General features: G+C 50.4%; 2 protein-coding genes across 4 annotated transcripts in view; one reads left to right on the plus strand and one right to left on the minus strand.

The window, feature by feature from the left end:
* osbpl1a (oxysterol binding protein-like 1A) overlaps positions 1–9,676 on the plus strand; it is a 298,479-nt gene extending 288,803 nt beyond the window's left edge. For 2 of the 3 annotated variants that reach the window (XM_072468513.1, XM_072468515.1), the window contains 2 exons: positions 515–538; positions 7,799–9,676. In XM_072468513.1, the coding sequence (XP_072324614.1) occupies positions 515–538; positions 7,799–7,901 (127 nt within the window). In that variant the 3' untranslated portion in view covers positions 7,902–9,676. The remainder of the gene's footprint in view (positions 1–514; positions 539–7,798) is intronic. The other variant, XM_072468514.1, reaches the window with a different exon arrangement.
* Positions 9,677–24,395: 14,719 nt separating this feature from the next.
* Positions 24,396–59,391, minus strand: LOC140385894 (uncharacterized). The gene is made up of 6 exons (XM_072468518.1): positions 59,325–59,391; positions 52,249–52,420; positions 52,077–52,130; positions 36,620–36,712; positions 31,243–32,244; positions 24,396–24,891 (listed from the first exon to the last, which is right to left on the minus strand). Exons 2-6 carry the CDS (start codon positions 52,388–52,390, stop codon positions 24,488–24,490), a joined length of 1,695 nt encoding a protein of 564 aa, XP_072324619.1. The 5' UTR covers positions 52,391–52,420; positions 59,325–59,391; the 3' UTR covers positions 24,396–24,487.
* Positions 59,392–72,089: the final 12,698 nt, after the last annotated feature.

Genomic DNA, 72,089 nt, shown 5'->3' on the forward strand with positions numbered 1-72,089 from the left:
GAACAGGCGCCGGAATGTGGCGACTAGGGGCTTTTCACAGCAACTTCATTGCAGTGTTAATGTAAGCCTACTTGTGACACTAATAAAGATTACTATTATTATAAAACGACTAGCTTAATATTTGGAGCCTCGTTTAGAACAAGTCAAATTAGCGGAAACTCCCAATGATTAACACATCGCTCGCGGGGCCTGGTTTTGTGGGTGGGCCGGTTTGGAGTGGCGTGTCCTGATCCTAATGCGTTGACAGCACTGACTCCGAGGAGAAGAGGGAGCTCATTTCAGGGCAGTGACTTCCATCTTTGTACCTCAGTTCGGAGTGCTTCACTATGTTTTCAGCTGCACACAATCACAAAGACTCCACTTTCACACACCGGTTTAGTGTTGGAAGTACAGTTTTCCGCTTCCCTTGATTCGAAAGTTTGCACCTGTAATGATTGCCTCTTGTTTAGCAGAATTAAATACTGATCAGGAATTTTCTAATAACCTGTGCTTCTCTCTACTGTTTTCCCCAAAGGAACCAATTGGCAGAGGGTCCCAGGTTTGGCTTGTTTGTACTTCATTGTTGGCTTTCTGGCTTTCTGTGTTGAATTGCTTGGGATAACATTCTTTTTCTTTGAAATTAACTCTTGATTATTAAACAAAATCAGCGTACAGTTGACCACACTTAAAACAGATTATGGCCATGGCATCCAAGGCTAAGAGAAGTTAACTGATGATATTCTCTCTTTATATTCAAGACGACATATTCAAGTGGCGGCTGGATGTAGCACTTGGGGAGAATGGGATCAAAGGCTATGGGGAGAAAGCAGGATTAGGCTATTGAGTTGGATGATCAGCCATGATCGTGACGAATGGCAGAGCAGGCTCGAAGGGCCGAATGGCCTCCTCCTGCTCCTATCTTCTATGTATCTCGTCTCAGAAGCATTCACAATTAAGCAGTAATATCATGTCATAAAGTAACCTATAAACATATTAAATTTCAAAGATTCACAGATTTAGCTATTCTTGATTTGGCATGGAAGATTATTGTGACAGTTAAAGGTAGTATCTTGGTAAGAAGCTTAATCATATTTCTCAGACAGTTTGTCCATAAGACCATATCATAAGACATAGGAGCAGAATTAGGCCACTCGGCCCATTGAGTCTGCTTTGCCATTCAATCATGGCTGATACATTTTTCATCACCATTCTCCAGCCTTCTCCCCTTATTAATCAGGAACATGTCTATCTCTGTCTTAAAGACACTCAGTGATTTGGCCTCCACAGCCTTCTGCGGCAAAGAGTTCCACAGATTCACCACCCTCTGGCTGAAGAAATCCCTACTCACCTCTGTTTTAAAGGCTCGTTCCTTCAGTCTGAGATTGTGCCCTCTGGTTCTAGTTTTTCCTACCAGTGGAAACATCCTCTCCACGTCCACTCTATCCAGGCCTCGCAGTATCCTGTAACTTTCAATAAGATCCCCCTCATCCTTCTAAACTCCGAGTACAGACCCAGAGTCCTCAACTGCTTTTTTTTTTGGCTGAGAAAATGTCAAGCCTCCCGCCTGCGAGGTGGATTTTGAAGGCTTTGACCATATTTACGTGCCAGCCTTGTTCACACAAACAGGCCACTCGGCCCAAATGGTCAATGCTGGTGTTTATGCTCCACGCAAAGTCTTCTTCATCTCATTCATCATCATAATCTTCTATTCCTTTCTTCCTGGACTCATCCAGCTTCTTCTTAAACTATTCGCCTCAACTACTCCATGTTGGTGTGGTTTGCCCAGTTAATCTGTGACCATGAGGATGTATAAACATACAAAAAAGGAGCCGGGGTACACCATTTGGCCCTTCGAGCCACATTCAATATGATCATGACTGATCCTCAATCGCAACACCATACTCCCGTGGTCTCCCAATAACCCTTGACACCTTTATAGTCTAGAATTCTATTTCCTTGTTTAATGTGATGATAATTGCTGAACAGCCGAACCTCTTGGGTGTCCGTCTAACTCGCCACTGGAGTATTTTCCCCTTAACCTATACTGGCCTCAGGTTTGGAGGGATCCTTGGTGCCGTAATCAGTCCAAAACTCGAAAGCTGCCTTGACATTACGGGCAGCTGCTATCGCCTGTCCACTGGCGTTCAGCTCTTGTGTCCATGACTAGATCAAAGCTGTGGTCAAGATCTGGAGCTGAATGGTTGAGGTGGAACCCAAACTTATCAACGTGTTATATGGCAAGACGATGTTGCTTGATGGCAGCGTTAATTATTCATTCCACCATTTTATGAATTATTGAGGGGAACTGATGGGGCAATACCTAGCTGGCTTAGGTTTCTTTGGTCTTTTATTGATATACATCATATCAGCACGGTAGCATTGTGGATAGTACAATTGCTTCACAGCTCCAGGGTCCCTGGTTCGATTCCGGCTTGGGTCACTGTCTGTGCGGAGTCTGCACATCCCCCCCATGTCTGCGTGGGTTTCCTCCGGGTGCTCCGGTTTCCTCCCAGTCCAAAGATGTGCAGGTTAGGTGGATTGGCCGTGATAAATTGCCCTTAGTGTCCAAAATTGCCCTTAGTGTTGGGTGGGGTTGCTGGGTTGTGGGGATAGGGTGGAGGTGTTGACCTTGGGTCGGGTGCTCTTTCCAAGAGCCGGTGCAGACTCGATGGGCCGTGTGGCCTCCTTCTGCACTGTAAATTCTATGATAATCAGGGCAGTTTTCCATATTGGACGAAGTGACAAGTACAAGAGCTTCATATCACTGAACATTATTAAGAACGTTTGACCGACACTGAACTACTAAGCAACGACTAGGCAAAAGGCTGAGGTATTACCCGCACCATAGATTATCATAGAATTTACAGTGCAGAAAGAGGCCATTCGGCCCATCGAGTCTGCACCGGCTCTTGGAAAGAGCACCCGACCCAAGATGAGGTGATCAAGCTCACATCGAAGGCGATGATTCTTTGACTGCAGTTCGGCCATCTTCTTGTTGAAGGGTTACTCCTGGGTTCCTGCTGCTCGATGTTCTGAGTCTTTGTGCTTTTATTCGATTTCTTCTCCCAGTACTGGACTTTTCCATGGAATATGGTGGGTCAGCAGCTCACACCCCTGCCCTGAGGACATCCTGTTATTCAGCAACTGCTGTGGATGGGCCATTTTGTCACCTTTACAACTGCAGTTATGTGCTAAGTGGCTTTTAACACAGGACACTGTCCAGACGGCTAGTTTATAAAAACTGGCTTACAATTCTCCTCACAAAATCTGCAGAGTTTATTTATATTCCCATCATGTTTTGAGAACTTAGCCTGTTGGGCCATTTACAGCTGAAACTGCAACTTCAGCCATTTTCTCAACTGCAGAGTTGTCCATTTTCTCAATGTGCCTCAGATTTGGCCGTGGAGCACATGGCGACAACCTTATCGAACCACTGCTGCTCATGACACATCGATTACACCCATAGTGCAGTTAAGAAGGAAATTCCAGGATTTTGATCCAGCAACAGTGAAGGACGGTGAGGTAGTTCCAAGTCAGGGTGGCGTGTGGCTATGAGGGGAACTTGCAGACTGTGGTGTTTTCTGCCATCCTTGCCCTTCTAGGGGGCAGGGGTCACAGGTTTGGAAGGTACTGTCAGAGAAGCCTTAGTGAGTTGCTGCAGCACACATTTCAATATGGTACACACTGCTGCCACATTCTGTCAGTGTTGGAGGAAATCAATGTTGAAGGTGGTGAATGGGAGGGGATCGAGTAGGCTGCTTTGTCCTGGATGGTATCGAACTTCTTGAGTGTTGTTGGAGCTGCACTCATCTAGGTACATAGTGGCCAGTTTAGTTCAGTTGGCTGGACAGCGGGTTCGTGATGCAGAGCGAGGCTGAGGTTATTCATTGAAGGCCCCGCCTTCTCAACCTTGCCCCTCGGCTGAAGTGTGGTAAGTTACTCGCCACAGAATTCCCAGCCTCTGATCTCATATCAGTCAGTACTGCTTTCTTTCTCATCATTCAGGTAACCCTGTGTTTTAGCTTCACGAGGCGGATACCTCATTCTGAGCTATGCCTGATGTTGGCCCTTTTCCACTGAGCCAGGACTGGTGTCCTGGGTGATCGATGATGGAAGAGTGTCTTGGCTATTTGGCTACAGTTACAAGGTATACAGTTCTGTTGCTGCTGTTGACCCACATCACCTCATGGATTCCCCAGTTTTAAGTGGATAGACCTGTCCGTCCCACTTGGCGTTATGGTAGTGCTCAGATATCCTCACCATGAGGATGAGGCTTTGTCTTTATAAGGACTACATGGCGAGCATGCCTACCATTATCTCACCAATTAATCAGGAAGTTACAGCCTCCGGAACATGGCTTGTTTGGTCAATGGTGATCATATACCTGACTTTCTTCAAATGCTGTTTGACACAACAGAGTACTGATTCATCAGCAGAGGTATCCATAAGGTCAGGAAATTTCATGAAACTTGTTTGATTTGATTTGACTTCATGATATTGAGTCAATATTGAAGACTCCCAGGTCCGGGTCTGATGAGCATCACTCCCGGACGGAACAAGGACCTCCCAAAGGACCGAAACCGAGGAATCTGGGACATGATTCTGAAAGTAAGAATCAGGCTGTTGCTTGACGAGTCTGGGGAACAGTTCTCCTGCCTTGGAACATCCCCCAAATGGTACCGGGGAGGATTCTCTTTTTATTGATGAGATGTGAATGTTGCTAGCAAGACCAACTTGCACTTCCTACTGCTATGCAACTGGGTGGCTTGCTGGGCCATTGCAGAAGGCAGTTCAGTCGACCACAATGCTGGATCTGGGATCACATGTTGTAATGAGGCACTTTCACAGACTTAATTACAAACCACACAGGTATTTATTAATAAGTACAACTGTACAGCAGCCATGCAGCCACCCTTAGTCCCCCACATGTCTTCTGCCTAAGAGAGGGACTCCACCCATGGGTGATTACCCACTCTTGAGTCTCAATCGGTCACCCAAGCCACGTGACCCGTACTCTGCTGTGTTCCCCTTAAAGGGACAATCATCACAAATCGTCACACATATAGTACAGACCAAGTGTCCACAAATTTCCTTTCTGAAGGGCATTAGTGAATTGGATGTTTATTTTTTGGACAATCCAGTAGTTTCATGTCAACCAATACTGATGCTGGCTTTAAAAATAAAATCAGAATTATTTAATTAGTTGATTTCCTAGCTGCCATGATGGGATCTGAACCCATGTTACCAGACCACAGTCCAGACCTCTGGTTTAGCAGTCCAGTAATATAATTGCAATACTACTGTATCCTCCGATTTGCAGGGGCATTCATATTTTTTAAATATAAAAGAAATACGGGGAGGCGCGGTGACACAGTAGTTAGCATTGCTGCCTCACGGCGCCGAGGTCCCAGGTTCAATACCGGCCCTGGTTCACTGTCCGTGTGGAGTTTGCACATTCTCCCCGTGTCTGCGTGGGTCTCACCCCCACAACCCTGAAGATGTGCAGGGTAGGTGGATTGACCATGTTAAATTGCCCCTTCATTGGAAAATTTTAAAACAAACAAATAAATAAAAAAAAGGAAAACAATGTTTTAAAAGTCAACAGATGTAGCTTTAAATGAACATGGGACAAAATACCCTTTCATTCCCATTCGGACAATATACAGTCTTTAACTATTTACAAAGTATGAGTAATGCAATGGTGACGCTTTCCCCTTGTTTACACCTAGCTGAATTTTTGAAATGAAGCTGTTTTGCCAGCACAGCAGGTACAGTAGTTCAAAGCTCATGGGGCCAGAATTTATCTGATGCACCACACCAGCTGTAACAGCCATTCCTGTCTGTTCTACTTCTGAGATGGGATGTTTTTTATTAAATTCTGAAGCTAACAGAATGGGGGAATTCTGGCTAAGTTTGCCGATGATACAAAGATAGGTGGAGGGGCAGGTGGTATGGAGGAGGTGGGGAGGCTGCAGAAAGATTTAGACAGTTTAGGAGAGTGGTCCAAGAAATGGCTGATGAAATTCAACGTGGGCAAGTGCGAGTCTTGCACTTTGGAAAAAAGAATAGAGGCATGGACTATTTTCTAAACGGTGACAAAATTCATAATGTTGAAGTGCAAAGGGACTTGGGAGTCCTAGTCCAGGATTCTCTAAAGGTAAACTTGCAGGTTGAGTCCGTAATTAAGAAAGCAAATGCAATGTTGTCATTTATCTCAAGAGGCTTGGAATATAAAAGCAGGGATGTACTTCTGAAGCTTTATAAAGCATTAGTTAGGCCCCATTTAGAATACTGTGAGCAATTTTGGGCCCCACACCTCAGGAAGGGCATACTGGCACTGGAGCGGTTCCAGCGGAGATTCACACGGATGATCCCAGGAATGGTAGGCCTATCATACGATGAACGTCTGAGGATCCTGGGATTATATTAATTGGAGTTTAGGAGGTTGAGGGGAGATCTAATAGAAACTTACAAGATAATGAATGGCTTAGATAGGGTGGACGTAGGGAAGTTGTTTCCATTAGCAGGGGAGACTTGGACCCGGGGGCACAGCCTTAGAATAAAAGGGAGTCACTTTAGAACAGAGATGAGGAGAAATTTCTTCAGCCAGAGTGGTGGGTCTGTGGATTTCTCGAGGAATTAAGGGCTATGGAGAGAGGGTAAATGGAGTTGAAATCAGCCATGATTGAACGGTGGAGTGGATTCGATGGGCCGAATGGCCTTACTTCCACTCCTATGTCTTATGGTCTTATGGTATGTCTTAATGAGCACTGAGCCAGCATTATATTCAGAAGCAGTGGTCACGGCAATTGGGCGTGTGCAGTATAAAGTCCTGACGCTCAAATGACCAAAAGTTGGAGAAGACACTGCTGACACGATCAGAATACGTGCTGTCTTTTATTGAAGTAGAGACTTTATTTCAGCATGCCGCATAACCACTGTACGGTGATGGGATGTTTGCCTTTACTGGATGCATTCTCTCTCAATTTTATGTTGTGTTCTCATTTTCCTGAATCTTAACGGCATGCCCACTCCATATCTTGCATGATGCATTCTTTAAGGCAAAATTGCAATGGACTTATTAAAATTATTTGATTTTGTGATATGATTCCGTGAATTTTGTTTTGCCAAACATTTTGTTAGCAGCAATATATGACAACTTGCTTGAAGAATGCAGCATTTTTTGGTAATTGAATAGTGAGCATCTGATACATTTCAAGTGCGCGTGTGCATTCTTACAGGAGACAGGGGTGTCCAGCCTGTGGGAGGGCAAGGTCAGTGGAAGATAAACGTGTTCAGACCAGCGAGTGTGCTGCATACAGTTGTGCGCACACAACAGCCACACACCTCATGCCTACCTTGTATCCCCTTAAATGTCATTGGCTCTGTGACTATGGGACTGATTCCCGATGAGTGTGACAAAATGGCTTCCTAGTTGGTATAAGTCCATCAGTCAGCAGCCTTTAGGTCTGTATCAGTAAACTGGCTTTGCACTCAAGCTCACAAAGATGGCAGGAGCTTGTTTAGGCCAGATAGAGGGGCCAGGGGGTCACGTTTAGCCAGTGGGTCACACATTGGACACTCCTGTTTCCTGGTGTATTCTGCACCCTTCTAATATTAATACTGTGCTCTTATGTAAAAGTACAAAGCTCTGTACCATTTGCCTAGTGTTACGTAATGAATCTGATTGATCAGGATGAAGGTTTTTGGAGAATAAAATATATGGTGCAAGTCCCACTCGGCAGTTGCTCTTTCACATCAGACAATGCAGCATCTAGCAATCGCATGTTTTATTTTCTTATGTGATTTTTTAAAATAGGTGGTTCCATCAAGGTCCCAATCCCTACACTGGTGCATCAGACTGGCTGTGTTCAGGAGGCTACTGGGATCGGAATTACTCCCACTGCAGTGATATTTATTAAGTCAACATTGGGAGATGAAGTCAGCCGGCGTCTCGGCTACGAACAAATTTCAGGGCACATATTATTTCATGACTTTTTTAAAAAAAACAGTACAACCTCAACCAATGTAAATTGACTTACTTTTGGTCTCTTCCAATACGAATGTTCTTTGAGAGTTTTCTTGTAAGTACTGCCAAGAATTTCTGCTAGAAGCCTCTTCATGAGAGCACCTCTACGATAAACGGTTCTTTCACTTTTTCAACTGTTGAGACCTTTTCTAGAAGTGCCCAAGAGTGAAGCTGTTTACCCACCTCTGACGGGTTTCTTGTAAGGCAGTAAGTGGGAGTAAAGTTTGTCCGTTAAGTTCCTTAAGACGGTTTATAGCGGGGTGCTAAATTAAGCAATTTGTACTCGAGCAATAAGTGGGAGTGATACTGGCCCATTGAGTCTCTTCAAACTGTTTATTGTACGACACTAAGTTAAGCTATTGCTATGCAAACATGCTATCCTTACTTCGTCTGTTTCTGAAAAACCTAATCACTTATCACAATGTCACAGTATTTTAGCTATATGCAAGTTTTGTTGAGATCCATTGTAGAGCTAGATAAGGATTGCGTCTATAAAATAACAATCTCTATCTAAACTGTTTTAGAAACAGTCTTTGGCCCCATTTAGATTCGTAGGAATTGCATAATGCATCCATTAATTGACATGTTTTGTGGATTTTGTATCCTGAAAATATAGTTCAGTTTCAATATCTCAATGTATCGCTCCAATATCTCATTTCAGAAATGTGTGTGGAGGGAGTGCTTTGCCTCTTAGACAACATATTCCATCTTATTGCCGAGTCATTGGTAATCTTAACATTCTATTTCCAGTTTATTTTTTTGTCTATTTAACGTGTGTTTGTGTTGAAATTGACTTGACATGTAGTGGTTTTTCTTTGAGAACTGTGTTTCGTTCGGGAGTTTCAAAGCGTTGGCAAGCTTTGCAAACCTTATTTGGAAAAACTGTATAGCTAAAAGTGTAAAGAAAATTCTGTAATTATTTGTACAGTATATCAGAACATAAGTTCAGGAAATTTTGAAGTTTAAAAAAAAACCGAAGGTTGAATGTATTAAAACTGCAATGTTTGAAATTGTGATCAGTTGTACTCACAAGGTTTATCAAATGTGGAAAAATTCTCCCATTGTAGATCTGAATTCTAGTCACTTTAGGTCTGCAATTCATCTGGCCCTTGTAGAATTAGATTAATGGCGTCGTAGTCTAGGTTACAAAACCCTCACCTCGTTAGCAGTTAGTACTGACAATGGGAGTAGTTTTGTGTTGCACACCACCCAATGTGTTCAAAGACATGAGCTCCAAATGTGAAGTAACAAAAATGAATGAATTATGTTGAAATGAATCTATCTCAAATGCATTGAAATCACATTTTACAAATTGTGATGCATTACAGTTTGAACTAATGTTGGATTCAGTTAAACCCATAATTGGCAGCACATTTGATATTTTACTATTTTCAATTAGAATGTCTTCAATTCTCAGTTCTCCAAAGCTTCAGTAGTGAAAAATATGCAAACACAGACACGGGATCCTTCTCTGTATCTCTTATGTCTGCTGTTACCAATTTTCAACGATGGTGTGGGTATTGGACTGAACTTAAAAAGTACGCATATCTTGGAAGTAATGGAAGAACACTAAGTCAGATTTTTAACTGCTGCTTGTCATTTAATACAAGAATATAAAATGTAATATTGCTGCTAAATAAAGGCTTTTCAAAATGTGTAGATATAAAACGATTGTCTTTGTTTCATGTCGAAGTGCTGTGGGGAGGGGAGGATGAAATATTTCGGGACAACTCCATTTATCGTCAGCTGCCTGGCTCCCCAGCACTGCAAATCTAACATATAATAGGAACTGGTGATTTGAAAGTGGACAGGGCTTCGAGCCAACCCTGATCTATGCCAAATATTCTTCCTGAACTCTGTCTTCTCTCTGCTCCATACATTTGACACAACGCTTGATTATTTTTTTCTTTTTGGAGATATCCGCAACCTTCCAACATTGTACAGAAACGTTCTTCAATGTCATGCATGTGGTGATGTGCATCAATGTAAATACATGTAGGCTAGCTAGACACTAGAGGGAGCACCAGAAACATCACATACACACTCAACCAATAGATCAGTTAGATAGGACACGACCAATGGACATTCACAATACACACAGAGGTGACACGACCACAAGAGGGCATTACACCAACCCATATATAAAGGACACCACACACATGATCTGCCTCTTTCCAGTGGAGACAGTCAGTGAGTAGAGACACAGGGTTGATTCAATATTACACTCACCACGTGGATTGCAGCAACTGGTTAGTCAGTCTGGGTAGCTATAGTAGGATTAGCAGTAGTGTCGAACCCGAGTAATAGAAGTTTAAATAGTTTAATAAACGTGTTGAAGTTATCTCCACGTCTGAACCTTCCTTTGTCAAGTGCACCACAAGGAAGCTGCTTATGTTACACCTACAACATAACAAATCAATGCAGAGACTTGAGAATGAAAGGTTCATGAGACTGCTCTCTTTATGATGTGCCAGCCCTATTAGGTTCCAAAGAGAGGTTCATGGAGGCCTCTGAAACTGAGAACGTCCCCTGATGTTGGTCATTAATTGATTGACTTCAGGGTTTGTCACCAGGCATGGTCAGGAAACCACAGTGTCGTGGGGGAGGGGAAGGTATCGGAAATTTATAAAGAACTTATGGAGTGGGAGGAAACCCAGATACGCAAGATAAAACGTAAATGGGAGGATGAGCTGGGTAAGGAGGTAGAGGCCCTTCTGTGGGAGGATGCGCTGAGCAGAGTCAACATATCCTCATCATGTGCCAGGCTCAGCCTGATACAATTCACACATGACGGGGGCCCGGATGAGCAGGTTTTTTGGGGTGGAGACCAGGTGTGTGAGGTGGGCCTGCAAACCATGTCCACGTTTTGGGCATGCCCGAAGCTTAGGGGATACTGGCAGTGATTTACGGATGTCATGTTACAGTACTAAAAACGAGGGTGAAGCCGAGTCCAGAGGTAGCGATTTTTGGAGTGTTGGAAGATCCAGGAGTCCAGGGGGCATGAGAGGCTGACGTTTTGGCCTTTGCCTCCTTGGTAGCCCAGAGACGGATATTGCTAGCGTGGAGGTACTCAAGGCCCCCAAAATCAGGGATATGGGTTAGCGACATGGCTGGGTTTCTCAGACTTGAGAAAATCAATTTCGCCCGGAGAGAATCGGGTTCGTTCGGATGTGGCAGCCATTTATCGACTTCTTCGGAGAAAACTAAACTGTCAGGCGATTCAATTCAATAAGGGGGCGGGGGCGGCGTAGGGGGGAGTTAGGCAATTTTTTGTTTAGATTAGGCGGGAACATTCGGGGAGGGAGGGAAGAGTTACGCACTGAACTATAAGACCATAAGACATAGGAGTGGAAGTAAGGCCATTCGGCCCATCGAGTCCACTCCACCATTCAATCATGGCTGATTTCAACTCCATTTACCCACTCTCTCTCCATAGCCCTCAATTCCTCGAGAAATCAAGAATTTATCAACTTCTGTCTCAAAGACACTCAACGTCCTGGCCTCCACCGCCCTCTGTGGCAATGAATTCCACAGACCCACCACTCTCTGGCTGAAGAAATTTCTCCTCATCTCTGTTTTAAAGTGACTCTCTTTTATTCTAAGGCTGTGCCCCCGGGTCCCAGTCTCCCCTGCTAATGGAAACAACTTCCCTACATCCACTATGTTTCCATTTTGTATTTGTATCTTTTATTGTTATAAAACCATAAATGCCTCAATCAAATGTTTAAAAAAAAGGAAACCACAGTGTCCCATCTTCACAGTCAGTTGATTACATTACCTCTGAGTGCTGGTACTGCCCTGAACTGTCCATTGATACCTACTGTGCTGACTTCCAGGTGAAACTCGATAATCAAAGATTCATAATAATCTTTATTAGTGTCACAAGTAGGCTTACATTAACACTGCAATGAAGTTACTGTGAAAAGCCCCTAGTCGCCAGATTCCGGTGCCTGTTCGGGTACACAGAGGGAGAATTCAGAATGTTCAGTTCACCTAACAAGCATGTCTTTCAGGACTTGTGGGAGGAAACCGGAGCACCTGGAGGAAACCCACGCAGACACGGGGAGAACGTGCAGACTCCGCACAAACAGTGACCCAAGCCGGGAATCGAAACGGGTCCCTGGCGCAGTGAAGCAGCAATGCTAACGACTGTGCTACTGGGTTTTGATGTACAAACCAGTGTTAACCCCTTGGAGTGATCCCTTCATACTTTCACATGTTCCTGGATAAGGGAATTGAAAATTCTGGAAATCCATGTCAGTAGATGTTATAAAGGTGTGTTTCATGATTCCTCAGCTACTCCTGCCATGTGGTTTTTAGGTTCTAAACAAGCTGCGATTAATACTTTACTGAAGTATTGCTGAAAAGAAAATCCTGTTGAAGTTTTTCATCTTGTACTCATCAGGAAAGAAGCAAGAATAGCATATTTCAAAGGGAGCACCAATTTATACTGCCCGAGAAAAGGCTACTGATTATCTGGCAAGTGAACCCTGAGGTATTGCCAAGGAGAATTCTTGGGGAATTATTGCCCTCCATACTTTTGCTGATTCACAAGAGGCACAATGCTTGGACATGTTCCTTTTGTCTGCAGGGAACAGGTTCCTGCATATGAATCCATGCAGCTTCCACCAAACATAAGTGAGCCACAACTAATTATCTTAAATTGATTGTTAGTGTAGTTCTTAGCACACTAGGGATTGTTCAGCAAGTGCTGTCCAATTGTGGAATCATATCTAACATTAGACATTGTGTTCTGAATTTTGCAAGCATGGGAAGTAACCCACCTTTAGCGAAAATTGAAGGTACGTGCTGTTTGACACAATCAACCATTCATACGGCCGATGTACCTGGCATTGCACCGGCGCTGAAATTCTACTCATTTGTGTGGTCGGCAGAACATCATTTTTGCTTGAGGGCAGCATTCTGTTCGTGGAACACACCACTCATGTTGCTACTGCATAGTTAGCAGCATGAAACCGCTAACTTCATCTGTTACAATCCCGGTTATTGTTATAACTGGACAGGAAGATTCCAGTATGGAACCCTGGCTCAAATTAACAAAAGTCACGGAGGAAGAGAGTCACAGGACCGGATTAGTTTTGACACTAAATTAAACATGAAAACATTGGATTATGATACAATATTCTTTTAATCCCCCCTAGCTTAATTGCGCACAGATTTTAAGATTAAAACTGATTACAAAGTACATCTTTAAAAAAAAAAAAATTTAGTGTACCCAATTCATTTTTATCCAATTAAGGGGCAATTTAGGGTGTTCAATCCACCTACCTTGCACATCTTTGGGTTGTGGGGGCAAAACCCACGCAAACACAGGGAGAATGTGCAAACTCCACACGGACAGTGACCCAGAGCCGGGATCGAACCTGGGACCTCGGCGCCGTGAGGCAGCAGGGCTAATCCACTGCACCACTGTGCTGCCCTACAAAGTACATCTTAAGCTATGATGGTCTTATTAATACACAAATCCATTTTCAGCACACAAGATGACTGTGGTAAGGTACGCTCATCTCTGAACCCAAGTTAGTGTCTGTGGCTTTTTCCTCGGAATCTCGCCAGATGATGATCACGAGAGTTGCCAAATCCTACCTTCAAAAACACAATTTAAAATCTTTTCTCACAATTACGCTTTTCCTTAGTGGTTTGCATTCTAAAATCCAGACCAGGTTTTCCAAATGACACGTTTAAACCAAGCTTCCACTCCACTTTTAACCGTGAATCCAGTCTGAGATTTTACACCAACCCCTTTGTCTTGACTTCTGTGCAAACTGCTTACAATTTACCTCTCGATTCCCAGACTGTATTAAAATGGCATCAGATGTTTGTTTTATCTTTGAAGGTTGCTGTCCCACTTAAAAACTGGTTATTGTAATTGTCCCTCTAACTCTGAGAACTGTGTTTACTCTTCCTTGAATTCTTCTGAACAATACCTTGGTCTCTCTTCAGTCAACTCCAGAATTCTTGGACATGTTGGGCGGGATTCAACCAAAGACTCTTGAAGTGTCATTTTGAGTTTGACAGAGCGTTTCTTGCAGACTTTAAAAAAAAAAAAATTTAGCGTGCTGAATTCTTCTTTTCCAATTAAGGGACAATTTAGCATGGCCAATTCATCTACCCTGCACAGCTTTTTGGGATGTGGGGGTGAGACCCACGCAGACACGGGGAATTTTTTCAACACTGGGGAGCTGAACTCACTGGCCAAACCTGCTTCCCTGAGATCAGGGCACCATTTTGAAAGGGTGCCCAACTCTAAGAGAGCTTGAGCTTACCCCCCCCCCCCCACAACCCACCCACGGGAACTGCCACCTCCTGCATACATGGGCATTACCCCCCCCCCTCCTTAAGTGAGGACACCACACAATGGGGTTGATGTGGAACCCATCCCTTTTCAAGACTACCCACCCCCACTTTTGCCCTCCTCCCCTTTCAGGACTGCCATCCTTCAGGCCCAAACTTTATTAGGCCCTTTCATACCCCTCTTTCATGGACATAGCCCCCCTTAGGTCCAGATGTGCCACCCAGGCACCATGACAGTGCCCCTGGCAGTCCCACCCAGGCACCTTGGCACCAGGGTGGCGATGCCAAAGTGCCTGGGTGGTAGTGCCAAGGTGCCCAAGAGGGAGAGGCAGGGTGCCACCCTGCCCTGTCCCAACCACCCAGGGTCTCCAAAGGCCTGGGAGACCCCAGGTGCTGTTGGACTTAGTCCACATTTGTGTAGAGTCTCCGGGTTAGTTCCTGCGTCCCGGGAGTTTACAGCGCAAGCATATTTAAATGAGCCATACAGCTGATTTAAATATGCCAATCTCGATCTTGCCCAGAAAGGGCAAGATCCAGATCGTGAAGTCTCGAGAGGTTTGGATGAATCTCATGAGACAACTCAAGCATCGTGAATCTCGTGAGATTCATCGGCCTCGTCGCGCCTCCAGGTCGGGCGCAATGAGGCCATTAAATTGCGCCATTCATTTCTCTAGTTTCCTTAACTAGCTGGACTTAAGATTTCCGCCATCTGTTTTCGTAACCATAACTCCATAGTATGGCTTTTCTTCGAGCATAGCTGAGAGATGTTCCTTCTCTAGCCTTCTAAACCACTGCTATTTATTTATTTATTTTATTTATTTATTTATTTTAAATTTATATATATATTTATTTATTTATATATATTTTTTTTATTTACATTTTTTTTTAAATATATATATTTTTTTTATTTATATATTTTTTATTTATTTATATTTTTTTAATTTAATTTTTTTTAAAAAAATTATTAACCAGATCTTGGTTGGAGGTTGGAGGGATGGCAGGGAAGGGAGTGCAATGTTCCTCCTGTAGGATGTTTGAGGTGAGGGATGCCGTTAGTGTCACTGCTGATTTTACCTGCAGGAAGTGCAGCCATCTCCAGCTCCTCCAAGACCGAGTTAGGGAACTGGAGCTGGAGTTGGATGAACTTCGGATCATTCGGGAGGCAGAGGGGGTCATAGACAGCAGCTTCAGGGAACTAGTTACACCAAAGATTGGAGATAGATGGGTAACTGTAAGAGGGACTGGGAAGAAGCAGTCAGTGCAGGGATCCCCTGCGGTCGTTCCCCTGAGTAACAAGTATACCACTTTGGATACTTGTGGGGGGGGGGGTAAGCCATGGGGTACGGGCCTCTGGCACGGAGTCTGTCCCTGTTGCTCAGAAGGGAAGGGGGGAGAGGAGCAGAGCATTAGTAATTGGGGACTCGATAGTCAGGGGCACAGATAGGAGCGAGACTCACGTTTGGTATGTTGCCTCCCAGGTGCAAGGGTACGTGATGTCTCGGATCGTATTTTCCGGGTCCTTAAGGGGGAGGGGAAGCTCAGAACGAGAACAAACAGAGTTGTTATCTCTGGGTTGTTGCCCGTGCCACGTGATAATGAGATGAGGAATAGGGAGAGAGAGCAATTAAACACGTGGCTACAGGGATGGTGCAGGCGGGAGGGATTCAGATTTCTGGATAACTGGGGCTCTTTCTGGGGAAGGTGGGACCGCTACAGACAGGATGGTCTACATCTGAACCTGAGGGGCACAAATATCCTGGGGGGGGAGATTTGCTCGTGCTCTTTGGGGGGGGTTTAAACTAATGCAGCAGGGGCATGGGAACCTGGATTGTAGTTTTAGGGTATGAGAGATTGAGAGTATAGAGGTCAGGAGCACAGATTTGACTTCGCAGGAGGGGGCCAGTGTTCAGGTAGGTGATTTGAAGTGTGTCTACTTCAATGCCAGGAGTATACGAAATAAGGTAGGGGAACTGGCAGCATGGGTTGGTACCTGGGACTTCGATGTTGTGTCCATTTCAGAGACATGGATAGAGCAGGGACAGGAATGGTTGTTGCAGGTTCCGGGGTTTAGGTGTTTTAGTAAGCTCAGAGAAGGAGGCAAAAGAGGGGGAGGTGTGGTGCAGCTAGTCAAAAACAGTATTACGGTGGCGGAGAGGATGCTAGATGGGGACTCTTCTTCCGAGGTAGTATGGGCTGAGGTTAGAAACAGGAAAGGAGAGGTCACCCTGTTGGGAGTTTTCTATAGGCCTCCAAATAGTTCTAGAGATGTAGAGGAAAGAATGGCAAAGATGATTCTGGATAAGAGCGAAAGTAACAGGGTAGTTATTATGGGAGACTTTAACTTTCCAAATATTGACTGGAAAAGATATAGTTCGAGTACATTAGATGGGTCGTTTTTTGTACAATGTGTGCAGGAGGGTTTCCTGACACAATATGTTGACAGGCCAACAAGAGGAGAGGCCACATTGGATTTAGTTTTGGGTAATGAACCAGGCCAGGTGTTAGATTTGGAGGTAGGTGAGCACTTTGGGGACAGTGACCACAATTCGGTGACGTTTACGTTAGTGATGGAAAGGGATAAGTATACCCCGCAGGGCAAGAGTTATAGCTGGGGGAAGGGCAATTATGATGCCATTAGACATGACTTGGGGGGGATAGGTTGGAGAAGTAGGCTGCAAGTGTTGGGCACACTGGATATGTGGAGCTTGTTCAAGGAACAGCTACTGCGTGTTCTTGATAAGTACGTACAGGTCAGGCAGGGAGGAAGCGTAGAGCGAGGGAACCGTGGTTTACCAAAGAAGTGGAATCTCTTGTTAAGAGGAAGAAGGAGGCCTACGTGAAGATAAGGTGTGAAGTTTCAGTTGGGGCGCTTGATAGTTACAAGGTAGCGAGGAAGGATCTAAAGAGAGAGCTCAGACGAGCAAGGAGTGGACATGAGAAGTATTTGGCAGGTAGGATCAAGGAAAACCCAAAAGCTTTCTATAGGTATGTCAGGAATAAAAGAATGACTAGGGTAAGAGTAGTGTCAAGGACAGGGATGGGAAGTTGTGTGTGGAGTCTAAAGAGATAGGCGAGATACTAAATGAATATTTTTCGTCAGTATTCACTCAGGAAAAAGAGAATGTTGTGGAGGAGAATGCTGAGACCCAGGCTATTATAGAATAGATGGCATTGAGGTACGTAGGGAAGAGGTGTTGGCAATTCCGGACAGGCTCAAGGTAGATAAGTCCCCGGGGCCTCATGGGATTTATCCTAGGATTCTCTGGGAAGCCAGGGAAGAGATTGCTGAGCCTTTGGCTTTGATTTTTATGTCATCATTGGCTACAGGAATAGGGCCAGAGGACTGGAGGATAGCAAATGTGGTTCCTTTGTTCAAGAAGGGGAGTAGAGACAACCCCGGCAACTATAGACCGGTGAGCCTCACGTCTGTTGTGGGTAAAGTCCTGGAGGGGATTATAAGAGACAAGATTTATAATCATCTAGATAGTAATAATATGATTAGGGATAGTCAGCATGGCTTTGTGAAGGGTAGGTCATGCCTCACAAACCTTATCGAGTTCTTTGAGAAGGTGACTGAACAGGTAGACGAGGGTAGAGCAGTTGATGTGGTGTATATGGATTTCAGTAAAGCGTTTGATAAGGTTCCCCACGGTAGACTATTGCAGAAAATAACGAGGCTGGGGATTGAGGGTGATTTAGAGATGTGGATCAGAAATTGGCTAGCTGAAAGAAGACAGAGGGTGGTGGTTGATGGGAAATGTTCAGAATGGAGTTCAGTTACAAGTGGCGTACCACAAGGATCTGTTCTGGGGCCGTTGCTGTTTGTCATTTTTATAAATGACCTAGAGGAGGGCGCAGAAGGGTGGGTGAGTAAATTTGCAGACGACACTAAAGTCGGTGCTGTTGTCGACAGTGCGGAAGGATGTTGCAGGTTACAGAGGGACATAGATAAGCTGCAGAGCTGGGCTGAGAGGTGGCAAATGGAGTTTAATGTAGAGAAGTGTGAGGTGATTCACTTTGGAAGGAATAACAGGAATGCGGAATATTTGGCTAATGGTAAAGTTCTTGGAAGTGTGGATGAGCAGGGGGATCTCGGTGTCCATGTACATAGATCCCTGAAAGTTGCCACCCAGGTTGATAGGGTTGTGAAGAAGGCCTATGGAGTGTTGGCCTTTATTGGTAGAGGGATTGAGTTCCTGAGTCATGAGGTCATGTTGCAGCTGTACAAAACTCTGGTACGGCCGCATTTGGAGTATTGCGTACAGTTCTGGTCGCCGCATTATAGGAAGGACGTGGAAGCTTTGGAACGGGTGCAGAGGAGATTTACCAGGATGTTGCCTGGTATGGAGGGAAAATCTTATGAGGAAAGGCTGATGGACTTGAGGTTGTTTTCGTTAGAGAGAAGAAGGTTAAGAGGAGACTTAATAGAGGCATACAAAATGATCAGGGGGTTAGATAGGGTGGACAGTGAGAGCCTTCTTCCGTGGATGGAAATGGCTAGCACGAGGGGACATAGCCTTAAACTGAGGGGTAATAGATATAGGACAGAGGTCAGAGGTAGGTTCTTTACGCAAAGAGTGGTGAGGCCGTGGAATGCCCTACCTGCAACAGTAGTGAACTCGCCAACATTGAGGGCATTTAAAAGTTTATTGGATAAGCATATGGATGATAATGGCACAGTGTAGGTTAGATGGCTTTTATTTTTTGACTTCCCATGTCGATGCAACATCGTGGGCCGAAGGGCCTGTACTGCGCTGTATCGTTCTATGTTCTATGCTTCTACGGAGCTGTGTGAACTGCCTTATCTCTCCCTAGCTATATCCAACTGCCCACAAATTAGCTAAACTAAAACTTAGAAGCTTATCTACCTTACAAGGAAGGCCCCAGTTGCTAAGCAACACCCACAGGCTTATGCCTTTCATTTATTCTTCACGCATAGCCCTCTCTGAGCACAATAGAAACACAGTTGGAACTTAACAAACCCACACACATACAAACACTTTTGTCTGGCATGAATTAAACTACAGGTTTTAGCCTTCCAGGCACAGAAACATTGAATTAACCCCATTTAACCCTATACCTTATTTCTAATGTTTACCAATACAAAGAAAAATCCTTTAAAACTACCTTTGTTTTCCTCACACACCATGCTCAAATTTTTGAGATAGTTTGGGTGGGATTCTCTATCCAGTGACGCCGGAATTGCGAAACAGGAGAAATGCACGCACAGCGCCGGGCACCTGATGCCATACTCCGGTGCCTCAGCAGCAGGGTCAATGCATTCTACTCCGCACATACAATAGATGCTGTTGGCATATCATTAACGAGCCTGACTCTGTATTCTCCGGGGCTCCTGCGATGCTTTACCTTCACCAGGAATTACTGATGGTGAGGTTCACTTGTGGTTTTAAAAATCGGGACACAGGCACCGTGGCTGCTGAGGGAGAGGTGGGTCATGTAGAGGCATAACCGTGAGCTGCTGGACCTTCCGCTGGTTGGAGTGGGGGCTAGAGGGGGGGGGGGAGCAGTGGGGGATGACGGGTGACCCGGGATAGGCCATGAGGGTGGGCTGACGAGGCACGGACTGCCATTGCTGCAGCCTGCAAGGCAGTCTTCTTGCTGCGTGCCCCACTAACCATCCTCCGTGGCCCGTGGTTGTGCTGAGTGATACCACCGTATGGGTGCCCCCATGTACTCCACCACCCACCATGCATTCCACCACCCCCTCACCCCACCTAACCTCAAGCCGGGTGCCAACTGCCGGCGGGGCATCCCATGCCCCCCCCCCCCCACGGGCAACGCCCTACAGTAGCCCATACAGGAGGGTGCAAGATGGGGCCAAGGAGCGTACTGCCGGTATAGGTAGGGCCAACCACCGGTATCCCTGCCGGCAGGCATAGGTATCAGCAGGGACGGGCGCTGGGGCCAGAGGCCCATGCAGTGCCCAGCACTGACAGGGCCAGGGGTGTGGTGCAGAGGGCAGAGTGCCAGGGGGACAGCAGGTGGTGGGCTTAGGGGAGGAGGGGGGATAGGGAAGGGGGAAGGCACATGGGGGCAGGGCTGGGCCACCATACAGCCCATTGGTTGGGCACCAGAGTATGCACCCTGCTAACATGTCTGCCTTTGACCCCCTGCAGGCAATGGCAATGGGAATCCACCCAGGAATGGTGGCCTTCATCCTGGCTGCCACATCCCTGGGGGATACACTGAGACTATACGAGCTGTAGCTGCTCAGGGAGGATGCTGCAGCAGTGGAGCCTGCCCCAGAGGATCAGAAGGCAGCCGGAGAGGATGGGGAGCCGGCCGCCTAACAGGCCGAGGAGGAGGTGGGAAAGAGGCCTTGCATTAGGCCATGTGTGTACCTGCAGCACTTTAGAGAGGATGCAGAAGAGATTTACCAGGATGTTGCCTAGTATGGAGGGCATTAGCTATGAGGAGCGGTTGAATAAACTCACTGGAACGACGGAGGTTGAGGGGCGACCTGATAGAGGTCTACAAAATTATGAGGGGCATAGACAGAGTGGATAGTCAGAGGCTTTTTCCCCGGGGTAGAGGGGTCAATTACTCGGGGGCACAGGTTTAAGGTGAGAGGGGCAAGGTTTAGAGGAGATGTATGAGGCACGTTTTTCACACAGAAGGTAGTGGGTGCCTGGAACTCACTGCCAGAGGAGGTGGTGGAAGCAGGGACGATAGTGACATTTAAGGGGCATCTTGACAAATACATGAATAGGATGGGAATAGAGGGATACGGACCCAGGAAGTGTAGAAGATTGTAGTTTAGTCGGGCAGCATGGTCGGCACAGGCTTGGAGGGCCGAAGAGCCTGTTACTGCGCTGTACGTTTTTCTGTTCTTTGTTCTAACCAGTCTAGTACCATGCCTCCCAAGGACACCTAGATCCCTGTATGCCCACATCATACCGCAGACTATCTCCATTTCAACAATATGCTGTTTTTCTATTCTTATTACTAATATGGACAGTTTCCCACATTATACTCCATCTGCCAATTTTTTGTGCACTCACTTAGATTCTGGAAAGGGATATAGATATATTATGTCCACTTCAAGTCTTGCTTTGAAGTTGACACATTGGCTACAATCCACTTTGTCCCTTCATTCGAGTTATTAACCGGTAATAGTTGAGGTCGTAGTGCTGATCCCTGTAAAGTAAAGTCGCCACAGTGATCCCTGCGGCACCCCACTAGTTACAGTTTACCAACTCATACATTTATGACTGATTCCTGTTGGTTACTCAATCCTCTCTCCGTGCTAATGTATTACCTACAGCATTATGAGCTCTTAACTTCTGCAGTAACTTTTTATGTGGCCCTTACCGAATGTCTTTTTGAAAATCCAAATATACTACATCTACTGGTCCCCTTTTTAAAAATAAATTTGGAGTACCCAATTCATTTTTTACAATTAAGGGGCAATTTAGGGTGGCCAATCCACCTACCTTGCACATCTTTTGGGTTGTGGGGGCGAAACCCACGCAAACACGGGGAGAATGTGCAAACTCCACACGGACAGTGACCCAGAGCCGGGTTCGAACCTGGGACCTCGGCGCCGTTAGGCAGCAGGGCTAACCCACTGCACCACCATGCTGCCCATACTGGTTCCCTTTTATCCACCCTGCCCATTCTATCCTCTAAAAACTCTTAATTAATTTGTAACAAATTATTTCACATAAAAACATGCTTCGACTCTGCCTGATAATAGTACGTTTTTGAAAAAGTCCTACTTTATCCTTAACATTGGTTTCAAAGGGCGGCACGGTGGCACAGTGGGTTAGCACTGCTGCCTCATGGCACCGAGGTCCCGTTTTGATCCCGGCCCTGGGTCACTGTCCGTGTGGAATTTGCACATTCTCCCCGTGTCTGCGTGAGTCTCTCCCCCACAACCCAAAGATTTGCACGGTGGATTGTCCATGCTAAGTTTCCCCTTAATTGGAAATAATTGGGTACTCTAAATTTATTTAAGAAAAGAAAAAAAAAAAAAAGGTTTTCAGTCTATTCCCAATGACAGATGTAAGGCTAACAGGCCAAAAACCTCCTTCTTTCTGTCTCCCTCCTTTCTTCAATAGCGGAGTTACATTCACAGTTTTTCAATCCACAGGAACTTCTCCAGAATCAAGGGAATTTTGGAAGATTAGAATCAATGTATCCACTATCTTTGCAGCTGTATCTTTTAAGACCCTCGGCATTATTTAATGGAGGTAACTGGGATCTCACTCGCTGGCTGGAAAACTTTCAAGAGCACACATTGCATCTTTCAGTGAAGGTCCGTCAAATTAAGAGCGATTTGAACTTGGATCCCGGGACACAAGAGAGTTGTTGGCCAATCAGAACTGCTTAGCAGAGCAAAGCAGGTGTAGTGCCTGCTGATGGCACTGCGCTGGGGAGACCTAGGATCACGCTGGATCCCGAGCAAATAGCTCGATGAGGGTTGGATGGGGAGGTAGTTTGGCAGAATGGGTGGGGGTATCTCTTTAGCTACTCTCTTCCTTTTTATATACATGTCAAAGCTCTTACTGTCTGTTTTTTTATTCCCTCTAGTTTACTTTCATGGTTTTGGGAGCTCTGCTTCTGAGAGGACTCCATTGCGTCAACTCTGAACCAAACTTTCCCAAGCTGCAGGTGCTTCGTGCAGGTGGAATTGCTATAGATCACACTTGTGCCATCAGCTCCCAGATACCACGTTACCAGCTCTACTAAAGGTATCGTACTAATTAGGGTTTTGTGCTTTCAAGTATCAGTGCACTGTGCTGAACGTATTGCTACTGCAATTCACCACTGTATTGTACTGTATTATGTTGATGCCCCGTGGGCTCCGCCTGTGACTCCGCCCTCTCGGGGGTGGTATATAAACCTGCAGCCTGTAGGTGGCACTCAGTACAGAGCAGTTGCAGGCAGGCACAGATGTAGCTTATTAAAACCACTGTTCACTTCTACTAATCGTCTCGTGTGAATTGATGGTCGCATCATGCACTATTGTGGAATTACATTAAATAGTTTAACAAGTTACGCTATAAATTCAATACAGTGCTTCTATTACCTGGTTCTAGTTATATGACTGACTCAATTTAGAGAAGAAAACTGTAAAACTCACTATCTAATCACCTAGCTGCTCACCAGACCTCAGTTCTCAGGTTTCCCTATCTCTCACTCCCTCTCTCACACTGCTCCTTGTTTTTTAAAAGACTAGAAACACAACACCTCCTTCACTGGGTTGAATTCCCACATCCAGGCTTGGGTTGACAAGTGGATGGTAATATTTGCACTACACATGTGCCAGACAATTATCATCTCCAAGAAGAGAGGATCTAACCATTGCCCATGACATTCAATGGCATTACCATCACAGAATCCCCCAATATCAACATCTTGGGGGTTACCATTGACCAGAAACAGAACTGGACGAGCCACATTACTCCAGTGGCTACCAGGGCAGGTCAAAGGCTAGGAATCCTGCAGTGACTAGCTCACCTCCTGACTCCCCAAAGCCTTGCCTGTCATCCACAAGGCACGAGTCAGGAGTGAAATGAAATCCTCTCCACTTACCTGGATGAGTGCAGCCCCAACAACCCTCAAAAGGTTTGACACCATCAATGACAAAAGGTCCATCATGTATGCAATCTACAGGATGCGCTGCAGGAACTCACCAAGATTCCTGAGACAGCACCTTCCAAACCCACGACCTCTACCATCTAGAAGGACAAGAGCAGCAGATACCTGGGAACCCCACCACCTGGAGGTCCCCCCCCCCCCCCCAAGTCACTCACCACCCTTCACTGTCAAAATCCTGGAACTCCCTCCCTAACAGCATAGTGGATGTACCTACACCACAGGCACTGCAGCGGTTCAAGAAGGCAGCTCACCACCACCTTTTCAAGGCCAATTAGAAGTGGGCAATAAATGTTGGTCTAGCCAGCGACACCCACATCCCGTAAATGAATTTGAACCCCCCCCCCCCCCCAAATTCCTGTGTTGCGTTCTTTTGTTTAGTCAATGAAGTATTGCCAAATATAACATTTATAAACATATTGTGAAATAAAGAATTCAATTACAAAGCCACTTTTATGCAGAGAATTTTAATTTAGCTTTGTGCCCTGATCTTCAATGGGTCAGTAGATTAACGTTACTCTAATATGACTGCGGAGGTATGTTTCATAATGAACTTCGAAAATAATTCTCATACCGTTCAAAAGTATCTGCACAAAATGAGTCACCTGACGATTTGATGTTCATGGCAGAATGTATCTCGTTTACCGTAGAGTTCAGGTTTTCAAATCGATTCACCAGATCCTGCATTTGGAACTCCAGTTCACCAAGCCGGATATATACCTTCTGAAAGATTTCAGTCAGGATGTTGAGTGCTTCCTGTTGGGTTTCCGAGTGTAATAGCTGTAAATCCAGCTGTGAGTTTGGAATATGGTTGTAGCTGTGGTAAGTCACTGGCACCGAACCCTCATTCTCTGAATCTGAAGTCTGTTGGCTAAGTATTTTTTCACTCTGGGAAGAAAATGATACTGAGTCCATATCGCCTGTTTCACTTCCAGCTTTATTAACCCCTACATTGGGAAATGCAGATCAGAAAGAGTGTGAAACCGACTGGTAATTATTGAAGGGCCACTTTTTATATTTAATGAATGGAAAATAACCATGGTATTTTGATGAATACAAACGTTTTCACAGGTTCAATGATTTGGGTGAGACCAAGACAATGTTGGACGGGATTTTGCGGCTGTTTCTGCTGGCAAAATCTTCTTGGCCGGTCGACAGTACCGTCCCCCACCATGGTTCCGTAGCCGCTGAGGAAATCCCATTGACAGCAATGCAACAGGAAGATACCACTGGCCAATGTGGCCGGGATGTGGTGTGGGGGGGGGGGGGGTGGATCCCGCCCCGCCCATTGTCTGGAAGCCTATTTGGGGTGCCCTGTTGAGTAATCCTTCAGGCAATGAGGGTCACCCTGCCTTGGGTGTTAGCATTAACTTGCTATAACCATAGACAGCCTAGCTGTTCTTATTTGCCCAAAAGGTTGTTGCTTTATTGCTAACCAATTGCTGCAAAGTGCAGAATTTTCCAATGCTGAACTGGGAAACTCGAGGGCCAGAATTTAGGTTCATGAATGGAGCGTGCGCTTGACCCGACCAAACCTAAAATAGCGTCGAATAACTTCAGGCGTACTTTCCAACATGGTCCAATTTGGAGGTCGGAGGGCATTGCGTGAGTCAGAGGTGTGCCCGCCGACAACTAAAAGGCCAATTAAGGCCATTGCCACGGCAATGGACAGCAATTTTACACTGACCATCCGATTTTCAGCTTACCGGTGGAAAACGGGTGGACAGAAAACACGTTTTTAACATTTCCCTTCCCAGGGCGGGAGAAAAGATGCCCGGAGCAGCGGCACTTTCTATGTCACTGTGGGTTCATCGCTGTGCCGGTACAGAGTTGTCTCAGGGTTTAATAGGATCTTGGCAGCGTTGCAAACCTGTCTTTCTGCCTTTCAGGATTGCACCTTCCCTGGAAGGTTTCCCTAAGCACTGCAGCACAGTAGTCCCTCATTTTCAAGGCATTGATTGATCCTTTGCATCTTATCCAATGGGAATAGTGTACTCAGCTGATGGGACCTCTGAAAAGGAAGCGTGGGGGCAAGAGGGAGACGGGAGTGCGTTTTACATCCACTTCTGGCCACAGCAACTTCAGGCGCGTCCCATAGGTAAAATTCAAGCCTAGAGCTAGAGGGGCCAGTCCCACCTGAGAGAGCTGCCAGACAATCTGATTGGCTCAGTGGCAGCAGTGGCCAGGATTGCAACTACAAACACTCTAAATCCCAGCGACCAGGTCCAGGTAAGTGTGGAGGTCTCAGGGTAGTGAGGGGAGCTGAGGTGCAGTGAGGGGAGGTGAAGGGAGTTTAGCAGAGTTGGAGGGAGTGGGGAAGCCCAGTGGGGGTGGTGGGCTTGATGGGGAGGGGAGGTAAGAGGTGACTGTAAAAGTCTGCTTCTCTGTCCCAGAGGTTGAGGAGCTCGCCAGGGTGTCGGTCTTTCCAGTGATTTTCATTTTTCAATTGGAGGACACATCTTGAAGTAGACCTATCCAAGTGGGAATATGGACTGATTTTTTTTTTGTGTGAAAGAAATTATTAAATTCTAAATAGTTATGACTTGGAGCTGTACCTAGAGTCGCCCAGCATAGTAAGAGGCCATTTGACCCAGCATGCCTGTGTTGCCTTTGGAGAGAACTGTACAATTAGATCCACTTCTCCTGCTCTCCCCACGTAATCTGAGATAATTCGTCTTATTTATCCAATTTCCTTTTGAAAGTTACTATTGAATCTGTGGCACCCAAAGAGCATTTTAATAAACCTTTTCATGATTAAGTATTTCAAAACAACCAAATATAATAAATAAATTCAGTAACTTGCCCTCTATTCTGATGGTCTGATTATGTATTATTGTTCAGCATGAAACAGCTAGCTTCCCCTGTTGCTCAAATGTTTGAGATATTTTGTCAGTTATAGAATTATAGAACCCTGGAGTGAAGAGGCCATTTGGCCCATCAAGTCTACACTGACTCTCTGAACAAGCACCCTACAAGGCCCCCCCCCCCCCCCCCCCCCCGGTGCCGCTGTCCCTGTAACCCCACCTAACCTTTGGACACTACTGGCAATTTAGCATGACCAATCCACCTATCCTGCACATCTGTGGGAGGAAACCAGAGCACCCAGAGGAAACCCATGCAGACAAGGGGAGAACGTACAAAAGCCACAGACTGTCACCCGAGAATGGAATTGAACCTGGGTCCCTGGCGCTGTGAGGCAGCAGTACTAACCACTGTGCCACCGTGCCGCCCTAGGTCGGGCTCGCAGTGTGGTGCAGTTGTGTGTATTGGAAGCGACATATATTAATACACAGGGCCTTGTTCTTTGCAGACAGAAAGAACCTGTAGAAACATTACATCCATTTCAGCGAAACAAAATAAGTGACAACCATTCACTGGCTCATTCCTAGGGCAATGTCTTGACCAATAAGGGTCAAACTGCTTGGTTTGAATTGCAAACAGTGCTTACGAGTTAACTATCAGTCATCATCAACTGGTGCATTCTCCATGGCAATCAGAATCAATTGCCAACCAATCAGCACTTTCTTCTCATACAGTATAATAATCACTTATTGTCACAAGTAGGCTTCAATGAAGTTACTGTGAAAAGCCCCTAGTTGCCACATTCCGGCGCCTGTTCGGGGAGGCTGGTACGGGAATTGAACCCGCGCTGCTGGCCTTGTTCTGTATTACAAGCCAGCTGTTTAGCCCAATGTAAAGTTGCTGTTTACCCTGACACTGATATTCTTGCAATTGTCTTCATGAGTGCAAGGCAAAAAGCTTCGACAAAATGTATTTTTTCTCAAGTTCTGTACTACCAAATGAGTATCTAAATGTATATTTTATAAAAATTATATATTAGTTCTTTAAATGTTCATCATTGCCCATCTATCGTTATATCTTTTAATGTAGTTTCCCAACCCACCATAGCCAATATGCTCCTCATAGTTTCCTTTGTTTAGGATTTAAGATTGTCTCCAACTGAACTACGTCACTTTCAAACTTCACAGTAACAGTGAACATGTTTTTGGAATGAAAATGAATATCAGCATAGAAGAATTCTAGAATTTAGGAAGCATAATAGCAGATTAACTTCCCGAAAGGAAATCAGTGACCCAGGTGGGCTTTTACAGCAATCGACAATGATTTCATGGTCATCATTAGGCTTTTAATTCTAGATTTATATTGAATTCAAATTTCACCACCTGCTCTGGTGGGATTCGAAACTGAGACCCCAGAGCATTACCCTGGGTCTCTGGATTACTAGTCCAGTGGGAATACCACAATGCCACTGCCTCCCTGATGGAAGGTGCCACAAGGAAATAATAACAAGGATAGAAATGGGAAAGGTAGCGATGTGAGAGGGGCCTGGCCAATCACAGCACGCGTTCTGGTCCTGCCCTAAACTGAAGAAAGTTTGGAGGTCGTTCTTCAGCACCATGTCAGCAGTCTCGCGTGTGGATTTGGAGCCCAGCCGCTGGGGGCCACATTCAGGGTGTCGGACCGGCTGGAGCTGCAGACTGGAGCAGGGGCAGATGTTTTAGCCTTCGCCCCGCTGATCGCTCACAGGCGGGTCCTGTTAGGGTGGAGGTCAGCTTCTCCACCCTGTGGCTCGGTGCTGCTGGGGATCTAATGGAGCTTTAGTATCTGGAAAAGGTGAGATTTGCTTTGGGGGGGGTGGAGTGAGGGGTTCCACAAGAGATGGGGTTTGTTTGTACTACATTTCAAAGAGCTGGTCGCCGTCAGCAGTTAAAGAATAGGGGAAGGGGGGCAAAGGGGGTTTTTGGTTGAGGTTACAGGGGCGGGGGTGTTGGGGCTTGTGTTGTACTTGCATTGCTGCCTTGTGCGTTTAAAACGTTAAAATATCAAAAACCTGAATAAAAATATTTTCAAAAATAAAAGGAATGGGAAAATGTCATTTAATAAGAAGAGACAGTTGCTAACTGGAAAGTCGAATAAACAAATCAATAATCGATTTGTAAAGCGGTTGATCTGAACTGTTGTTTTGTATGGATGTGCGATTTGAATCTTACAGAAAGAGGAGGCCGACTTGCTGAATAGATTTGAAAGGTGGGGTGGGAGGAATAAAGAAAGGATCAACTGGAGTGAAAAAGAAACAAATAAATGCTGAAGTGCTGAGGATAACCAGTGGACGTGATTTATTTAGATTTCCAGAAGGCCTTTGACAAGGTGCCACATAAGTTAAGAGCCCATGGTGTTAAGGGTAAGATCCTGGTATGGATAGAGGATTGGCTGACTGGCAGAAGGCAGAGAGTGGGGATAAAGGGGTCTTTTTCAGGATGGCAGCCGGTGACTAGTGGTGTGCCTCAGGGGTCTGTGCTGGGACCACAACTTTTCACAATATACATTAATGATCTGGAAGAAGATACTGAAGGCACTGTTGCTAAGTTTGCAGATGATACAAAGATCTGTAGAGGGAAAGGTAGTATTGAGGAAGCAAGGGGGCTGCAGAAGGACTTGGACAAGCTAGGAGAGTGGGCAATGAAGTGGCAAATTAAATACAATGTGTAAAAGTGTGAGGTTATGCACTTTGGAAGGAGGAATTTAGACATAGAATATTTTCTAAATGAGAAAATGCTTCGGAAAGCAGAAGCACAAAGGGACTTGGGAGTCCTTGTTCATAAGGTTAACGTGCAGGTTCAGTCGGCAGTTAAGAAGGCAAATGCAATGTTAGCATTCATGTCAAGAGGGCTAGAATACAAGACCAGGGATGTACTTCTGAGGCTGTATAAGGCTCTGGTCAGACCCCATTTGGAGTATTGTGAGCAGTTTTGGGCCCTGGAAGGATATGGGGCCTCTTAGACAAGCATTCCACTCCGCCCGTACAGTAAACGCCATTGGCAGATCATTAGCCAGCCTGACCCGGTAATCGCCGGGTTTCATTCGTGGTTTTAAAAATGGGGAATCGGGTGTGGTGGCTGATGAGGGAGAGGAGGTAGGACACGGAGAGGCTTGACTGTGGGCTGTCAGCCTTGGCGCTGGCTGGCCTGGATGGAAGGGTGGGGGGGCTCTGCCAGGTCCATAGGGGAAACAGCGGGTGACCAGGTGATGGGCCGAGGGGTCTGGGTGGCCCTCCATGTGACTGGGGCGCCCAGGCAAGGACCGCCATTGCTGCAGCCTGCAAGGCAGCCATCTTGCTGCGCACCTCACTGAGTGCCCACTGTTGCCCCTGGTGGTGCAGAGACCCCAATGTCTTGCAGAGGTTGCCATGGCAGGGTTGTGTTTTGTCGTGGTCGCTGAAGTAGCCACACAATCCTGCCATGGCAATCTCTGCAAGACGTGCCGGATCATCGACATGGGCACCACCATTACACGTGAGAACACCACCCAACAGGTACGCGGTAAATACTTGTGCGACTCGGCCAACATTGTCTCCCTCATATCCTGCAGGAAAGGATGTCCAGAAGCCTGGTACATCGACGAGACCACGCAGACGCTGTGACAACGGAAGAACGGACATCGCGCGACAATTGCCAGGCAGGAATGTTCTCTTCCAGTCGGGGAACACTTCAATAGTCAAGGGTATTCAGCCTCTGATCTTCAGGTAAGCGTTCTCCAAGGCGACCTTCAGGACGCACGACAACGCAGAATCGCTGAGCAGAAACTGATGGCCAAGTTCCGCATGCATGTGTACGGCCTCAACCTGGACCTTGGATTCATGTTGCATTCACCCCCCACCATCTGGCCTGAGCATGCAAAATCCTACCAACTGTCCTGGCTTGAGTCAATTCACACCTCTTTAACCTTTGATTATCCCTCTCTCCAGTCGCACCGCCTGGACCTGTAAAGATTTAATTACCTGCAAAGACTCACATCAAAGTATGTGGTTGTGGAACCCACCTCTTCATTCGCCTGATGAAGGAGCTGCACTCCAAAAGCAGTGATTCGAAACAAACCTGTTGGGACTTTAACCTGGTGTTGTAAGACTTCTTACTGTGCTCACTCCAGTCCAACGCCGGCATCTTCACATCACATTATTCGAAGATAGAAACCATGAATGGTGGTCACATAAAGCTTATTGTTACATAAAACGTATCCTATCGAAAGCCAAACTAGTTTGGAATCTTAGCAGCTGTAGTTATAGTTAAAATTAGACAGTAATGGTGCCTTTTCAGGCATATTTTGGATTTTAAATTCCATTGTTTCATTTAAAGTATTTGTAAAATTTGTAAAAACGGGAATGAAGTCTGATCAATGGGTCGAGTATGACTCGATGGGCCGAATGACCTCTTTCTGCACTGTAGGGATTCTAATATAATTAGAGGGCTGTGCTAATACAAGCAAATGTTAAATCTTACCAGGTTCTTTCATGTTTTCCATTTTCTTTCCATCTTTCTCGTTTACATCTGTTGCTTTGGTGTACATAAAATTTCCCAGCGTTTCCTTCGCTTTTCTATTTTTGAGGACTGGGCAGAGTTCAGAATTACATTTCTCAGGTTTTTTATGGTCACCCGGTGTCATGGCGACCATGTACATGGGTGAGTCTTTCTGACAGAGTTCCCGGTCAGTTGTTGTGGCTCTCCCGGGATATGAAACTCTCCCAAGAGCCATTAAAAGTTGCCTGTAATTATCCAGCACAGACGCCTCAGAGCACAGAGCTGAAGTGGGCTCAGTGTGGGTTGGAAATAGCTCAGCATGAACAGGAAGTGCTTTGTGAGCCATGGAGGCACCTTTTTGGTACATCACTGTGCCTGTTGAAAGTGTGCGATGAGCCGAGCTTGCCTCCAGAACCGATTCGGACTTACGAGATGCCGGTTGGGTCTTGTGGACGGCTGCTTGTCTAACTGTGCCATCGTCAACTTTGGATCTCTGTACTTGAGCCAAAGCTGGAATGCAGTTGAATTCTGGTTCAGATGCATCCTTGTAGGTGGCAGGAAATGCTTGCTTTATTGGTCCTGTTCCGACTTTGTGCTGAGTTGGTTCATGCTCAATGCTAACTGATTCATCAGCTTGGTTGATTGAAGACGTATTTGTATAAATGTATGCAAAACCAGATTCATCTTGGTTGACAGAACATATGTTTGTGTAAATGTATACAAAACTAGGTTCTTCCTCCTCTACCATTTCAGAAATCTTTTTAGACACCATATTGGATTTATCAGAATTTGTTTTGGTCATTAATAGACTGGGAGTTAAATCCTCTTGTAAAACAGATACATCTTCCATTGGGGTATTATTAAGAGAATAAGCTTTTTGATCAATGGGTGCAAGCATGTTAGATGATACAGTTTCAATTTGAAATGCTACTTCTTCTGAATCTGATAGTGATTGGGTTCTTTCCACTGTGTCTGCAGTTATCACTGTGTGTAAAAACATTTAAAAAGTTGTGATTTAAAGCACACATTAAGAATTGGAAAATAAACATTGGACACTAACAACTGACCTTCCAATTAAAACTTAGGCAGTAATTTGATTCAGAATCGGCAGGATTGCACTCCAGTATAGTTTCATAGGAGAGCATGGCTTACAGTTTTAGTATTATGATCTCAGACCAGACCCCAACAGTTGCTAGGATACCGGACAGAGACCCCAATATTTTATTTAATTTGTAAGACTGTGAGGAAAAGATATTTCACTCCAGGAGAGATTTCATGCACAAATAGGGATATGGTTTATGAAAACAAATATATTACTAATACAGTATTAATAACTTTAACTGTATAAATACAAATAACTTTCAATTACCAGTTAAACAATGCTTCTCAATACAATGACACAATAACCCTTAACTGCTATCTTTATACCAGCAGGAGCTGGTTTGGAACAGTGGGCTAAACAGTTGGCGTGTAATGCAGAACAATGCCTGCAGTGCGGGTTCAATTCCCGTACTGGCCTCCCCGAACAGGCGCCAGAATGTGGCGACTAGGGGTTTTTCACAGTAACTTCATTGAAGCCTACTTGTGACAATAAGTGATTATTATTATTTCCACTCAAACAACATCCATTTCAGGTCACAATCCACTTTTAAATACAGTTAGCAGACTCAGAAAAACTTGCTGTAACGAGATGTCTCAGACAAGACACTTTGACAAAACAATACCCTCAGGGCGGCACGGTGGCATAGTGGTTAGCACTGCTGACTCACAGCTCCAGGGTCCCAGGTTAAATTCCGGCATCGGATGATGGTGCGGAGTCTGCACGTTCTCCCCGTGTCTGCATGGGGTTCCTCCAGGTGCTCCGATTTCCTCCCACAGTCCAAAGATATGCAGGTTACGTGCTCAGTTGCTCCTTAGTGTCCAAAAGGTTAGGTGGGGTTACTGGATTATGGTGATGGGGGGATAGGAGAGAGGCGTGGGCTTAAGTAGAGTGCTCTTTCCGAGGGATGGTGTTGATTCGATGCGCTAAATGGCCTCCTGTAAATTCTAAGAACCAGCTGCAGATTCCTGCCTGTCTCAATTTACTGTTTAAATTGCCACCCTTTAAAATTGCTCCTATCATGTTCACAGATGCTTCTGGTCTCTCCCCAGTCAAATCTTCAACTGAACTGTCTGAAAAGAAACTGCTAGTTTATCTACAGGCAGATCTTTATCTGAACTGTATTGAGAGCAGTTGCTTGCCTTCTGTTCACATCCCAATCTAAAACCTAAACTGAAATCTTAACATCTGACTGCTTCAGGCCCTGACACCTCCCATTAACTACCTCATCTCCCTGAGCTGAACACAATGGGCGTGATTCAACTGGAAAAAAACCTATGTGCGGTTTTGGGCGTATTTAGCAGGGTATTTCTTGGTGGCTGCAGCGCTGAGAAACATCCCACTATTCAACGGCACTCTGCCGTTTCTTTTGGCTTCGGGAGTTTCTCTCCGCCGAGGTCACACTTCGAGTCATCTCCTGTTGGCAAGCCCAGCAGGAAAGGCTGCTCGCAGATCTGGGCACCATTTTGGAAGGCCCAATTGCCGTCCCCGCGCTACCCCCTCCCTTTTTAATCCTCCACAGCCCCCCCCGGCAACCTTGGGGAGGCCCTCGAAAACACCCTCTCACCACCCCACCCATCGATCACCTGTATCGCCGAGCGGGCCTGATCCCTGGCAGTGCCATCCTGGCACCTGGGTACCCTGGCATCTCCACCCTGGCTGTTCCTCTGCCAGGATGCCCAGGTGGCACAGATGGTGCCTGGGTGGCAGTGCCAAGGTGCCAGAGGGAGTGTCATGGTGCAATCCTTCCCTGTGCCCGACCACTCAGGGGCCTCTAATGGCCGAGGCAACCCCCTTGCCCCAGTTGCCATTATAACTTCTCCACTATTGTGGAAACCAGTGTTAAACGGCGTCTTGGCGAGGTCATGCAGGGAGGATCCGGATCGCAACATCTCATGAGGTTTCGTTAAATCTTGAGAGGCCGGGTCGGAGAATCCTGGGTGGGGCGGCGTGAATCCTGCCCCGCCGCTCTGATGCCACCGTATTCTCCGGCCAGCGAAAAATTGTGCCGACGGGTAACGCGAGAATCAGTGCGATGCGATGGGACCCGGGGCTGCACCAAACCTCTGGCCCGAATGGGCCGAAGTCCAGCTGACATGACCCCAGGTAACGCCATCGTAAATTAAACATGCTTTCTAATGGCGTCAACGAGTCATGTTGGCTGACGCCGGCAAGCGAGGAAGTAGGGGTCAGCGTGGAGCTGCTGCCGGAGAGGAGACGGCACGGGTGCTGGTGGAGGGTGCACCCCAGGGCCGAGGGTGCATGCCGGTGATCGGGGTCGGTGCCGGGGGTGGGGGTTTGAGTTGGGGAGAGGATGGGAGTGTCGGGGATGGAGGGTGCCGGGGATGGGAGTGCCAGAGTTGGGGGTGCCATGGCTCGGGAGTGCCGGGGATGGGAGTGCTGGGGATGGGGGGTGCCGGGGATGGGAGTGCCGGGGATGGGAATGCCGGGGATGGGAATGCCGGGCATGGGGGTGCCGGGGATGGGGGTGCCGGGGATGGGGGTGCCATGGCTCGGCAGTGCCAGGGTTGGGGGTGCCGGGGATGGGAGTGCCAGGGATGTGGGTGCCGGGGATGGGGGGTGCCGGGGGTGGGGGGTGCCGGGGATGGGGGGTGCCAGGGATGGGGGGTGCCGGGGATGGGGGTGCCGGGGATGGGGGGTTGGCCTGGCCAGGTGCCAGCTGGCAACAGTGGCGACCATGCAGCCCATGGCACCTGACTGCGGAGGGGGGTATGGGCAATGATGACATGTCGTCCACCCCCAGCCCCCACCCCCTGCAGACCGTTAAGTTTGGGCATCACCCAGCGATGCTGGCCGCCGTGGCGGGAGCCACCCTTCTACATGTAGCCCTATGGGAGCTGGAGCAGGAGCGTGCCAGGGAGGCGGCGGAGGCTCCCGCAGAGGAGCGTTCCGCAGAGGGGCAGCCGTCCAAGCTGGAGGGCTGCCCGCCCAACAGGATGAGGAGGAGGAGGAGGAGGTGGTGGTGCCACGCCGACAGAGGAGCACGCTGAGGCTCCGTGTGTACCGGCATCGCACGTCGTACCAGGACCTCATGGACCGGGCATGCAGGAGTAGACTCAGGATGAGCCGGGAAACCGTCGCCCATATCTACCATCTCATGGCACACCTGGCACCGCGTGGCACTGGGGAGGACACCCTCTCCCCGTAGTCGTCAAGGTCACGGTGGCCCTGAACTTCTACGCGACGGGATTGTTCCAGTCGCCGAGTGGGGACCTGTCCGACATCTCCCAGGCATCGCTGCACTGGTGCATCCCTGCAGTGACTGATGCCCTGTACGACATCACGGACTGCAATATTGAGTTCCCTGTGGACCGCGCCCACCAGGATGCCTGGGCAGCGGGCTTCGCTACCATGGCCAGCATACCCATGGTCCAAGGGGCGATCGATGGGATGCACGTCGCCATGTGGCCGCCATCGGATAACAGGGCTGTGTTCACGAACAGGACGGGGACCTACTCCATGAACGTGCAGGTGGTCTGTAACAACCGGATGAGGATCATGCACGTCTGCGCCCGGTACCCGGGCAGTGTGCATGACTCCTTTATACTGTCCCAATCGTCCATCGCCGCCATGTTCGAGGGAACCTCCCTCCGGCTGAGGGGCTGGTTGCTGGGCGACACGGGTTACCCGTTGCAGTCGTGGCTGGTGACCCCTATACGGAGGCCACAGACTGATGCGGAGATCTGCTACAACGATGCCCATGCAGCGACCAGGGGTGTGGTCGAGGGGTGCTTTGGGCTGCTGAAGATGCGCTTCAGGTGCCTGGACCGCTCTGGAGGGGCCCTCCAGTGCCTGTCGGAGAGGGTCGGCTGCATCGTCGGGGTCTGCTGCGTTGTGCGCAACATAGCCCAGCAGAGGGGCGATGTGCTGGAGGCAGAGGAGGGGGAGGAGCAACACTATGAAGGGCAGGCCTCTCCAGATGAGGAGGATGGGGGCAATGTACAGGGCAGACGGGTTGGACATAGACGGGAGGCTGCCCACCGTTACCGGCTGGGCACGGGACGGGTTGATAGCCACACGGTTCACAGACTAGGGGGTTGTGGGAATTGCCGAGTATGGGCACGGACAGCACAGTACTGCACCAGCCCACCACCCTCACCCCACCAACCAACCAACCTCACCCCGCCCACCACCAACCAACCTCACCCCGCCCACCACCAACCAACCCTCACCCCGCCCACCACCAACCACCCTCACCCCACCCATCACCAACCCTGCATGCGGAGAGGGCACACTCACCTGAGCTCGACGTCCTATCACACCTCACACACACACTGGCGCTCATCTCACACCCCACTCCCGCACGCATCGGACAGAGCACAGAGGCAGTTTCTGTAGGTGTGAAAGTGATTGTAATGACAAACAGTTCATACATGTGCCCTAGCTCCTATAACTAATCTGTGCCCTGCACCCGTGCCAACTTACTCCGTGTCTAATTTTTTGGCCTTACGGGCCCTATGACTACGTCTAGGTGGTTCCCCAGACGGTACAGCAGAACTGGAGGCGGACTCCTGCGATTCCTGCCCTGTGACTAGGGATCCCTTTGGCGGCTGTTTCCTGGGGCGGCCCGGCCTGGATGGGCCAGGCTGCGGCTCGGGCAACTGGGATGGCGAGCTGCCAGCCTGTCCTGCCCGTTGCCCACCAAATGGACCTGGGACGGAAGGGGGGGATCCGAGGTGTCGCGGTGTTCCGAGACCGCCCTGCAGGGGGACCCGGAACGGGCCTCAGCACCTCCTCCTCCCTCGGGGTGCCCGATGGCCCCCAGGCCTCTCCATGGGTTGGGGGTGCGAACGGATCCAGCAGCCGAGGCACCCCCAACACCTGGCGCTGCCGGTCCTGGAGGCCCGCCCTGGGATCAACAAGGGTCTGCATGTTTGCAACCATGGAGCTCAGCGAGTTGGCCATCCCCGTTTGGGCGACGCCGGCCAGCACCTGGGCAATGGCACCGATGCCCTCAGCGATGGCCTGTTGAGACTGGGCCATGGCCTGCTGAGACTGGGCCATGGCCTGTTGAGACTGGGCCACGGCGTTGAGCGCCTCTGCGATCTGCAGCTGGCTCTGGCTCATGGCTGCCTGTGAGAGGGCAGCCATGTCCTGGGCCACGGACGCCGCCTGCACGGAAAGCCCCAGGTCTTGCATACTGCTCCCCATGTCTTACACTGTCACACCCATTGCCTCCACCGTGGACGGCACCTATGCGGTTTCGGCCTGGGTGGCACGCATGACTGGCACCATTCCCTGCTCCTGCATGCGGGTGGACTCCTCCACCTGCGTCTGCAGCTGCTGCAAGTCAGCCGTCACCCCCCTTCGATCGTCCCTGGGTCCGTGACTGCATCGGGTCTATGAGTGGGTGTGGTAACTCCAGGAACCTGGGACCCATCTGGGTGGCGGTTGGTTGCTGGGGCCAGGCTGCCCTCCGACCGTCCGGCCCCTCAGCTGCTCCTACCTCCACCTGCTTTACCGGGACGGCTGTGTTGTGCGCACCAGTTAGTGTACCAGAAGCCTCATCACTAAAGTGCCCAACCGAGGTGAGTGTCTCTGCGATGGAGAAGGGTGTAGGAGATAGCAGTGGCGTAATGTTGAGATCCTCATCGGACCCGAAGTCCGGGGTCCCCTGGAGTGGTGTTTGCTGTCCGTCCCTCCCCTGTGTGCAGGTATCCTGGTTGGTTGTGGCCTGTGTGTGGGTGTCCTGAGTGGTTGTGCCCTGTGTGTGGGTGTTCTGGGTGGTTGTGCCCTGTGTGTGGGTGTCCTGGGTGGTTGTGTCCTGGGTGGTTGTGTTCTGTGTGTCAGTTTCCTGGGTGGTTGTGTCCTGTGTGTGGGTGTCCTGGGTGGTTGTGTCCTGTGTGTCAGTGTCCTGTGTGTCAGTGTCCTGGGTGGTTGTGTCCTGTGTGTCAGTGTCCTGGGGGGTTGTGTCCTGTGTGTCGGCCTGGGTGGTTGTGTCCTGTGTGTCAGTATCCTGGGTGGTTGTGTCCTGTGTGTCAGTGTCCTGGGGGGTTGTGTCCTGTGTGTCGGTATCCTGGGTGGTTGTGTCCTGTGTGTCAGTATCCTGGGTGGTTGTGTCCTGTGTGTCAGTGTCCTGGGTGGTTGTGTCCTGTGTGTCAGTATCCTGGGTAGTTGTGTTCTGTGTGTCAGTATCCTGGGTGGTTGTGTCCTGTGTGTCAGTATCCTGGGTGGTTGTGTCCTGTGTGTCAGTGTCCTGGGTGGTTGTGTCCTTTGTGTCAGTGTCCTGTGTGTGGATGTCCTGTGTGTCAGTATCCTGGGTGGTTGTGTTCTGTGTGTCAGTATCCTGGGTGGTTGTGTCCTGTGTGTCAGTATCCTGGGTAGTTGTGTTCTGTGTGTCAGTATCCTGGGTGGTTGTGTCCTGTGTGTCAGTATCCTGGGTGGTTGTGTCCTGTGTGTCGGTATCCTGGGTGGTTGTGTCCTGTGTGTCAGTATCCTGGGGGGTTGTGTCCTGTGTGTCAGTGTCCTGGGTGGTTGTGTCCTGTGTGTCAGTGTCCTGGGTGGTTGTGTCCTGTGTGTCAGTATCCTGGGTGGTTGTGTCCTGTGTGTCGGTATCCTGGGTGGTTGTGTCCTGTGTGTCAGTATCCTGGGTGGTTGTGTCCTGTGTGTCAGTGTCCTGGGTGGTTGTGTCCTGTGTGTCAGTGTCCTGGGTGGTTGTGTCCTGTGTGTCAGTATCCTGGGTGGTTGTGTCCTGTGTGTCGGTATCCTGGGTGGTTGTGTCCTGTGTGTCAGTATCCTGGGTGGTTGTGTCCTGTGTGTCAGTATCCTGGGTTGTTGTGTCCTGTGTGTCGGTATCCTGGGTGGTTGTGTCCTGTGTGTCAGTATCCTGGGTGGTTGTGTCCTGTGTGTGGGTGTCCTGGGTGGTTGTGTCCTGTGTGTCAGTGTCCTGGGGGGTTGTGTCCTGTGTGTCAGTATCCTGGGTGGTTGTGTCCTGTGTGTCAGTATCCTGGGTTGTTGTGTCCTGTGTGTCGGTATCCTGGGTGGTTGTGTCCTGTGTGTCAGTATCCTGGGTGGTTGTGTCCTGTGTGTGGGTGTCCTGGGTGGTTGTGTCCTGTGTGTCAGTGTCCTGGGGGGTTGTGTCCTGTGTGTCAGTATCCTGGGTGGTTGTGTCCTGTGTGTCAGTATCCTGGGTGGTTGTGTCCTGTGTGTCAGTATCCTGGGTGGTTGTGTCCTGTGTGTCAGTGTCCTGGGTGGTTGTGTCCTGTGTGTCAGTATCCTGGGTGGTTGTGTCCTGTGTGTCAGTGTCCTGTGTGTCAGTGTCCTGGGTGGTTGTGTCCTGTGTGTCAGTGTCCTGGGGGGTTGTGTCCTGTGTGTCGGTATCCTGGGTGGTTGTGTCCTGTGTGTCGGTATCCTGGGTGGTTGTGTCCTGTGTGTCAGTGTCCTGGGTGGTTGTGTCCTGTGTGGTTGTGTCCTGTGTGTCAGTGTCCTGGGTGGTTGTGTCCTATGTGTCAGTATCCTGGGGGGTTGTGTCCTGTGTGTCAGTATCCTGGGTGGTTGTGTCCTGTGTGTCAGCGTCCTGGGTGGTTGTGTCCTGTGTGTCAGTATCCTGGGTGGTTGTGTCCTGTGTGTCAGTATCCTGGGTGGTTGTGTCCTGCGTGTCAGTATCCTGGGGGGTTGTGTCCTGTGTGTCAGTATCCTGGGTGGTTGTGTCCTGTGTGTCAGTATCCTGGGTGGTTGTGTCCAGTGTGTCAGTGTCCTGGGGGGTTGTGTCCTGTGTGTCAGTATCCTGGGGGGTTGTGTCCTGTGTGTCAGTATCCTGGGTGGTTGTGTCCTGGGTGGTTGTGTCCTGTGTGTCAGTATCCTGGGTGGTTGTGTCCAGTGTGTCAGTGTCCTGGGGGGTTGTGTCCTGTGTGTCAGTATCCTGGGTGGTTGTGTCCTGTGTGTCAGTGTCCTGGGGGGTTGTGTCCTGTGTGTCAGTATCCTGGGTTGTTGTGTCCTGTGTGTCAGTGTCCTGGGTGGTTGTGTCCTGTGTGTCAGTATCCTGGGGGGTTGTGTCCTGTGTGTCAGTATCCTGGGTGGTTATGTCCTGGGTGGTTGTGTCCTGTGTGTCAGTATCCTGGGTGGTTGTGTCCAGTGTGTCAGTGTCCTGGGGGGTTGTGTCCTGTGTGTCAGTATCCTGGGTGGTTGTGTCCTGTGTGTCAGTGTCCTGGGGGGTTGTGTCCTGTGTGTCAGTATCCTGGGTGGTTGTGTCCTGTGTGTCAGTGTCCTGGGGGGTTGTGTCCTGTGTGTCAGTGTCCTGGGTGGTTGTGTCCTGTGTGTCAGTGTCCTGTGTGTGGATGTCCTGGGTGGTTGTGTCCTGTGTGTCGGTGTCCTGTGTGGGTGTGTCCTGTGTGTGAATGTCCTGGGTGGTTGTATCCTGTGTGGCAGTGTCCTGCGTGGTTGCATGCTGTATATGGGTGTCCTGGGTGAGTGTGTCAGTGTCCTGGGTCGACTGGATGGGTGTGGCTGACCTCCCCATCGCTGGGTGTGGCCCTCCGGCGTCGCTGCACTGGCACTAGATGGGGGCGGTGTATGCCTGATGGTCCAGGTCTATCCCTGGCTCGTGGGCGTCCTGGCACTGGGTGGGGGCGTATTATGCCTGTAAGCCTGGGTCATTCCATGTCCTGTGGGCGCCATGGAACGTTCTGGAGGCGGTCGGCATCCGCAGGGACGGGTGGGTTGACGTTTGGTCCTGCAATACACAATACAGCTTGCATGGTTAGACACGCAGACAGGGATGGAGGAAGGGGGAAGTGGGGCAGGCAGTGGGGGTTCTCACTTGGTGCTGTGCCCCCGACCTCTGCATCCGCAACCTCCCAGTCCTCGGGTCCGCCTTCAAGGTCCAGGGCCCTCTCTTCATGAACGGTGAGGGGGCGCAATTCAGGTGGACCCGCTCCGGTCCTCACACGCTCCCGGTTGTTATGAGCGCGCTTCTCCTGTGTGTGTGTTGGGGGGGGGGGGGGGGCGGTGACAGAGATAAAAGGCAACAGTGTTAGGCGGACATATACTTGCAGACCAGCGGTTGTGTGTACGTTGGCATAGGTTCACATCCCATCCTGCCAAAGCAGCCTGCATGGTGCAGCCATGTCGGTTTCAGCTAGGGCTGTGCCGCCCATCCTTGGGGGGAGAAATGGGGGTGGGGGGGGTGGGGGTACTCACCCTGGCTGCCATGACTAGGTCATTGACCTTCTCGTGGCACTGGATGCCTGTCCTGGCTGTTACGGCCACGGCCCTGACGGCCACTGCCACCTTCCTCCACAGGCGCCGGCTGAGGTTAGTTGCGACCCTGCGGCCGTGTCCAGGTTACAGCGCTTCCCTCCTCCATTCCACTGCGTCCAAGAGCGCCTCGATGACCCGCTCCTGGAACTTCGGCGCTGCGCGGCGGGTGGCCATTTTGCCGAGGCTCCGGCGGTGGAGTCTTTTCTGCTGCGACGCCACGCGGCATCAATGACGCCGTCGCAATTGGCTTCATGCCGCTGCTAGCCCCTTCCGGGTCTGAGATTTCCTGAAGTTCCGGTTGGCCCGACGCCGGAGTGGTTCGTGGCATTCTTGACGCCAGCGTCGGGCCATCTTGCCGATTGCGGGAGAATCCCGGCCTAAGTCGGGCGTGACGAGGCCGCTGAATTGTGCCCAATGCTTTAATTGCACCCTTTGTTTCCACAAAGCCTGGCTGCCTTGCAAACTAGGATTCTTTAAAAACACTACCGCAGCAGCCATATACACACTAACCCAGGCTTTAAACCCTTATTGTACCAAATACATAGAATACACTGTGTCTGAAATTCCTGCATTCATCACATTAGATCATGTTTCCCTAGGGAACACTGAGATATCATTTTGCCTTAATGGTAGAATTTATGTGGTTCCCGCACATGTAATTGGTAATCATAAAATCCATTTGTAACATCATTCTCAGTATAGCAGTTTGGAATAATTCCTGTCTATTCTTATATAATAATAACCCTTTTATTGTAATAAGTATGAAGTTACTGTGAAAAGCCCCTAGTCGCCTCATTCCGGCGCCTGTTCGGGTAAGCTGGTATGGGAATTGAACCCGCGCTGCTGGACTTGTTCTGCATCACAAACCAGCTGTCTAGCCCACTCAGCTAAACCAGCCATATAAAGGTAGCTACACTGACCATAGCACTTCTGATGCCAATAAATTTGTTCCTAATTTATTTCCAGGTACAGCAGACTGCATTCACTTCATGAGTGACTTACGTCTGGTAGATTAGTAAAACAGGAAAATGGTGACAAACATTTAAATGTTGATTCCAGGAAATTCTGGATAAATTCAGGTCTGGCAGCATCTGTGGAGAGAGAACGCTTCGAGACCATATGACTCTTCTATAGGAGAGAAATGTGATGAATTATATAGTTGGAGAGGGAGTGGGCAGAATAGAAGGTCAGTTATATGTCAGAGCTAAACAGAGATTGACAAAGATGTCATGGACATAAGGCAAAGAGGGTGTTAATAGTGGCATTGAGGACTGAAGAATTGCTAATAGAAGCATGAAAGTAAAATAGCAGAATGTGTTAATAGGAGAACAAAGGCCAGTGCTCAGTGGAAGCAAACTAAAGAACAAGTGACAGACGGCCCTGTGGGGGATGGGTTGGATTCTACTGAGGCAAAACAAGGAAACTAAAACACTAAAAGGGGGTCAAGATGGAGGGGAAAGTTCACAGTCTAAAGTTGTTGAACTCTGAAGTTGAGTCCAGAAGGCTAATCGGAAAACGAGGTATTGGATTGGACTGGATTTGTTTATTGTCACGTGTACCAAGGTACAGTGAAAAGTATTTTTCTGCGAGCATCTCAAACATATCACTAAGTACATGAAAAGAAAAGAAAAAAAGAAAATACATAATAGGGCAACACAAGGTACACAATGTAAACACAGAGACACCGGCATCGGGTGAAGCATACAGGGGTATAGTGTTAATCAGATCAGTCCATAAGAGGGTTGTTTCGGAGTCTGGTAACAGCGGGGAAGAAGCTGTTTTTGAGTCTGTCCGTGCGTGTTCTCCGACTTATGTATCTCCTGCCCGATGGAAGAAGTTGGGAGAGTGAGTAAGCCGGGTGGGAGGGCTCTTTGATTATGCTGCCCGCTTTCCCCAGGCAGCGGGAGGTGTAGATAGATTAAATGGATGGTAGGCAGGGTTGTGTGATGGACTGGGTGGTGTTTAACGACTCTCTGTAGTTTCTTGCGGTCCTGGGCCGAGCAGTTGCCATACCAGGCTGTGATGCAGCCCGATAGGATGCTTTCTATGGTGCCTCTGTAAAAGTTGGTAAGGGTTAATGTGGACATGCTGAATTTCCTTAGTTTCCTGAGGAAGTATAGACGCTTTCTTGATGTAGTGTCGATGTGGGTGGACCAGGACAGATTTTTGATGATGTGCACCTCTAGGTGTTGTTCTTTCAGTTAGTGTTGGGCATCACTGGAGCATTGCAGCAGGGCAAGGACGGACATGTGGACAAGACTGTAAAATGCTGAGTTCAAATGGCAAGTTCCAGGAAGGTTGGCGTCATACTTGCGGACGGAGTGAAGGTGGTCAGCAAAGGGGTCACCAAGTCTGCATTTAGTCTCCCCAGTGTGGAGGAGACCACACTGGGAGCAGCGAATACAATGAACCAAATTGGAGGAAGTGCAAATGAAACGCTGCCTCACTTGAAAGGAGTGTATAGGCCCTTAGACAGTGAGGAGGGGGGAGGGAAAGGGATAGGTGTTGCACCTTCTGTGATTACATGGGAAGGTGTCGTGAGAAAGGGATGAAGGGTTGCGGGCGATGGGAGGAGTGGACCATGTGTTATGGAGAGAGGGTCCTGCAGAATACTGACTGGAGGATGGGGGAAGATATATTTAATGGTGGCAGCATGCTGGAGTTGGCGAAAATGGAAGAGGATGATTTTTTGAATGCAGAGGCTGGTGGGGTGAAATATGAGGACAAGAGGGACTCTGTTCTAGGGGCGAGGTGAAGGTGTGAGGGCAGAAGGCAGAAGTTGGATTGGGCACAGTTGAGTGCCCTGATACCACAGTTGGGGGTTGAGGAAAAAGGCAGGCTTGATAGAAGTGCTGTTTTCGATGGTGGCATCATTGAAACAGATGTGGCAGAGGCAGAGAAACTGAGAGAATGGGATGGAGTCTTTACAGAGAGTGGGATGTGAGGAAATGTAGTTCTGGTGTCCTCCACCGTGAAAACCGAGGCAAAATATTGATTTAGTGTCTCTGCCGTTTCTATGTTTCCCATTATTAACTCCCCAGTCTCATCCTGTAGGGATCAATTTTGTCTTTAGCTACTCTCTTCCTTTTTATATTCTTATAGAATCTTTTGCTATCAATTTTTATATTTTGCGTGAGATTTCTTTCATAATTTACCTTTGCTCTTTTTATTACTTTTTTAGTAACCCTTTGTTGGTCTTTAAACGTTTCCCAATCCTCCAGCCTGATCCACTGATCTTTGCAATATGGTATGCCTTAGTTTTTGTCATTGTGTTATCTTTAACCTCCTTGCTTAGCTATGGATGCATTTTCCCCCTCTTACAATCTTTCTTCCTCTCTGGAATATATTTTAGTTGGGAGGAATTCAATATCTCCTTAAATGTCCGCCACATCAACTTTTTAGTCTTTCTGCCCAGTCCACTAGGGCCGAATCTGTCCTCATGCCACTGTAATAACTTTGGTTTGACACCAAAACACTAGTGTGGGACTCAGGTTTATTGTCCTCAAAATGAATTTGAAATTCAAACATGTTATGATCATTCTTTCCTAGATGATCCTTTACTACAAGATCATTAATTAATCCCATCTCATTACACAATACTAAATCCAATTTAGCTTGCTCCCTAGATAATTGCATACAGGCATAAGAGGAGAAGATTGCGCAGAGGAGGCCGGCGTGCCAAAGGGAGGAACAAAACCTTCAATACCAAGGGGAAGCAGGGCCCACTTGGAATGCAGAGGATGAATAGGGAAGAAATATTCTGCGTAGGCATCTCATTAGACCCAGGCTGTACTCGCCTGCAACTGAGGTGAGAACGGGTTTCACCAACACTTTCACAGGCCAGGGATCCAGTGTCTCATATTTGCCTCACTTTCCAGTAATTGGTGCCACGGGGACTGGGAGGATATCCATGGTCAGTGATTGTGAAAGTGACAGCCCCACTAAACTCAACGCCACTAGCTCCTTCCAGGGCTTGACTGGCGATCTCTGCAGGATCTCTCAAGCATCCGCACACAAAATACAGGAGATCTCAGTTGCATCTTTTAGCCAAGGACTGGGCATGGTATCGCTTGTGGCAAAAATGACCTGAAAACAGCCAGACACTGGTGAAATGAAAACTGGCTACATAGACTACATGATAGTGACAGCTGCATTAAGTGGATTGAGGGATTATAGTATCACACCTGATTGACTGCAACACATCTCATCAAGGCATACATGAGAGATGTGGAATGGTGCTATTTACAGCTGTGCGTGACATTATATACATGTTGTGACTACCCATGCATTTGATTGAAACATGTAAGATCCTGAAGGATCTTGGCAGGGTGGATGTGGAGAGGGTGTTTCCGAATCTAGAACAAGGCACCCGTTTAAAACAGAGACAAGGTGAAATTTTTTCCACTCAGAGGATCGTGTGTCTTTGGGTTCTCTTCCTGATGGAAGCAGAGTCTTGAATATTTTTAAGGCAGATGTGGAGAGATTCCTGGTAAGCTGGGGGCAGGGTCTGGGAGCATCCTCAAAATGCACAGCGGAGTTGGAGGCAGCCTGCTGACTGCTATATACTTTTTTCTGTGTGGACTTTGCTGGGCCTCCTCTGGAGATCCAACACCGTGAGGGCCCTGGCCTGCTCTGGATGTCCTGATGTGGGCCAGGTTCACCCTTCTTGGTCTGTGGAGATGGAGTCACTGGAAGAGGGGATTTGGAAGAGGGGACATTCTCGAAGTCACCCGAGTGGATGCGGCAGGGTTTTGAGTGGCTGGTCCTCCTTCCAATAGGCCTCTGGCTGTCTCCTTGAGAAGCCACACCCTTTCTCGCATTGACACTGCTGGAGGCCAGGATTGGCTACGGTGATGGAGCTCAACCTCTGGAGCAGTGAAGGACCAACGTCCTAGACTGAAGTCTCTGTGGCTGCCATCATCCTACCATTGTGGACCTCGGTGCCTCCGGGCAGTGATTGCTTGTCAGAGTTGCCTCTGAAAGAAAGGTAGCCATGTGAAAGCTGTAGAGGGCCCTCACAGTAGCATTGGCAGAAGGATGATCTGGTACAGGTTTCTCATGTGGGTGTTTGCCGCTGACCTCACTGTCGCCGCAGGAACAATCCACATCCTCTCCCGTCAGCTCAATGGTGCAGTCTTTGAAGGGAGTGAGGACCTTGTCTGGCATTTCACCCCAGTCCTTTCTATTGTGCACATTCCTGATCTGCATAAAGACACATGGAAAGAGTGTGAGCAAGGTGCATGCCAGGGCAGATGATAAGGATGCCAGACAGATGTGTGGGCTGAGTGGAGCCTTGATTGGGATGAGGTGATCTCCAGAGGAGGTGAGGCCATATGGAGACGCGATGGTGAGCGTGTGTAGAGATAGCTGTTGAGTTGGCCATGAGTGAGATGGATCCGTGTGGATGTGTGATGGGCTGTGTGAGTGTGGAGTTGAGATGGTTGACTTACCCTGGCGGAATGGAGGCGATCATGCCTCCTCTTTTTGCACCGGATAGTCATTTCTGGATTGCATTAGTGCTGACCACTGCTGCCACCTCCTAAACTGGAAGTTGCTGGAACTCTGGCGGCCAGAGCAGAGGTGGAGGATATTGCAACGGACCTCCAGCAGGCACTCAAGTGAGGTGTCAGTAAGCCTGGGAGCTGCTTTCTTCTTGGCTATGGAGCCCAACTCCACATCGTCTAATAGTCCTGGACTGCATAGACTGAGATATGCGTGTGCGGGTGCTGTTTAAATATTGCACCCGGTGTGAGAAAGCGTTAAGGTTATGATGTGGTGAGCAAATCCAAACTGCCCGCCTAAAATCCAGTATGTGCATGCATAATTAACGAGGCAGGAACCAGATGATATGGCAGGAGCCCTCGTAAAGCTAGAGTCGATGGGATTCAAAGGAGAAATTCTCCGCCGGTGGGAGCTATACCTCCGCACAGGCAGTGACCCAAGCCAGGAATCGAACCTGGGACCCTGGCGCTGTGAAGCAACTGTGCTAACTACTGTGCCACCGTGCCGCTTCTTGAATCCCTGGCTCCTTAGTCTGGCCAATGTTGAAATGGAGTCAGCGATGTCCTGAAAAGCATTTCGAGGGATCTTGGAATAACTACTGTCACAGTTTGGGAAAGGAAATTCCATTGTCGAGGGATGTGGGTGAGCATTATTTGGGGACTGCAAGTTTGCAGTGTTGGGGGTGCAGGGGAAGGCTGCTTGATAGGTCCGTTCAAAAACTCTGCAAGTCAATGAAATTGGGAGTGTGTTTTCAGATCATGACAAAACAAATTGTGTGACTTCACTGTCATACTTTAGCACGAAGCCTCCCGTCTGCTCATTGCTGTAGCCAGGATAGGAAGGTCATGAGGCTTCAGTGTATAAAGGTAAGTTTTAAACAGGGTCAGCAGCATGCACTCTTGCAACACGATTGACCAGAAGATCAGGTCTCTTGTCATCTTTTCCTTTTTACTATCATTATTCAGTAACACTAGTTTTCACATGTATGCTGACGATACCTAGAGCTCTACCTCAAAAGCACCTCTCTCAACTTTTCCAATGTCTCTAACGTACTATACTGCTTGTCCAAAATCCAATATTGAAAGAGCTGAAACTTTCTCCAAATAAACATTGTGAAGACCAAAGCTAGTCCCCAGTCCCCTCTGCAAACTCTGCAATCTAGTGCCTGACTCCATTCATCTCCCTGACTGAGGCTGAACCAAACTGTTTGCAACTTCAAGTGTCAGATGTAACCTCAATATTACAGCACAGTCCCGACTGGCTTTCCACATTCTGTTCCCCAATAATCTCGAGGTTAGTTTCCCCCATATCCTTACTCACACTAAGTCCTGTTCACCAACATCTCTGTCCTCACTGGTCCATGTAAGCTCCTAGTCGAACAACATAGAATCTCTACAGTGCAGAAGGAGGCCATTCGGCCCATCGAGTTTGCACCGAAGGATTACCATTCCTAGACCCCTGTGCCGACCCTATCCCCGTAACCCCACATAACCATTTGGACAGTTTATCACGGCCAATCCACCTAACCTGCACATCTTTGGACTGTGGGAGGAAACCGGAGCACCTGGAGGAAACCCACGCAGACACGGGGACACCACGCAAACTCCACACAGTCACCCGGGGCTGGAATCGAACCTGGGTCAATTCCAATGCTAACCACTGTGCCACCGCGCCGTCCCTGAACCTTCTCTTCTCACACAGGTAATCTTGTCATGATGTGGAGATGCCGGCGTTGGACTGGGGTGAGCACAGTAAGAAGTCTTACAACACCAGGTTAAAGTCCAACAGTTGAAACAAACCTGTTGAACTTTAACCTGGTGTTGTAAGACTTCTTACTGAGGTAATCTTGTGGCATTGTTAAACAAGTTTGCCAATTTGGAGACGAGTTACATTTTTTTTGATTTAGAGCACCCAATTAATTTTTTTACAATTGAGGGGCAATTTAGCGTGGTCAATCACCTACCCTGCACATCTTTGGGTTGTGGGGGTGAGACCCACGCAGACATGTGGAGAATGTGCAAACTCCACACGGACAGTGACCCAGGGCCAGGATTGAACCCGGGTCCTTGGCGTTGTGAGGCAGCAGTGCTAACCACTGTTCCACCATGCGCCCCAATATAAAAATTTGTGTCCGTGTTTTAATGTCCTTACATGGCCTTGCTTCTCCCCATTTGTGTAATCTGCTCCAGCCCCTCAACTCTCCGAGGTCTCTACAGTCCTCTAATTCTGACCTTGCTCCACTCTTGGTGGCCATGCCGTCAGCTGCTAAGGCCCTAAGTTCTGGAATTCCACCTCTAATCTCCTCTGCCTCTTTATCCCTTTTTGCCTTTAAGACACTCTTTAAACCTACTTCTTTCACCAAAGCTTTGGGTAACTGCCCTAATATCGGTTTATGCTGCTCGGTGTCAAGCTCTATTTTCGAACACCCCTGTGACACACCTTGGAACATTTTATTATGCTCAAGGCTGCATAAATACAAGTTCTTCTTGCCACAGGATGGAACTTGTGTGGCTTCCAGTTTGGAGATGGCAGCTAATCAGGGTTCCCATCACTCAAGTTTGTGAAATCACGAGTGCAGTTTTTCAAAAAAGCAGTTGGAAAATATTAATCTATAAACAGATAAGACCATAAGACATAGGAGCAGAATTGGCAACTTGGACCATCGAATCTGCTCCGCCATTCAATCATGGCTGATATTTTTCTCATCCCCATTCTCCTGCCTTCTCCCCATACGGTTAAGGCAGATGAACTTAGAGCTTGGATTAGTACTTGGAACTATGATGTTGTTGCCATTACAGAGACCTGGTTGAGGGAAGGGCAGGATTGGCAGCTAAACGTTCCAGGATTTAGATGTTTCAGGCGGGATAGAGGGGGATGTAAAAGGGGTGGCGGAGTTGCGGTACTGGTTAGGGAGAATATCACAGCTGTACTACGGGAGGACACCTCAGGGCAGTGAGGCTATATGAGCAGATAGGTAGACAGATTTTGGAAAAGAGTAAATGATGGGAGACTTCAACTTCCCCAATATTGACTGGGACTCACTTAGTGCCAGGGGCTTAGACGGGGCAGAGTTTGTGAGGAGCATCCAGGAGGGCTTCTTAAAACAATATGTAGACAGTCCAACTAGGGAAGGGGCGGTACTGGACCTGGTATTGGGGAATGAGCCTGGCCAGGTGGTAGGAGTTTCAGTAGGGGAGCATTTCGGGAACAGTGACCACAATTCAGTAAGTTTTAAAGTGCTGGTGGACAAGGATAAGAGTGGTCCAAGGATGAATGTGCTACATTGGGGGAAGGCTAATTATAACAATATTAGGTGGGAACTGAAGAACCTAGATTGGGGGCGGATGTTTGAGGGCAAATCAACATCCTACATGTGGGAGGCTTTCAAGTGTCAGTTGAAAGGAATTCAGGACCGGCATGTTCCTGTGAGGAAGAAGGGTAAATACGGAAATTTTCGGGAACCTTGGATAACGAGAGATATTGTAGGCATCGTCAAAAAGAATAAGGAGGCATTTGTCAGGGCTAAAAGGCTGGGAACAGACGAAGCCTGTGTGGAATATGAGGAAAGTAGGAAGGAACTTAAGCAAGGAGTCAGGAGGGCTATAAGGGGTCACGAAAAGTCATTGGCAAATAGGGTGAAGGAAAATCCCAAGGCTTTTTACCCGTACATAAAAAGCAAGAGGGTAGCCAGGGAAAGGGTTGGCCCACTGAAGGATAGGCAAGGGAATCTATGTGTGGAGCCAGAGGAAATGGGCGAGGTACTAAATGAATACTTTGCATCAGTATTCACCAAAGAGAAGGAATTGAGATTTACCAGAATGTTGCCTGGTACGGAGGGCATTAGCTATGAGGAGCGGTTGAATAAACTCGGTTTGTTCTCACTGGAACGACGGAGGTTGAGGGGCGACCTGATAGAGGTCTACAAAATTATGAGGGGCATAGACAGAGTGGATAGTCAGAGGCTTTTCCCCAGGGTAGAGGGGTCAATTACTAGGGGGCATAGGTTTAAGGTGAGAGGGGCAAGGTTTAGAGTAGATGTACGAGGCAAGTTTTTTTACACAGAGGGTAGTGGGTGCCTGAAACTCGCTACTGGAGGAGGTGGTGGAAGCAGGGACAATAGAGACATTTAAGGGGCATCTTGACAAATACATGAATAGGATGGGAATAGAGGGAACAGACCCAGGAAGTGTAGAAGATTGTAGTTTAGTTGGGCAGCATGGTCGGCACGGGCTTGGAGGGCCGAAGGGCCTGTTCCTGTACTGTACATTTCTTTGTTCTATAACCCTGATCCCCTTATTAATCAAGAACCTATCCACCTCTGCCTTAAAGACACTCAGTCATTTGGCCTCCACGGCCTTCTGCGGCTGAGACTTCCACAGATTCACCACCTTCTGGCTGAAGAAATTCCTCCTCACCTCTGTTTTAAAGGATCGTCCCTTTAGTCTGAGATGGTGTCCTCTGGTTCTAGTTTTTCCTACAAGTAGAAACATCCTCTCCACGTCCACTTTATCCAGGCCTCACAGTATCCTGTAAGTTTTAATAAGATCCCCCCTAATCCTGCTAAACTCCAACGAGTACAGACCCAGAGTCCTCGGACGACAAGCTCTTCATTCCAGGGATCATTCTTGTGAACCTCCTCTGGACCCTTTCCAAGGCCAGCACATCCTTCCTTAGATACGGGGCCCAAAACTGTTCACAATACTCCAAATGGGGACCGACCTGAGCCTTACCCAGCCTCAGAAGTACATCCCTGCTCTTGTATTCTCGCCCTCTCGACATGAATGTTAACATTGCATTTGCCTTCCTAACTGCTGACTGAACCTGCACGTTAACCTTAAGAGAATCTTGAACATGGACCCCCAAGTCACTTTGCGCTTCTGATTTCCTAAGCATTTTCCCATTTAGAAAATAGTCTATGCCTCTATTCCTCCCTTCAAAATGCATAACCTCACACTTTTCCACACTGTGTTCACAGGACAAAATGTATTTTTCTTACCTTTATTTGTATAGAATAAACGCACCAGTTCTTTTAAATCAAGAGTTGGGTTAACTGCATGACAGAGGAAATATATTACAGCTTATATTTTTTGATTCTTTTAAAATTAATTATTTGGATACAAAAGTTTGAAGTACCGATCATATTGTACAGAGATAAAGTGAACACAAACCATCTCTAAACTCCAGTAATTCCTTGAAATAGACTGAGGCGAACTTGTGTATATCTGCAGGTTGTTCGAACAGAATAGATTTGCCTAGTGTTTCTACAAGCGTCTTGAAGCCGTAGGGAATTACAGATTTACTGAAAGCCATTTGGGGATTGTTGGGGTTGCTTCGACACTTCTGAATTAAGAAAAAAAAATGTACATTCAAAACAAAAACTTCAAATTTTCCATTAGCTTATGCTGGTTACAATTTGACACATATTTGTATCCTTCATTGCATACGGGTTTTGCTAATAACACCTCCAAAATACGCAAAACCTATTTTTATATATTTTTTAAACTCTCGTAATTTGCGAGGCACTGACGAGACGGCATTTTAGTCCATCCCTAAATGCGCAGAATTTCATGCTTGAACTTTTGCTCCCCTTGTTGTTGGTGCTTAAACTATAGTTTCAAGATTTTAAAACCCAGAAATTCTGAAAGAATTAAGCTATTTAAGTGAGATCACCTCTCATTTTTCTAAACCTCAGAAAGCAGAGGCACATTCTATTTCATCTTTCCTCACCCCTCTCAACCATTTCCTTCCTTAAGTGCAGGTCATGGTCTAAGGAGGACTTTTGCTTTTCATAGTTTCCAGGTTTATATACATACGCAACTTCCAGCTCTCAATGCACAAGTGCTTGAACTCCCCTCTGTGTTCCACGGTTTGTACTGCAGGTGTTATATTCCCTGAGCCCATCTTTTTAAAAAATATATTTTTATTCAACATTGGGTGGCACAATGGTTAGCAGTGCTCTTCACAGCGCCAGGGACCCAGGTTTGATTCTGACCTCGGGTGACTGTGTGGACTTTGTACATTCTCCCCGTGTCTGCGTGGGTTTCCTCCGGGTGCTCCGGTTTCCTCCCACAGTCCAAAGATGCACAGGTTATGTGTATTGCCCCTCAGGGTGGGGTTGCAGGAATAGGGCGTGGGATTGGGTCAAAGTAGGGTGGTCTTTCAATGCAGACTCGATGGCCCGAATGGCCTCCTCCTACAATGTAGGGATTCTATGATTTTAATAAAACAAATAAAAGCAACAATACACACAATCCCCAACCCCCCAAAACCCTTCCCCCTACCTAATGGCTGACAGTAACCAATTTGTCATCTTTTAGCCCCCCTCACAGTGTACTTGACTTTCTCGAGATGTAAAAACTTGGTGAGATCCCCCAGCCATACTGAGGCGAATCAGGTCTCCACTCCAACAGAACCAGCCTGCGAGCGATCAGCGAGGCGAAGGCCAGAACATCGGCCCCCGTCCCCGTCTGCAGCTCAGACAGGTCTGACACCTCAAATGTGGCCCCCAAGGGACAGGGCCCCAATTCAATTTGCAGAATCACCGACATGGTGCTAAAGGAGACGCAGAATCTCACGAGCTTAGGACACGACCAGAAACCTGCTCATCCTGGACCTGGTTAGGTGCGTCCTGTGCACCCCTTTCAACGGTATTAGCCCAAGTCTCGCACACAAAGATGTGGCATTCACCCTCCAGTGTCTCACACCACACCCCATCATCCAATTCTACCCCCAACTCTTCCTCCCACTTGGTCGTCCAGCGATACCATATCCTCTGCCAGAATCCTCCCATAAATTCCTGAAATACTCCCCTCCTCCATCCCCACAAGTGACAACACCCTCTCCAACAATGATGATAGCGACGTGGCCGGGAATGTTGGGGAAATCTTCCTCACAAAATTATGAACCTAAAATTTTCTGAGGAGCGATCCAAATTTCTCCGGCTCACAAATCGCCCCTCCAAAAACAAATCCCTCGTTTCTTCCACCCCTTAATCCTTCCACCCTCTAAATTTGGCATTGAATCTCACCGGCTCAAACATATGGGTAGGATTCTCCGTGGGCCGATGCCGCAATCAGTTGAATTCCAAAATCGTGGCGGGGGCTGGGCGCACGCCAAATTGTCATGCTCCAGCACCTCGACAGCGGCGTCAATTCTACTCCGCACGTATAGTAAATGCTGTTTGCATATTATTAGTGGACCCGGTGCTCCCCGGGGCCTCCGTCATGCTTCGCCTCCACCGGGGAGAATTACCGATGGCGAGTTTTACGTGTGCTTCTAAAATCGGGAAACAGGCTGGTGAGGGAGAAAGAAAGGAGATGGGAAACGCAGAGGCTGGCAGGGGGGCATCCACCAAGCCTTGGGGGGGGGGGGGGAGTGACCAGGGGATGGGCCGTGGGCTCAGGGTGACCCCCCACGGGGCTGGGTGTCCAGCATGGACCTTCTATTGCTGCGGCCTGCAAGGCAGACATTTTGCTGCACACCACACTGACTGACCACCCTGGCCCCTGGTCATGCAGAAACACCGGACGTATGGGTGCCCCCAAGCCACCAAACCCCGCACCCAGCCTCTGCACCAACACGTCAAACGGGGTTGCGCCATATACCGTGGCATGGGTCATGTCAGCCACCGGTACCCCTGACAACAGGGACGGGCACCAGGTCCAGAAGCCACCAAAGTGCCAGGCACTGACAGGGCCAGGGGTGCAGAGGGCAGAGTGCCAGGGGAACGGCCAGGGGTGGATGTGAGGATGGGGACGGTGCAGACTGGGCCATCATGTAGCCCGGTGAACCTGGTGGGACACGGGGGTACACACCATGCCAGCCTTTCACCCCCTGCAGACAATGGAGCTTAATTCAGCCGGGAATGGTGGCCTTCATCATAGTCGTCGCAGCCCTGGGGGATGCACTGAGGCTGTACAAGCTGGAGCTGCTCAGGGAGGACCTGCAACAGCGGAGTCTTCCCCAGAGGATCAGGAGGCAACCGGTGAGGATGGGGAGCTGGCCGCCCAACAGGCTGAGGAGGGAGGAGGAGGAGGTGCATGTCATTCGAGGACCTGCCTGTCATTCAAGGACCTGCCAGACCGGGCATGCCGTCGAAGATTCCAGCTGAGCAGGGGGACAGTACGACACATCTGCCAGATCATGGCGCACCTGGCACTACGGGGACGGACACCTGCTCCTGGTGGGTGTCAAGGTGATGGTCCCTGAACCTTTATGCAACAGGGTCCTTCCAAGCGCCGAGTGGGGACCTATCTGGAATCTCTCAGTCCTCGGTACACAGGTGCAACCACGCCGTCACGGAGGACCTGTATGCCCGGTCGCCACAATATATCAAATTCAGTGTGGACTGAGCCCACCAGGATGTCTAGGCGGCAGGGTTCACCGTCATCGCCTAGATGGCTCGGGCCCAGAGGGTGATTGACAGGATGCATGTCGCCCTACGAGCACCGGCCCTTGACAGGCCGGTCTTCTCAAACCAAAAGGGGTTCCACTCGATAAATGTGCAGTTGGTCTGTGATCGTGAGCTGCACATCATCCACGTCTGTGCCGGATACCCAGGCAGGGACCACAATGCCGTCATCCTGGCGCACTCGACGGTTCCTGACTTCTTCGAGGCACAACCCCAGCTGATGCGTTGGCTCCTGGGCGACAGGGGTTACCCGCTGTAGTCGTGGCTGATGGCACCTATCCAGATGCCACAGACCGACGCGGAGACCTGCTACAATGACGCCCATGCAACGACCAGGAGCATGATGGAGCAGTGCTTCGGCATCTTGAAGATGCGGTTCAGGTGCCTCGACTGCTCTGAACAAAGAACAAAGAAAAGTACAGCACAAGAACAGACCCTTCGGCCCTCCAAGCCCGTGCCAACCATGCTGCCTGTCTAAACTAAAATCTTCTGCACTTCCGGGGTCTGTATCCCTCTATTCCCATCCTATTCATGTATTTGTCAAGACGCCCCTTAAACGTCACTATCGTTCCTGCTTCCACACCTCCTCTGGCAGCAAGTTCCAGGCACCCACTACCCTCTGTGTAAAAACCCTCTCTGGAGGGGTCCTCAAGTATGACGCTGAGATGGTCTCTCACATCGAGGTGACGTGCTGCGTCCTGCAAAACATCGCGCAGCAGGTCCTCGTCCGACGAAGAGGGGGAAGGGGAGGATGGGCAGGGCATAGGACCCGGGCAAGCACGGGAGGCCACACAATGTACACGCCACGGCCAACGTGCACGGGACGCTCGCATTGCCCCCAAGATCACCAACTAGGGGGACTGGCCAGCAGCACAGACATCACACCCCCCTCCAGCCAACAAACCCCTTCACATGAACACCCTTCCTGCGCAACCCCCAACCCATTGCACTGTAACCCCAAGGATGCTCTGATTGCCTCCAGGTTCACCGATTGGCGGGGGAGGGGGACACTGGCCATGGCAGAGACGGACACCGCATCACACGCCACGCCCCCCTCCCCCCACCGCTTTGCCTCACCTGCAAACCCTCTCTGTGATTCATACCTGCCTCACTATGGGGTGTGAGCCCTGGGCTGGCAGTAACAGCGGGTCTGGTCCATGGGATGGAGGATGTTGACAGCCCGCTCTGCGATGAGCTCTGCTGCTCCGCATCGTCTGACAACGTCTGACTCCTGCCCACGGTAGCACTTTCCACCGTCCACCTGGGTGATCCCTGCATGCAGGCTGGCCATTCCATCACACAGCCCGTCGAATGCCTGGGGTGGCAGAGGTGGGGGCGGTTTGGGGGGAGGAAGAGGGGTGGGGGGACTGGGGTGTGGGACACCGGGGCAGTGAGCGCTGGATGAACTTCGGTCCCTGGGCCAAGCCCACCCCTAACATCTGTCCATTCCCCCACCCCCCGCACACCCCTCTGCGGCAAGCTCAGACCAGCCCATCCTTCATGCCCTTCTGACAGAGCGCCGGGCAGATTGTAACGTTGTGCACAGGTGTTTAATGTTGACAAATATATACAGCTTTGTGCCTTAGTCCCTAACGCTATGCTCTGCCCTGCACCCATGCCAATTTAACTGGTGTCTACCTTTCGGGCCTTACAGGCCCTAACGATATGGCTAGGTGGATCCAGGGCGGGACAACTGGACAGGAGGCGGAATCCCGCCCCGTGAGCTGGGTCCCTTTTGGCGGGTGTCCTCTGGGCGACCAGGCCTAGGTGGGCCCGGCTGCTGCTCCGGTGTCCCAGGTGGCGTAGTGCCACCCTGTTATGCCCGCTACCTACCACATGCGCCAGGAACAGGATGCAGGGGGAAGAGAGTTCGAGGCACTGTGATGTTCCAGCACGTCCCCTACAGGAGTCATTGGCACGGACCCCATCACCTCCTCCTCCCTCAGGGCTACTCCGTGGGACGGGTGTGTGAGCGGATCATCCCCTCAGGCTCTAACGCCACCTGGTGTTGCCAGTCCTGGAGGTCCATGCCCGCCCGACCAGGGTGTCAATAATCACGGCCATGGAGCGCAGGGAGTGGACCGCCTCCTGTGGGACTGCACCTCATTACCCTGCCACTGTGCCACCACATTCTGGGTCTGTCCCACATCAGCCTGTGACTTGCACCACCTCCCTCTGGGTCTGTGCCATGTTCGCCAGTGCCCCAGGCAATGCTGCTGATGTTCTCAGCCATGATCAGCTGTGACTGGTCGATGTTCTGGAGCGCCGCTGCAATGTCCAGGTGGCCCTGACACATGGCTACCTGTGAGCGGGAAACCCTGTCCAGGGCCTCGGGCATCACCTGCACAAGTGCATAGCACTGTGGCTTCACAGCGCCAGAGTCCCAGGTTCAATTCCGCGCCGGGTACTGTCTGTGCGGCGTCTGCACATCCTCCCCGTGTGTGCGTGGGTTTCCTCCGGGTGCTCCTGTTTCCTCCCACAGTCCAAAGACGTGCACGTTAGGTAGATTGGCCATGATAAATTGCACTTAGTGACCAAAAAATGGTTAGGAGGGGTTATGGGGTAGGGTGGAAGTGAGGGCCTAAGTGGGTCGGTGCACTCAGGGCGGAAATGGGTGCGGGGCTGGGTGGGGGTGAGGGGCGGGGCTGGGTGGGGGTGAGGGCTTAAGTGGGTCGGTGAAGTCAGGGTGGAAATCGGTGAGGGGCTGAGGGGCGGGGCTGTGTGGGGGTGAGGGGCGGGGCTGTGTGGGGGTGAGGGGCGGGGCTGGGTGGGGGTGTGGGCGGGGCTGGGTGGGGGTGTGGGGCGGGGCTGTGTGGGGGTGAGGGGCGGGGCTGGATGGGGGCGGGGCTGGGTGGGGGTGAGGCTGGGTGGGGGTGAGGTGAGGGCTTAAGTGGATCGGTAAAGTCAGGGTGGAAATGGGTGCGGGGCTGGGGCTGAGGCGCGGGGCTGGGTGGGGGTGAGGGGCAGGGCTGGGTGGGGGTGAGGGGCAGGGATGGGTGGGGGTGAGGGGCAGGGCCTGGTGGGGGTGAGGGGCAGGGCCTGGTGGGGGTGAGGGCTTAAGTGGGTCGGTGAAGTCAGGGTGGGGGTGAGGGGCGGGGCTGGGTGGGGATGAGGGGCGGGGCTGGGTGGGGGTGAGGGGCGAGGCTGGGTGGGGGTGAGGGGCAAGGCTGGGTGGGGGTGAGGGGCGAGACTGGGTGGGGTTGAGGGCTTAAGTGGGTCGGTAAAGTCAGGGTGGAAATGGGGGTGAGGCTGGGTGGGGGTGAGGCTGGGTGGGGGTGAGTGGCGGGGGTGGGTGGGGATGAGGGGCGGGGCTGGGTGGGGGTGAGGGGCGAGGCTGGGTGGGGGTGAGGGGCGAGGCTGGGTGGGGGTGAGGGGCGAGACTGGGTGGGGTTGAGGGCTTAAGTGGGTCGGTAAAGTCAGGGTGGAAATGGGGGTGAGGCTGGGTGGGGGTGAGTGGCGGGGGTGGGGGCTTAAGTGGGTCGGTGAAGTCAGGGTGGAAATGGGTGTGGGGTTGAGGGGCAGGGCTGGGTGAGGGGCAGGGCTGGGTGGGGCTGTGGTGAGGGGCGGGGCTGGGTGAGGGGCAGGGCTGGGTGGGGCTGTGGTGAGGGGCGGGGCTGGATGTGGGGGGCGGTGCGTCAAGGGTGGGTCTGATCTCTGATTGGCAGCACTGTGCACGTGAGCAGCGCCGCGTGCCTCGGGGCGCACATTCCAAGATGGCGCCGTCAGTGACTTCCCGCGCAGTTTCTGCCCGGGTTTTCCGAGCGTGAATGAACCATCGGGACGGAGGGAGACTTCGGTAGAGACTCCCGTGTTGCCACCATGATTCCCGCTCACCGTTAAAGCGCCTGGACGCTGGGAGTGGTGTGGGGAGGAGAGAACTGCTCGCGGAGCCCAGCCGGCCGCACAGCCGGCGCCGTTTGAATGGTAACGGCCGGGGCGCGCGCCGGTATTGTGACGTCAGCGGGGGGGGGGCACATGACCCGTGCCCAGCTGGACAATCCCGCCTTTGCTAAACCTCTTCAACCACAGAAAAAACCTGGTGCAAGCAGTGACCCAACCCTATGCCAATGCACTATAGAATCCCTGCAGCCCCGAAGGAGGCTATTCGACCCATCGAGTCAGCACCAATTCACTGATACAGCAACCTACCTAGGTCCTCTCACCTCCCGTAACCCCACCTAACCCGCACATCCCTGTACACTGCGGGGCAATGTTATCCTGGCCAATCCACCGAACCCGCACATCCCTGTACACTGCGGGGCAATGTTATCATGGCCGATCCACCTAACCCACACATCCCTGTACTCTGCGGGGCAATGTTATCATGGCCGATCCACCTAACCCGCACATCCCTGTACACTGCGGGGCAATGTTATCCTGGCCGATCCACCTTACCCGCACATCCCTGTACTCTGAGGGGCAATGTTATCATGGCCGATCCACCTTACCCGCACATCCCTGTACTCTGAGGGGCAATGTTATCCTGGCCGATCCACCTTACCCGCACATCCCTGTACTCTGAGGGGCAATGTTATCATGGCCGATCCACCTTACCCGCACATCCCTGTACTCTGAGGGGCAATGTTATCCTGGCCGATCCACCTTACCCGCACATCCCTGTACTCTGAGGGGCAATGTTATCCTGGCCGATCCACCTTACCCGCACATCCCTGTACACTGCGGGGCAATGTTATCCTGGCCGATCCACCTTACCCGCATATCCCTGTACACTGAGGGGCAATGTTATCATGGCCGATCCACCTTACCCGCACATCCCTGTACTCTGAGGGGCAATGTTATCATGGCCGATCCACCTAACCCTCACATCCCTGTACTCTGAGGGGCAATGTTATCCTGGCCGATCCACCTTACCCGCACATCCCTGTACTCTGAGGGGCAATGTTATCCTGGCCGATCCACCTTACCCGCACATCCCTGTACTCTGCGGGCAATGTTATCCTGGCCGATCCACCTTACCCGCACATCCCTGTACACTGCGGGGCAATGTTATCCTGGCCGATCCACCTAACCCGCACATCCCTGTACACTGCGGGGCAATGTTATCCTGGCCGATCCACCTAACCTGCACATCCCTGTACACTGAGGGGCAATGTTATCCTGGCCGATCCACCTAACCCACACATCCCTGTACTCTGAGGGGCAATGTTATCCTGGCCGATCCACCTTACCCGCACATCCCTGTACACTGCGGGGCAATGTTATCCTGGCCGATCCACCTAACCCACACATCCCTGTACTCTGAGGGGCAATGTTATCCTGGCCGATCCACCTTACTCGCACATCCCTGTACCCTGAGGGGCAATGTTATCCTGGCCGATCCACCTTACCCGCACATCCCTGTACTCTGCGGGGCAATGTTATCCTGGCCGATCCACCTTACCCGCACATCCCTGTACACTGCGGGGCAATGTTATCCTGGCCGATCCACCTAACCCGCACATCCCTGTACACTGAGGGGCAATGTTATCCTGGCCGATCCACCTAACCTGCACATCCCTGTACACTGAGGGGCAATGTTATCCTGGCCGATCCACCTTACCCGCACATCCCTGTACTCTGAGGGGCAATGTTATCCTGGCCGATCTACCTCACCCGCACATCCCTGTACTCTGCGGGGCAATGTTATCCTGGCCGATCCACCTTACCCGCACATCCCTGTACACTGCGGGGCAATGTTATCCTGGCCGATCCACCTAACCCGCACATCCCTGTACACTGCGGGGCAATGTTATCCTGGCCGATCCACCTAACCTGCACATCCCTGTACACTGAGGGGCAATGTTATCCTGGCCGATCCACCTAACCCACACATCCCTGTACTCTGAGGGGCAATGTTATCCTGGCCGATCCACCTTACCCGCACATCCCTGTACACTGCGGGGCAATGTTATCCTGGCCGATCCACCTAACCCACACATCCCTGTACTCTGAGGGGCAATGTTATCCTGGCCGATCCACCTTACTCGCACATCCCTGTACCCTGAGGGGCAATGTTATCCTGGCCGATCCACCTTACCCGCACATCCCTGTACTCTGCGGGGCAATGTTATCCTGGCCGATCCACCTTACCCGCACATCCCTGTACACTGCGGGGCAATGTTATCCTGGCCGATCCACCTAACCCGCACATCCCTGTACTCTGAGGGGCAATGTTATCCTGGCCGATCCACCTTACCCGCACATCCCTGTACACTGTGGGGCAATGTTATCCTGGCCGATCCACCTAACCCGCACATCCCTGCACACTGCGGGGCAATGTTATCCTGGCCGATCCACCTAATCTGCACATCCCTGTACACTGAGGGGCAATGTTATCCTGGCCGATCCACCTAACCCACACATCCCTGTACTCTGAGGGGCAATGTTATCCTGGCCGATCCACCTTACCCGCACATCCCTGTACACTGCGGGGCAATGTTATCCTGGCCGATCCACCTAACCCACACATCCCTGTACTCTGAGGCGCAATGTTATCCTGGCCGATCCACCTTACTCGCACATCCCTGTACCCTGAGGGGCAATGTTATCCTGGCCGATCCACCTTACCCGCACATCCCTGTACTCTGCGGGGCAATGTTATCCTGGCCGATCCACCTTACCCGCACATCCCTGTACACTGCGGGGCAATGTTATCCTGGCCGATCCACCTAACCCGCACATCCCTGTACACTGAGGGGCAATGTTATCCTGGCCGATCCACCTAACCTGCACATCCCTGTACACTGAGGGGCAATGTTATCCTGGCCGATCCACCTTACCCGCACATCCCTGTACTCTGAGGGGCAATGTTATCCTGGCCGATCTACCTAACCCGCACATCCCTGTACTCTGCGGGGCAATGTTATCCTGGCCGATCCACCTTACCCGCACATCCCTGTACACTGCGGGGCAATGTTATCCTGGCCGATCCACCTAACCCGCACATCCCTGTACACTGCGGGGCAATGTTATCCTGGCCGATCCACCTAACCTGCACATCCCTGTACACTGAGGGGCAATGTTATCCTGGCCGATCCACCTAACCCACACATCCCTGTACTCTGAGGGGCAATGTTATCCTGGCCGATCCACCTTACCCGCACATCCCTGTACACTGCGGGGCAATGTTATCCTGGCCGATCCACCTAACCCACACATCCCTGTACTCTGAGGGGCAATGTTATCCTGGCCGATCCACCTTACTCGCACATCCCTGTACCCTGAGGGGCAATGTTATCCTGGCCGATCCACCTTACCCGCACATCCCTGTACTCTGCGGGGCAATGTTATCCTGGCCGATCCACCTTACCCGCACATCCCTGTACACTGCGGGGCAATGTTATCCTGGCCGATCCACCTAACCCGCACATCCCTGTACACTGAGGGGCAATGTTATCCTGGCCGATCCACCTAACCTGCATATCCCTGTACACTGAGGGGCAATGTTATCCTGGCCGATCCACCTTACCCGCACATCCCTGTACTCTGAGGGGCAATGTTATCCTGGCCGATCTACCTAACCCGCACATCCCTGTACTCTGCGGGGCAATGTTATCCTGGCCGATCCACCTTACCCGCACATCCCTGTACACTGCGGGGCAATGTAATCCTGGCCGATCCACCTAACCCACACATCCCTGTACACTGAGGGGCAATGTTATCATGGCCGATCCACCTTACCCGCACATCCCTGTACACTGCGGGGCAATGTAATCCTGGCCGATCCAACTAACCCGCACATCCCTGTACTCTGAGGGGCAATGTTATCATGGTCGATCCACCTAACCCGCATATCCCTGGTCACTGAGGGGCAATGTTATCCTGGCCGATTCACCTAACCCACACATTCCTGTACACTGAGGGGCAATGTTATCATGGCCGATCCACTTAATCCGCACATCCCTGTACACTGCGGGGCAATGTTATCCTGGCCGATAAACCTAATCCACACACCCCTGTACACTGAGGGTCAATGTTATCATGGTCGATCCACCTTACCCGCACATCCCTGTACTCTGAGGGGCAATGTTATCCTGGCCGATCCACCTTACCCGCACATCCCTGTACACTGAGGGGCAATGTTATCCTGGCCGATCCACCTTACCCGCACATCCCTGTACACTGAGGGGCAATGTTATCATGGCCGATCCACCTAATCCGCACATCCCTGTACACTGCGGGGCAATGTAACCTGGCCGATAAACCTAATCCACACATCCCTGTACACTGAGGGTCAATGTTATCATGGTCGATCCACCTTACCCGTACATCCCTGTACACTGCGGGGCTATGTTATCATGGCCGATCCACCTAATCCGCACATCCTGTACACTGAGGGGCAATGTAATCCTGGCCGATCCACCTAACCCGCACATCCCTGTACACTGCGGGGCAATGTTATCCTGGCCGATCCACCAAACCCACACATCCCTGTACTCTGAGGGGCAATGTTATCCTGGCCGATCCACCTTACCCGCACATCCCTGTACTCTGAGGGGCAATGTTATCCTGGCCGATCCACCTAACCCGCACATCCCTGTACTCTGCGGGGCAATGTTATCCTGGCCGATCCACCTTACCCGCACATCGCTGTACACTGCAGGGCAATGTTATCATGGCCGATCCACCTTACCCGCACATCCCTGTACACTGAGGGGCAATGTTATCATGGCCGATCCACCTAACCTGCACATCCCAGTACACTGAGGGACAATGTTATCCTGGCCGATCCACCTTACCCGCACATCCCTGTACTCTGCGGGGCAATGTTATCCTGGCCGATCCACCTAACCCACACATCCCTGTACTCTGAGGGGCAATGTTATCCTGGCCGATCCACCTTACCCGCACATCCCTGTACACTGCGGGGCAATGTTATCCTGGCCGATCCACCTAACCCACACATCCCTGTACTCTGAGGGGCAATGTTATCCTGGCCGATCCACCTTACCCGCACATCCCTGTACCCTGAGGGGCAATGTTATCCTGGCCGATCCACCTTACCCGCACATCCCTGTACTCTGCGGGGCAATGTTATCCTGGCCGATCCACCTTACCCGCACATCCCTGTACACTGCGGGGCAATGTTATCCTGGCCGATCCACCTAACCCGCACATCCCTGTACACTGAGGGGCAATGTTATCCTGGCCGATCCACCTAATCCGCATATCCCTGTACACTGGGGGGCAATGTTATCCTGGCCGATCCACCTTACCCGCACATCCCTGTACTCTGAGGGGCAATGTTATCCTGGCCGATCCACCTAACCCGCACATCCCTGTACTCTGCGGGGCAATGTTATCCTGGCCGATCCACCTTACCCGCACATCCCTGTACACTGCGGGGCAATGTCATCCTGGCCGATCCACCTAACCCACACATCCCTGTACACTGAGGGGCAATGTTATCATGGCCGATCCACCTTATCCGCACATTCCTGTACACTGCGGGGCAATGTTATCATGGCCGATCCACCTAACCCACACATCCCTGTACACTGCGGGGCAATGTATTCCTGGCCGATCCAACTAACCCGCACATCCCTGTACTCTGAGGGGCAATGTTAACCTGGCCGATCCACCTTACCCGCACATCCCTGTACACTGCGGGGCAATGTTATCCTGGCCGATCCACCTAACCCGCACATCCCTGTACACTGAGGGGCAATGTTATCCTGGCCGATCCACCTAACCTGCACATCCCTGTACACTGAGGGGCAATGTTATCCTGGCCGATCCACCTTACCCGCACATCCCTGTACTCTGCGGGGCAATGTTATCCTGGCCGATCCACCTAACCCGCACATCCCTGTACACTGAGGGGCAATGTTATCCTGGCCGATCCACCTAACCTGCACATCCCAGTACACTGAGGGGCAATGTTATCCTGGCCGATCCACCTTACCCGCACATCCCTGTACACTGTGGGGCAATGTAATCCTGGCCGATAAACCTAATCCACACATCCCTGTACACTGAGGGGCAATGTTATCATGGTCGATCCACCTTACACGCACATCCCTGTACACTGCGGGGCAATGTTATCATGGCCGATCCACCTAATCCGCACATCCCTGTACACTGGGGCAATGTTATCATGGCCGATCCACCTAATCCGCACATCCCTGTACACTGCGGGGCAATGTAATCCTGGCCGATAAACCTAATCCACACACCCCTGTACACTGAGGGTCAATGTTATCATGGTCGATCCACCTTACCCGCACATCCCTGTACACTACGAAGCTATGTTATCATGGCCGATCCACCTAATCCGCACATCCCTGTACACTGAGGGGCAAAGTAATCCTGGCCGATCCATCTAACCCGCACATCCCTGTACACTGCGGGGCAATGTTATCCTGGCCGATCCACCTAACCCACACATCCCTGTACTCGGTGAGGGGCAATGTTATCCTGGCCGATCCACCTTACCCGCACATCCCTGTACACTGAGGGGCAATGTTATCATGGCCGATCCACCTAATCCGCACATCCCTGTACACTGCGGGGCAATGTTATCATGGCCGATCCACCTAATCCGCACATCCCTGTACACTGAGGGGCAATGTTATCATGGTCGATCCACCTAATCCGCACATCCCTGTACACTGCGGGGCAATGTAATCCTGGCCGATAAACCTAATACACATCCCTGTACACTGAGGGTCAATGTTATCATGGTCGATCCACCTTACCCGCACATCCCTGTACACTGCGGGGCAATGTTATCATGGCCGATCCAACTAACCCGCACATCCCTGTACACTGAGGGGCAATGTAATCCTGGCCAATCCACCTAACCCGCACATCCCTGTACACTGCGGGGCAATGTTATCCTGGCCGATCCACCTAACCCACACATCCCTGTACTCTGAGGGGCAATGTTATCCTGGCCGATCCACCTAACCCACACATCCCTGTACCCTGAGGGGCAATGTTATCCTGGCCGATCCACCTTACCCGCACATCCCTGTACACTGAGGGGCAATGTTATCCTGGCCGATCCACCTAACCTGCACATCCCTGTACACTGAGGGGCAATGTTATCCTGGCCGATCCACCTTACCCGCACATCCCTGTACTCTGAGGGGCAATGTTATCCTGGCCGATCTACCTAACCCGCACATCCCTGTACTCTGCGGGGCAATGTTATCCTGGCCGATCCACCTTACCCGCACATCCCTGTACACTGCGGGGCAATGTTATCCTGGCCGATCCACCTAACCCGCACATCCCTGTACACTGCGGGGCAATGTTATCCTGGCCGATCCACCTAACCTGCACATCCCTGTACACTGAGGGGCAATGTTATCCTGGCCGATCCACCTAACCCACACATCCCTGTACTCTGAGGGGCAATGTTATCCTGGCCGATCCACCTTACCCGCACATCCCTGTACACTGCGGGGCAATGTTATCCTGGCCGATCCACCTAACCCACACATCCCTGTACTCTGAGGGGCAATGTTATCCTGGCCGATCCACCTTACTCGCACATCCCTGTACCCTGAGGGGCAATGTTATCCTGGCCGATCCACCTTACCCGCACATCCCTGTACACTGCGGGGCAATGTTATCCTGGCCGATCCACCTAACCCGCACATCCCTGTACTCTGAGGGGCAATGTTATCCTGGCCGATCCACCTTACCCGCACATCCCTGTACACTGCGGGGCAATGTTATCCTGGCCGATCCACCTTACCCGCATATCCCTGTACACTGAGGGGCAATGTTATCATGGCCGATCCACCTTACCCGCACATCCCTGTACTCTGAGGGGCAATGTTATCATGGCCGATCCACCTAACCCTCACATCCCTGTACTCTGAGGGGCAATGTTATCCTGGCCGATCCACCTTACCCGCACATCCCTGTACTCTGAGGGGCAATGTTATCCTGGCCGATCCACCTTACCCGCACATCCCTGTACTCTGCGGGCAATGTTATCCTGGCCGATCCACCTTACCCGCACATCCCTGTACACTGCGGGGCAATGTTATCCTGGCCGATCCACCTAACCCGCACATCCCTGTACACTGCGGGGCAATGTTATCCTGGCCGATCCACCTAACCTGCACATCCCTGTACACTGAGGGGCAATGTTATCCTGGCCGATCCACCTAACCCACACATCCCTGTACTCTGAGGGGCAATGTTATCCTGGCCGATCCACCTTACCCGCACATCCCTGTACACTGCGGGGCAATGTTATCCTGGCCGATCCACCTAACCCACACATCCCTGTACTCTGAGGGGCAATGTTATCCTGGCCGATCCACCTTACTCGCACATCCCTGTACCCTGAGGGGCAATGTTATCCTGGCCGATCCACCTTACCCGCACATCCCTGTACTCTGCGGGGCAATGTTATCCTGGCCGATCCACCTTACCCGCACATCCCTGTACACTGCGGGGCAATGTTATCCTGGCCGATCCACCTAACCCGCACATCCCTGTACACTGAGGGGCAATGTTATCCTGGCCGATCCACCTAACCTGCACATCCCTGTACACTGAGGGGCAATGTTATCCTGGCCGATCCACCTTACCCGCACATCCCTGTACTCTGAGGGGCAATGTTATCCTGGCCGATCTACCTAACCCGCACATCCCTGTACTCTGCGGGGCAATGTTATCCTGGCCGATCCACCTTACCCGCACATCCCTGTACACTGCGGGGCAATGTTATCCTGGCCGATCCACCTAACCCGCACATCCCTGTACACTGCGGGGCAATGTTATCCTGGCCGATCCACCTAACCTGCACATCCCTGTACACTGAGGGGCAATGTTATCCTGGCCGATCCACCTAACCCACACATCCCTGTACTCTGAGGGGCAATGTTATCCTGGCCGATCCACCTTACCCGCACATCCCTGTACACTGCGGGGCAATGTTATCCTGGCCGATCCACCTAACCCACACATCCCTGTACTCTGAGGGGCAATGTTATCCTGGCCGATCCACCTTACTCGCACATCCCTGTACCCTGAGGGGCAATGTTATCCTGGCCGATCCACCTTACCCGCACATCCCTGTACTCTGCGGGGCAATGTTATCCTGGCCGATCCACCTTACCCGCACATCCCTGTACACTGCGGGGCAATGTTATCCTGGCCGATCCACCTAACCCGCACATCCCTGTACACTGAGGGGCAATGTTATCCTGGCCGATCCACCTAACCTGCATATCCCTGTACACTGAGGGGCAATGTTATCCTGGCCGATCCACCTTACCCGCACATCCCTGTACTCTGAGGGGCAATGTTATCCTGGCCGATCTACCTAACCCGCACATCCCTGTACTCTGCGGGGCAATGTTATCCTGGCCGATCCACCTTACCCGCACATCCCTGTACACTGCGGGGCAATGTAATCCTGGCCGATCCACCTAACCCACACATCCCTGTACACTGAGGGGCAATGTTATCATGGCCGATCCACCTTACCCGCACATCCCTGTACACTGCGGGGCAATGTAATCCTGGCCGATCCAACTAACCCGCACATCCCTGTACTCTGAGGGGCAATGTTATCATGGTCGATCCACCTAACCCGCATATCCCTGGTCACTGAGGGGCAATGTTATCCTGGCCGATTCACCTAACCCACACATTCCTGTACACTGAGGGGCAATGTTATCATGGCCGATCCACTTAATCCGCACATCCCTGTACACTGCGGGGCAATGTTATCCTGGCCGATAAACCTAATCCACACACCCCTGTACACTGAGGGTCAATGTTATCATGGTCGATCCACCTTACCCGCACATCCCTGTACTCTGAGGGGCAATGTTATCCTGGCCGATCCACCTTACCCGCACATCCCTGTACACTGAGGGGCAATGTTATCCTGGCCGATCCACCTTACCCGCACATCCCTGTACACTGAGGGGCAATGTTATCATGGCCGATCCACCTAATCCGCACATCCCTGTACACTGCGGGGCAATGTAACCTGGCCGATAAACCTAATCCACACATCCCTGTACACTGAGGGTCAATGTTATCATGGTCGATCCACCTTACCCGTACATCCCTGTACACTGCGGGGCTATGTTATCATGGCCGATCCACCTAATCCGCACATCCTGTACACTGAGGGGCAATGTAATCCTGGCCGATCCACCTAACCCGCACATCCCTGTACACTGCGGGGCAATGTTATCCTGGCCGATCCACCAAACCCACACATCCCTGTACTCTGAGGGGCAATGTTATCCTGGCCGATCCACCTTACCCGCACATCCCTGTACTCTGAGGGGCAATGTTATCCTGGCCGATCCACCTAACCCGCACATCCCTGTACTCTGCGGGGCAATGTTATCCTGGCCGATCCACCTTGCCCGCACATCGCTGTACACTGCAGGGCAATGTTATCATGGCCGATCCACCTTACCCGCACATCCCTGTACACTGAGGGGCAATGTTATCATGGCCGATCCACCTAACCTGCACATCCCAGTACACTGAGGGACAATGTTATCCTGGCCGATCCACCTTACCCGCACATCCCTGTACTCTGCGGGGCAATGTTATCCTGGCCGATCCACCTAACCCACACATCCCTGTACTCTGAGGGGCAATGTTATCCTGGCCGATCCACCTTACCCGCACATCCCTGTACACTGCGGGGCAATGTTATCCTGGCCGATCCACCTAACCCACACATCCCTGTACTCTGAGGGGCAATGTTATCCTGGCCGATCCACCTTACCCGCACATCCCTGTACCCTGAGGGGCAATGTTATCCTGGCCGATCCACCTTACCCGCACATCCCTGTACTCTGCGGGGCAATGTTATCCTGGCCGATCCACCTTACCCGCACATCCCTGTACACTGCGGGGCAATGTTATCCTGGCCGATGCACCTAACCCGCACATCCCTGTACACTGAGGGGCAATGTTATCCTGGCCGATCCACCTAATCCGCATATCCCTGTACACTGGGGGGCAATGTTATCCTGGCCGATCCACCTTACCCGCACATCCCTGTACTCTGAGGGGCAATGTTATCCTGGCCGATCCACCTAACCCGCACATCCCTGTACTCTGCGGGGCAATGTTATCCTGGCCGATCCACCTTACCCGCACATCCCTGTACACTGCGGGGCAATGTCATCCTGGCCGATCCACCTAACCCACACATCCCTGTACACTGAGGGGCAATGTTATCATGGCCGATCCACCTTATCCGCACATTCCTGTACACTGCGGGGCAATGTTATCATGGCCGATCCACCTAACCCACACATCCCTGTACACTGCGGGGCAATGTATTCCTGGCCGATCCAACTAACCCGCACATCCCTGTACTCTGAGGGGCAATGTTAACCTGGCCGATCCACCTTACCCGCACATCCCTGTACACTGCGGGGCAATGTTATCCTGGCCGATCCACCTAACCCGCACATCCCTGTACACTGAGGGGCAATGTTATCCTGGCCGATCCACCTAACCTGCACATCCCTGTACACTGAGGGGCAATGTTATCCTGGCCGATCCACCTTACCCGCACATCCCTGTACTCTGCGGGGCAATGTTATCCTGGCCGATCCACCTAACCCGCACATCCCTGTACACTGAGGGGCAATGTTATCCTGGCCGATCCACCTAACCTGCACATCCCAGTACACTGAGGGGCAATGTTATCCTGGCCGATCCACCTTACCCGCACATCCCTGTACACTGTGGGGCAATGTAATCCTGGCCGATAAACCTAATCCACACATCCCTGTACACTGAGGGGCAATGTTATCATGGTCGATCCACCTTACACGCACATCCCTGTACACTGCGGGGCAATGTTATCATGGCCGATCCACCTAATCCGCACATCCCTGTACACTGGGGCAATGTTATCATGGCCGATCCACCTAATCCGCACATCCCTGTACACTGCGGGGCAATGTAATCCTGGCCGATAAACCTAATCCACACACCCCTGTACACTGAGGGTCAATGTTATCATGGTCGATCCACCTTACCCGCACATCCCTGTACACTACGAAGCTATGTTATCATGGCCGATCCACCTAATCCGCACATCCCTGTACACTGAGGGGCAAAGTAATCCTGGCCGATCCATCTAACCCGCACATCCCTGTACACTGCGGGGCAATGTTATCCTGGCCGATCCACCTAACCCACACATCCCTGTACTCGGTGAGGGGCAATGTTATCCTGGCCGATCCACCTTACCCGCACATCCCTGTACACTGAGGGGCAATGTTATCATGGCCGATCCACCTAATCCGCACATCCCTGTACACTGCGGGGCAATGTTATCATGGCCGATCCACCTAATCCGCACATCCCTGTACACTGAGGGGCAATGTTATCATGGTCGATCCACCTAATCCGCACATCCCTGTACACTGCGGGGCAATGTAATCCTGGCCGATAAACCTAATACACATCCCTGTACACTGAGGGTCAATGTTATCATGGTCGATCCACCTTACCCGCACATCCCTGTACACTGCGGGGCAATGTTATCATGGCCGATCCAACTAACCCGCACATCCCTGTACACTGAGGGGCAATGTAATCCTGGCCAATCCACCTAACCCGCACATCCCTGTACACTGCGGG

This window comes from Scyliorhinus torazame, chromosome 11, assembly GCF_047496885.1.
Source record: "Scyliorhinus torazame isolate Kashiwa2021f chromosome 11, sScyTor2.1, whole genome shotgun sequence".
Taxonomy (NCBI): Eukaryota; Metazoa; Chordata; class Chondrichthyes; order Carcharhiniformes; family Scyliorhinidae; genus Scyliorhinus; species Scyliorhinus torazame.

What these genes read in the sequence shown, in the direction of transcription:
- LOC140385894 (XM_072468518.1), bottom strand. Translation starts at nt 52,390, where the DNA reads ATGGCTTTCAGTAAATCTGTAATTCCCTACGGCTTCAAGACGCTTGTA. An exon ending in ATTACTGGAGTTTAGAGATG is followed by an intron (nt 52,131 to 52,248) that starts GTTTGTGTTCAC and finishes TCTGTCATGCAG; the next exon opens with TTAACCCAACTCTTGATTTA. An exon ending in TTTATTCTATACAAATAAAG is followed by an intron (nt 36,713 to 52,076) that starts GTAAGAAAAATA and finishes TCACACCTACAG; the next exon opens with AAACTGCCTCTGTGCTCTGT.